General features: G+C 39.7%; 3 protein-coding genes across 3 annotated transcripts in view; 1 reads left to right on the top strand and 2 right to left on the bottom strand.

The window, feature by feature from the left end:
* The window catches only part of TMA16 (translation machinery associated 16 homolog), a 15,114-nt gene extending 13,550 nt beyond the window's left edge, over window positions 1-1,564 (bottom strand). The window contains exons 1-2 of the mRNA XM_054176057.1: window positions 1,525-1,564; window positions 689-821 (exon numbers count right to left, since the gene is read on the bottom strand). Coding sequence (XP_054032032.1) covers window positions 689-821; window positions 1,525-1,564 — 173 coding nt within the window. The remainder of the gene's footprint in view (window positions 1-688; window positions 822-1,524) is intronic.
* A 27,267-nt stretch (window positions 1,565-28,831) lies between these two features.
* NPY5R (neuropeptide Y receptor Y5) lies at window positions 28,832-33,240 on the bottom strand. The gene is made up of 2 exons (XM_009904565.2): window positions 33,148-33,240; window positions 28,832-30,389 (listed from the first exon to the last, which is right to left on the bottom strand). Exons 1-2 carry the CDS (start codon window positions 33,151-33,153, stop codon window positions 29,046-29,048), a joined length of 1,350 nt encoding a protein of 449 aa, XP_009902867.2. The 5' UTR covers window positions 33,154-33,240; the 3' UTR covers window positions 28,832-29,045.
* A 13,181-nt stretch (window positions 33,241-46,421) lies between these two features.
* NPY1R (neuropeptide Y receptor Y1) lies at window positions 46,422-48,252 on the top strand. Its single transcript, XM_009904566.2, has 2 exons — window positions 46,422-47,255; window positions 47,377-48,252. Exons 1-2 carry the CDS (start codon window positions 46,512-46,514, stop codon window positions 47,833-47,835), a joined length of 1,203 nt encoding a protein of 400 aa, XP_009902868.2. The 5' UTR covers window positions 46,422-46,511; the 3' UTR covers window positions 47,836-48,252.
* Window positions 48,253-72,089: the final 23,837 nt, after the last annotated feature.

The following is a 72,089-nucleotide window of genomic DNA, read 5'->3' as shown; positions in this document are numbered from 1 at the left end:
AATCCCCTTTCTAGTTAGAGCAACTTTGCTGTGGATAAGGTTGCACATGCCTCATCAAACACAAAACTGTACAGTCGTTGAGGAACATTTTAAGTGCATAAGGAACTCCCAACTCAACACCTTCAGACACGTATTTGGGCTCCACTGACGTGGTCCATTCAAATAATAGTGTACTTTGACAGAAAGTGCCTTAAGTTCACTTAGATACATTAAGATTGTTTGTTTAGAAAGGTATCAACTAGCAAGCTGATACAGAATGGAAGTGAAGTCCAGTCTTCTCCAGCTATTTGGCAGAAAACCAAACCTGCCCCAAAACAGCAAGAGATCACCAATGAGGAGTTAACTATGCAGTTTTATTCAGAAGTTGATTTCATGAATGTAAACCTGTCAGCTCATTTCATCAATATTCTCTTCACAGAATCACAGAATGTCAGAGGTTGGAAGCAATCTCAAAAGATCATCTAGTCCAACCCTCTTACCAGAGAAGGATCACCTTGAGTAGGTCACACAGGAACACATCCAGGCAGGTTTTAAATGCCCAGAGGAGACTCCACAACCACTCTGGGCAGCCCGTTCCAGTGTTCTGTCACCCTCACAATGAAAAAGTTCTCATGTTCCCCACAAACAAGAAATATCTACTGCAATGCTATCTTTTGGTTTCTACACCAATTTTGCACAGTCAACTTACTTTTCTTTCTTTTCCTGCTTGTGTGCTTCCCTTGCAAGCTGTGCAGCTTTTCTGCTGTACGGATGGATAGTTTTTTTCTCTTGCTTCCCTGCCTGGGTTTTGCGTAACTTAGGCTGAGAAGAAATCAAAGATGCTGTACATTAATAAAGTTAAGTAGAACATTAAAGGGAAGATAGGAGCATGTATTACCATGGTTAAAACTAAAGAAAGCATGTATCAACACTGAAGAAAGCCCTTAGCTTATAGCAACTGCTTATCAGTACCATCAGTTAGATCTTGCCCTCCTCAGTAACTGGTACATGGCATACAGAAAAGACACTTAAAAAATCTTATATAGTGATAACTCTCAAAATAACTATTTTGTAGAACCTACAACTAGGAGACTAAGACTACCTCTCTGTATCTTTGTAGTAAATATCCCCATTCAACCTTCTGTCTAGTTGTTCCAGCTGGGTTTCTGACAAAGGCCATAGTAATTTGTGTGACATAACAGAAAGGATTTTCTTGTCTTTCCCCACAGATCATGAAAGGCCCTCACAAAAGGGAGGTTTTCCTTCTTAACCCAGCAGATCTGGAAAACTACTCACAAATTTAAAAAACACTTTAACACTTGTTTACTTCTTGGTGTGCACCCAAAAGCAAAGAGGCTAAATATGCTAATATCATGCAGCTAACAGAAATCAGTGAATGGAGAATATACTACATGGCAATACCTATACGAGCATCAGCGTTTAGAACCGCGAGAGAAGTAAAAGATAGTCAAATACAAATTATCCTGAACACCTAAAGAAATCTCAAGGGGTTCCTTGCATTAGTTTCACACGTTTCCTTCTAACCCCCCCGAGGTGCTCGCTGGCGGTACAGGCACAGAAGCATCCTCGTGGCCCGTGCCCACTGGTACCTTGCCGGGGTGGCCTAAAACTACGCAGATCACTCCGGGGCGAAATGCGTCCATGCAACAGGCAGGATCACTCGGGGCTTACCCCGGGGACAGCGACGGGAGGGCTCAGCTTTTAAACGCAAGCTCAGTTTGATACCAGTAAAGGCCCACGCGGCCGCCTCCCGCGTTCAGGGCAGCCGCCAAGGGCTCCCCAGGCCTTTCCAGGGTGGGATCGGTGGGGCCGCTCCCAGCGAAAAGGAAAGGGCCGCGAGTGCCGCGGGAGACGGCTTTTGCGGCCCCCAAAAGCAGAGACGACAACAGCCGAAACCCTAACCCCATGCCAACCCTCATCTCTACCCCATCGCACGCACCATGCCGGCCGACCGACCGTCTTTCCCCCGCCGTGGTGCACCAGTCGGAGCGGTCCGACCGGGTGGCGCTAGTGGCACGGCGGCGTTCCGCGGCGGGGCGGTGCCAAGCACCGCCTGCCTCGCTGACGTGTACCCGGCGTTGCTTCCTCTGAATGTGGCAAGCCGAGCTTCGCAATAACGCATAAGTGCGGATTAGGCCGGGATGGAGAGTCGCTCCAATGACCTCTTAAAGCAGGCTTGCGTTAAGAAGTCACCACCCAGACGAGGGACCTATTAAAAATTATCACAGAATATCACAGAATCGAACAGGTTGAAAAAGACTTCAGAGATCGTCAAGTCCAACCTATCACCTAACACCACCTGACAACTAAACCAAGTCTCCAAGTGCCACATCCAGTCTTTTTTTTGAACACCACCAGGAACAGTGACTCCACCGCCTCCCTGGGCAGCCCATTCCACTGGCCAATTAAATTCTGTGAAGAACTTTCACCTCACCTCGAGCCTAAACTTCCCCTGGCACAGCTTGAGACTGTGCCAGCTGACAACATCAGCTCCAAGCATCACAGACTCAACAGACACACCATCTTTAGGCCTTATTGCATCTTGGATTTCAAGCACTGATAACTCTTTTCTGTCAAGTGTTTAAATTAATTTTTGTAATATTGAATGGGAAACACTGGAGATCAGTCCTACTTCAATTTGGACTCATCAGGCTTTTAGAAAGGACACTGTGCCCCAAGATTTGTCTGTTCTTCCCAACTTCATCATGCAGGCTGACAGACTTTACCCTTCCCCATATACCTTACCTCTCAGGTATGCTGTGGAAGTACCAGATGAAGATTTTGTTGAAGGTAGGAACAGGCAGCCAGCATCTTCCCCAGCTACCCCTGGTGAGGAGAACCTAACACATGATCCATCCCAGCTTCTGTACGTACCCTCCTTATACCTGCAAGAAGAATTATTTTCTAGGCTGAAGATTTGTACTGATGAAATGTTTTCATTTACTGTAGTGATCTACCAAACTTCCGCCCAGTATGAAAGATCTCTTTATAAAACATAATTTGAAATTCAGTGGCACCTGCATGTGTCATCGTTTCCACATAGTAATGCTTCATACTGAGGTATTAATTTCATGCTACTTTTTTTTTTATGACATTCCTTAAGAAGATGAGTGAATGCAGAAGTGCAGAATGAAATTCCTTTTTACAGTATAGTAATGTATCAAGATTCCAGTGTTTCTTATTATGGCATAACTTTCCATAGACATAATTCATAATTTCTCTCACATCTCAGTGGCACTTGTCAAAGACTCTGAGTGGGCTAAGGTCACTGCTATTATGTTAAAATATTTTCACTTTTAGACTTATCAGTGATTTCAGCTAAATGGTGACTGATAGTATGACAGCTCAGGAAATGCTGTTTACAGCTCTTAGTATTGCCAGATAATGTGTCACTGTTGGAGACATACTCTTCTTCAAGCTACAAAAAGTCAAACACATTTGTAATACAAAAATGTATAAGAGTTCCACTATTAGAAACCTAAAAAATATAAATGCTGAGGTATCAGACAAGACATTTTCTCATTACTTATTTTCTTATTTTGTAGCAATTGCTAAAATCTGCAATTTGGTCTCTTGGCATGGTGTGCTATTAGTCCAATCCAATACTAGAAGTGGAGTTTTTTAAGCATCCTTCTCCACAGACCTTTTGCAGAATGCCATTTCTGTCATGCTTAAACACGTTCTAATGTTCATCACAAATGTATCTCCTTACCTATTTATGCCCACATGTATTGTGCATTCTTGTGTCAGCATCATCCTTTTAGCTTAAACAGTTCTTTCATCCACGTCTGTAAAAGAAAATAGAAAGGATGTAATTTTGTTTTAAAAACTGAGACTGCAATTTCTTCCAGCTTCTTGGCAGAAAAAAATATTGGAATAGTAACTCAATGATAGGGAAGGTGTCTCACAGGAGCAGGCATGTTTTTTTCGGTGGAACATGTCAACTTTAGAATCATAGAATCAATAAGGTTGGAAAAGACCTCAAAGATCATCAAGTCCAACCTGTCACCCAAGACCTCAAGACTACTAAACCATGGCACTAAGTGCCATGTCCAATCCTCTCTTGAACACTTCCAGGGATGGTGACTCCACCACCTCCCTGGGCAGCCCATTCCAACAGCTGACAACTCTCTGTGGTAAAAACTTTCTCCTCACCTTGAGCCTAAACTTCCCCTGGCGCAGCTTGAGACTGTCCCCTGCACACCTTTCAGGGTGTGGTTCCTGCTAACATTGTTCTGCTACCAGTTCTTATTATATATCATCAGTTCTCTGTCACGTGTGTAACATTGGGAAGGCAGTATTTTGATATCTTTTAATAATGCTACATGAAAATCTTATTTGTTCAAGATGGGGACCAAATATTTAAAGAAATATATCCATTGTAAAGATTGTCTCTAAGCAGTATCTCCCCGTGTTTTTTACTAAAACAAAAGAGCAAAGTCTTCATTCAGCTTATATTGGAACACTACCTATTTGTGCACTTGCAGTAAAACTGTTTCATAGATTTACAGAACTGCTACAGAAAGCAGTGACAGTAGCAATTTATTTTAATCTAATAGTTTAGGATGTATCAGTCATAGACAGGAAACTGAACATTGAATTTTAAATAGCCCATCCAAGTAAATAGATTTAGATTTATGCTGTCAAACAGCACAGGAATCATAGTAGCCAACTAGGGAATAGCTCTGGTTTAATGCTGTTCAAATCTAATATTTAACTGATGGATGCTGAAGGAAGTCAGACAATATAGTAAAATGACAATGAAAATATTTTAGCTGTGGGGTCCCAGTTATGAATCCAAACTAAAGATGAAAAAGTAATTTTTAGATTCTTTTATTAATTTGGATGAGCAAAAATGTTGCTATGTGTTTGGCTGCTAAGACACTAAATAAAAATGCTGAAGAAACTTAAGCCTTTGCTTTTAGATAAACATTTTCCAAACTTTCATCATGAGCATATTCTGACTGCAATCTTTCCTTCCTTCTGACTCCCAAGCACAAACACAAGTGTGAACACTGCTTTCCTATTAGTCTGGCGGCTCTGCTCACAGCCATTGCAGCCTTGCACTGATTAATGTCCTTAGCTTGGAGACTTCAGAGCATGCGTGCCTGGAAATGTTAATAGCTATGCTATTCCTGGCAGAATACCACAGAAAAAAATTTACTCTGCTCTCTGTCTAGTTTCATTTCAGAGATCTGCTGAGTGGGAAGCAGAGGGAGGTGTGTAACTGTCTTACTTCTGAGCTGGAGGATATGTGATTGGGATGCAAGTTGGAGCTGAATGGTACCCACAGGGCAGGATTATAGAGACTCATTCTACCTAATTTTAACTTTTTAATTGGGACATTAAGAAAGAAACATAGGGACTGTAGATACTTATACTTAATAGACAGCTCCAAGGGGCTATTCAACTGGTCTTTTGCCATTGACTATAATGAGACCCCTGGGTAATGATGCATCTAATTTGATGACTTAGTAACAACCCAGTAACTGTTCACTGATATGTGCACTGATTTCTAGTCTGATTTTGTTCTTTAAATAGTTTGTAATTTTTTAAAAATAATCTTTTTAATACTTCACTTTCCCCATCTGTAAAGGATTTTGCTCTGATACATTAATTTTTCTGCTGATAAACTGAGGAAAGGTAGGAGAGAAGTACCTATATATATCATTTACTCTCCCCTTTCTGGTTTATAACTATTTCTAAGCTATACTGGAAAAGAAATTAATAGTTCCTTATTAGGAACACCTAATATATTCCTTTGATTATGGTTATATTAGATATTTCTGCATTTCCTGAGTTTTCTAAATGCTGTTGGGTTTGGGGTTTTTTTTGGGGTTTTCTTGGTTTTGTTTGTTTATTTGTTTTTTAATCTCTCCTTTCTAGTTATGATCAAAATCTTTGTAATAGATTTCTGTCAATAATCAGAGCAGGAGATGACCACATTCCTTTTGACAGAGCCTCCTCCACTAATACAATTACTTGATAGAGTCAACCATTTTATCAGTTCCTTTAATCTTTTAAAATTAGTGTTCTTGCCACTTCAGTTGTTTAGATTTTTAGGAGGCTCTCTGGTACACCATATGCTTACATATATGTTAAAATTCTAATTAGGATTTAATATATTAAAAGTACTAAAAATTAAAGATCATAAATCATCCTCCATGCAAATAACCTTGTAAAATCACCCTCTTCTGTCTGCCTGTTTCCTCTTTTCCTTTCCCATCCGTTGTGCTTCCACCACAATAGAAAAAAGTAGTACCAGACATAGTGAAATAGTAACTCTTAAAACAGACCAGTTCATCTATGCATCTTGAAAATCCTTGGTTACACAGCAGCTATGTATTATGTCCTGCAAGTTGCCAGTTGCACTGAGTGTAGAAGTATATAAGTTAAAAACTTTCTAGAGGAAAGAACCTGAAATGGGACTAGAGAGTAATAATATAACAGGCTGTTGCTGCACAGCATGGCAGCAAAGGAAATCAAATCTCATAGATTCTTTAAATACTGTGTTTGCAAGCTCCCTTCTGGACCTAATCCAGTCAGGATGCAAGTGAGTGTGTAAACGCACACAGATTCGACTCTGGAACTTGCAGTTGCCTTTGCATGCTTGGAGTGCCCGATGGCTTATTGCTCAGCTAAAATGATTGACAGATCAATATGTGAACAGATAGATCTGGGCAATATGCCTGTAGATTTGAGAATTGATTGCTTCTGCCTCTGATTAAACCTCTGTCCAACCTGTCTGGGCACCCATCTGAATATTTCCTCCTTATAACTATTAAAATATACCTGTTCATGAATATGCAATCCAAATTCACAATTTAATGACTTTATTTTATTCTTGTAAATTTAAGCTATTGTAACTTTTCTTTGACAGTGAATTGAATCTACTACCCAATACATTTATCAGGCATGTCCTAGATATATCAGGATATTTTCACTACACATACATCAGGAACAGAAACATAAGAAAAAAAAAATATCTCTGACAATATAGATGATGGTTATCAAGTTAATTGTAAAAAAAAGCCCCATATTTCTGTGCAGCACAGAAAACCAAGAAATCATTGTAATCTCAATATGTTGTGTGTCATTAAACTGTGAATGACAGTAGATAATTTCTTAGTCCTATCTGTTGTCTGGCTTGAGTAGTCTATTTCCTTGTTGTTTTCAATCTCCTTCAGTTCAAGCCCTGTAGCTGTAGCAGTTGAAGCTATTATATGAAGATATTGTGTAATATTTCATATGTGGTGACACTGGAAATGGAATTTAGTGGAAGCAAATGTCATCCATTAGGTCTCAGAAGCTTTTCTCCAGCTCCTCCACCATGCTTATTGAGGTGTCAGGTGCCTATAAGGCTAAAAATAATTTCTAATTTTGTTGTTCATACTGATTTTTTTTCATTTCTTCCCTTTTTTTGAATAATTTTTTTTAACTTGGATTAGACTTTCTCATTACTGCATTCAAAGGATGTCACAGTACTGTGCACAGCTAAAATACACATGTATACAACCCTCATGTCATCCCCATAACTTCTGTAGCATTCCACTGCTTTACAGTAAGCAAGCACTTTTCTACAATGTTGATTTTTCATTAGAGCATCAGCATACTTTTGAGCTTCAAACTGAGTCTGTAAGAGTGACCTGGGGACAGTCTAGATAAACATCTTCAGGCTTGTTGCTGTATATCTGTATCACAAACTGCACATTTGACTTTTGATTGACTGATTTTGATGATTGAATAGCTTTTCTCATTAGATATAACTTCACTTTGTAAATCTTCCACCAGTCTTATAATTCTTCTGGTTGTATCTGTAGTCCATGTAATGTTTTCTGTTTTTTTCCATAATTTCATTAATGTCTGTTTCAAGGAATTAACCTTTTAGAAGAAGTGGAAGATAATTATGAGCTTGGATGGTTTTCAGTTTTTGGACTATGTCATTTCTACAGGCTGGATTATTTAGTCCTCTGCAAAGTGTAAAAAAATAGTCTTTAAAATCACGTAGACTGAAAAGCACCACATCCCATATTCAACAGTGTATTTATTCCTAAAAAAAAATCTCACCCTGCTTAACAGTAATACTTGTTTTGACAGAGGTTCTTCAATCAAGAAAACAGATTATTAGTTTTGTAGGTCCTTATTAATAATATAAATCTCAAAAACCCACCCCAAACCCCAGTAATTAAAATATGACATGGTTCTTCAAATATAATTTTGTTGTGCTTATTTTTGTGCTCAGGATCAGGAACATGTTTGTGCATTATGCTGTATGGAATTAAATACAGATGAGATGATCATGAAAAATTTGTTAATTTTACCCTGTATAAATAGAAGTATAGTTATATAGGTCTGTGTATTAAATGCACTTCCCTTATTGTAAGACTGAGAGCACAGACCTAACAGTTACTGTGATCTAAATCATTACTGAATGCAATTAATGTAAAAGCAACTATTATGTAGCATAGTGACTGCTATGTAATGCATTTCTGTTGATGAAACCCAAATTATCTAAAGGCAAAGATCTTCAGTGAGCTCTGTGTAGGTTAGCAACACTGGATGAAGGTAATGGAAATCTGGAAAACTCTGCCTCTGTGTTCAGAGCTATCTATCTCTGCTGCTATACCACACCCATCAAAAAAAGGCAATCTTGTCCGCAGCAATAACCTGAGACAGCAAATGTGATGACATTCTCTGTGCTGTGACCACTATACTTGCTGTATGTGAAATAGTACTCACTGGAGTTAAGCTTGTTGTGTAGCTGCTGGTATTTAAAACAGTGTAATAACAAATTAGAGTATTAACATTTCCACAGTATTACAAGAGAGTTCTATGAAATTATATGCCTCATAGCCTATTGCTCTGGTCTGTGGTGTTGTTATTTAGCATTAATTCCTTTCCCTGTGAAATTCTGAATTTCAAAACAAAATTTTTCCAGAATATGTAGAAAAAATATTTCTTTCCCAAATAAAGGAAGTCATTTGTAGAAGTAATTTTGAAATAATTTTAACTCTTTCTGTAGAAGATCTTTACAATAAATAACATTACATTCTAGAAAACCAGGCTCTGATGCTTGTCACTCAGACTAGTCCTCAAGCCCCTTGCTCACTGCTGCAAAGACTTTCAGCTATTTTGGGGGAACTCTGGAAAAAGACATGTCCCCTGCATCAGACTCTCTGTTACAGTGTTCATGAGCAATCTGAAATACAACATTCATTCCTTGCCATGTTAAGAAAAAGATTACATAATGTGTTGGGGTTTTTTCCTAGCTAAATGGCCCTCAAGTTTTGAACAGGTTGCCCGGGGATGTGGTTGATGTCTGGTTCCTGGCCCTGGGCAGACTGATCTAGTTGGAGGTGTCCCTGCTCACTGCAAGCGTGTTGGACAAGATAACCTTTTGAGGGTCCCTTTCAACCCAATGCAATCTGTGAATCTGTTGCGAGTTTGGGCAAAACCCTTCACAGCAGTATTGATTTCTACGTTACACTGATTGTAATCTGCCTGACTAAGCCAGGAACCCAGAATTTTTTTGTTTGACATTGGTGAGAGAAAGGCAAAACTTTGCAACAGAAAGTTGCTGCTCCTAAAAGCTTTCTAGCTAGACGCTCAGCCTTTATAAGCTTGCACTGCTGTGAAAATGGAATATGATTTATCATTATTTTTCTTTCTTTAGGGACAACAGTCATTGAAGCCAGTATTTCAAGTTTCAATTCATAATGAATCGGGTCTCTATTACTTATCTTGTGATATGACAAGCGTAGGAAACGTAGTTCTAGTGCTTTGGCTAGAGCAAGGTGAAAAGCACCATTATTTTAAAAATTAACTATCACTTCATAAAATTGTAGAAAATTAACCAACTTGCACCTGCATTTTCTAGATATTTTAAATGGCTTGGGATCTAAACAAACTAAAAGACAGCTACTAAAGACAGTTTTTCCTGAGGGAATATAATTACACTTTCATGTTGCTGGTTCCTCTACCTTGTCTTTTGGGTTTGGATAGCAGGAGAGGGAAAAATAATTAAAGCCAAGGAGAAGAAACAATTAAAATCACCATGACATTAGCTGAAACAGCAAACCAGGCAATTACATGTCTAGAAACACAAAATCGTTTTTGCATGCTGTTGTTTCCATCTGTAAATGTGAATTTGTAGAATTAAATAGTGTTTCTTGGGGTGATGTAAAATGTTACTAACAATTGCTGCATTATAGCAACAATTTTATCAATGTGTGATACAAGTGGAAGTTACAAGCCGTTGTGTAGCCCTGGATCTCCAGCCACCATTCAGCAAAAAAAACCTCATACCTTTCCCTACATGCATCCTGTTCCCCTCCATATTTACTTCCTATCATTTCAGAAGTGTTCATGCATAGTAGCTCCTCAATGCCTGCATCACAGAGAATTTTGATGTAACAAAATGCTGTCCACTAGCAACATATGTGGGAAAAAAAAGGGCTACGGAAAACTGAAAGTGTCAAATTCATTCCATCAAGAAATCTTAACACCCCATACAGCAATAACCTGTAATCTTTTTAAAATATGATCATGTGTCTTCATGAAGTGGAAATGTGCTCTACAAGAATGGATCCTACTAATCCAGACATGCCAGCAGTTGCCAATCCACAGAAAAGCCCTGTGGTAAATTTGCCACGAGATTTGAAAAGACACAGACTAGTAATTCCCTGAAAATGTCTGAGCCTTTCAATCATATTCATGCTTAGAAACCTGTAACAGAAATTTGTTACTTGTTTACAGTAAACACTCCTTTGAAACCACATTGTCTCTGTATTTCCTGTTGTGTCAAGAGCACTGAAAACCACATATCTCCAAACCATAGTTACTTTCATATCAAAACAAATTGGAGCATATTTTTATTGTACTGGGAAGAAATATAACCCTGATTCTCATAAATCTAGCTGAACTACTATGCAGCAAAATTATCTAGGCTCAAGCTGTAGCACAAGTCTGGCTTGTAACTTTGTCAGCTTTAAAATTTGGCAAGGATTTGTGACAAAAACACAGAGTGCCCACCTTTCAATGGCTGAGCTGTATATTCAGTTAGATCTCCCAGTGTCCAGAAATCCTGAACTACCTCACAAGGCTGGGCATAATTTTCTTTGCCTTACTGAGAAATGAACAGACACAGAAGTCTTTGATGAAGTATTTGCTCAATCAGTTTATAGTACATTCAAAATAAAATTCAGACCTCCTGAGAAAGAGAAGCAGTTACTGTGAAATCTGTCTTGCATGTCTGAATGTATCCCAAATGTTAAGTTTGTCATGGAATGATGTTAATTGTGCAATTCTTTATGGGTTTTGTTTGTTTGTTTTTCATGAAAGCAACCAGTAGTTTGACAGTACTGTCATTGTTCTATATCTGCTTAGGTACATGAAGTGTACAGCCTACTCAACTCCAACTAATTATTAAGTGTTGTTATTAAATAATGAATTGTGTGGGCAAGTGTAGATGTACACAGATGAATTTGAATGTCACCATTTTTTCCCCCGATAGGTAAGGCCAGTCACCTTGGCTGACTCTTCCCTCCTTTGGTTTACAGGCAGCTACTCCTCCTAATGAGCTTCTGGAAACAATTTCATTTACATAAGCAGAGATGAAAAACAGATCAATTAGTCAGACTGTAAGTTTGGTATTGCAAAAATGAGAATAAATAGTAGTTCATCTCCCTCTTATTTTCTTATAAGTTTATTTTTCTTTAATTTCCCAGTGGAAATTGGAAGGATTTCAAGATGATGTGCCATACTGCAGTCTCAATTAGTTTATAGTGAAACAGTGCCAGAGCAGGGAGACGTGGCTTCACTGCATGGCATCACATGGAATCTAGGAGCTAAATTAATTAACCTGCCATTCCTGTCTCTAATGATCTTTAAAAAAAAAAAAAAAAAAGCCACACAATAGAATTTGAGTGTGCTCAAAAGAAACGTTCCTTTGCTTACTTCTGCTTCAGTGTCACGTCCTGCTGCATGCATTTAGAATTTAATCCCCTTGCCTTTTCAGTTACAAGAGATGACTTAATATGATAACTGCCTTAATAAGATAAAAGAAGAAGAGAAATATAGATGGTGATGTCCCTTCAGATGATGGCCACCCCACCTTCATGTGGCATCAGGCAGAGCCCAGGGGATTTTATCTGTAAGGAACAGATCCTGTTGATGGAGAGAAGCTCTCCACTTTGGTCATTCGAGCTAATCTGTAATTTCTGTGGAAGGAAACAACTCTATTCCTAAAGAATGTTCACATGAGAAGTCTTTGCTGCAATTTTACATAAAGGCAAGGCCACAGAGATGGTGTAAACAGTATGGCGTGGGATCTGCTGGTAGTCTTCTCCATTGCAATAAGCTGGCTGGGTTCAGCTCGTGGCCAAGAGAATCATGCTGCACTGGCCTGCTCCTACTCAGTCTGCCAGGTGGATCACTTCAATCTAGAGACATCCTGGACAGATGTACATTAACGCAGAACCTTTCTTGGTACTTCCGTGTAGGTACATTTATTGTTTCATCAATCAGCTTATGTACAGGTTCACCAGGGGTCACTAGTGGAAAGAATCAGAGCAATTCTTTATTAGTGTTGGGCTGAAGATTCTTTATAAATGAAAAGAAAGTGCAGAGAAGAGGTATCTGAATTTATTTAATTCCTACCAGGGAATTCTGGACAATATTGGAGAACTATAAATTAACTACAGATTTCATATGACTAGCTTATTTGCCAGGCATTCAACCTGAGCCTATTTTCCTCTTGAGCCAGCTGCTCCTAAATGAGCATGTGAAACACAGAAATAATCATGGTGATTGTGTTCTATAATCAATATAGAAGATATAGGATTTTGTGCATGGATTGCTAATGTTTGTTGTACACATTCATGCAGAATGACTTGTGGACTTTGTGACTTTGCTGCTGCTCCTGGCTTTTGATGAGTCACAACGTTTTGCATGTATTACAAGGGGGGAAAAAAAAGTATGTATAAATACAGTGAGGGAAATACTCTGTGGAGAAAGGTTATGAGGACTTTCTTAGGACACAGACATCTCTCTGTAGGCAGACTGTGAGAAGCAGATGGACAAAAGCTTTTTTTTTTTTTATCACAGAGGAATACCCTTTAAAAACCCTAGGCTATCTAGAAGGAGGAGAGTTTTGCACTGTTTGGAAGAGGAAGTTGGTCAGATTTTGCTGTGTCTCTTAAAGTCCTGTTGAGACAACTTATCAGCATGATTTCATGAGTTCCTGCTGGTAGTCAAATCAGCATAATGGCATTGCAGGTGTCCTACTCCAAATAGAGAGAAAACATAAAATTATTGTCTTAGAGACTGATTTCCATAATGTTTCACATGATGTCATGCAGATTTCATAATTGCCTAGTAATTCACTGGGTTTGTGTCTTTTGCCTTGATTTTTACGTTTTTATAGCCAAAACCAGAAACATTGGGAAGGTTTTGTTTTTACAATCCCTGACAGATCACAGATTGTCTTTTTCAGATGTTTTAGACAGATTCTATTCCTAAATGTGACTATTTCTATCAAGAGGGATTGGTTTGCTTTATAAAAGCCTCATGCCTTGAAAAGCAGTTTTATAGATGGTGGGCTTTTGCTGCTTTCACTATAAATCTTTCAGTTCATCTGACACTTCAAATAATAACCCATTTATCAACAGCTAACACCTTCCACTATCGCAACTGAAGAATTTAAGAAGTGCTACCTAAGAACAAGGCAAAAGCAAGTACTTTAAAAGAAAAGCTTTGATGAATGCTATGAGCAGAATATTACTTTTAGAGTTGCAATTTTTATAAATTAATAGCTAATACATTTAAAGCAACTTCAGAATTTGGTAAAAATTCTTTTTGGAGTGGGTAGAGGGGAAGCCTGCAACTCCAAAATAAAGTGATTTTTTTTGTTTGTTTTTTTAAAGGGGTACTGGTATAACTATGAACAGAGGTAGTGTTGCTATATGGAGGAGTTCAAGAGGGGATTGAACATGGCACTTAGTCATGAGGTCTGTGGTGACGGGTTGGACTTGATGATCTTTGAGGTCTCTTCCAACTTTGGTGATTCTGTGATTCTGTGTGATTCTATATGCAACCTGATTGCTCATGGAACTGAAAGGAGAGAGCAGGCTGTGTGGCTGAGCCAAGGCTGGTGTTGCAGAGTGCAAGAACACAGGAAAGCTGTATGGCTTCCTTGCTTCACCAAGGAATAACTATCACAGTAACTTGTTAAAGTAAAAGGCATTTCCATGCCCAGTATGACTTGCCTCAGCTTGGTCCTTGATGGTCTGTTGAGCTTTCAGTTATACAGATACACTCCTAACCAGGTGGATAAATGTCAGTGAGGGGAGTCAGAAGATGAGTTGAAGCTCTCTCTGAAATTACTTGATGTGTCTCTCTGGGGTATTATAATTGGAAGAACAGATCTGAAATTTCTGTCCACTAGGAAATGAAAGTCCTGATACGAAGAAAAATGTCATCCACTGTGTGAAGCACAGTCTCTGGAAAACTGTTTCTTTTTGTTTGTGCTATTGTTCTTCTGTACCAAAGCAATCTTTGTAAGAAAATTGAGCTGCCTTTTCTCATACACACTTGATTTCTGTTGTGTGGACTTTAAAAAATGGGTTTAGCTGGATTTTTTATTATTTAGGGGGGCGGGGAGGGGGAGGAGGGCAGGGTTTGAGCAGTTGGTGGAGGGTTGGGGTTTTTTTCAGTCTCCGCTTTTATGTAGCTTTAAGATATTTAAGACTATTTAATGGTGATGGCAGATTTAAAACTTAAAAAATATCCAAGGGATCAATTAATGCATTCTCAGATAGATCACACTGGGGACATGTGTGGCTCAGAGCCTTGCAAGTGGCAACCAGAGAATATTTTGTTCATACACCTGTATTTTTTAAAAACTAGTTTTCAGATAAGTCTGTGGCCTCCCGATTAAATGCCTTCATCACTCACCAGGTGTAAAAAAGGTGCTTCTGTAGAAGTACTGGCTATGTTGTCATCAATCAATACAACTTATTAAGACTTTGACCTTTCCAATACCTTTGACATCAAAATTACAGATTAATTATAGGATTAATTAATCCTTTTTTATTAAAGGTGGTTTTTTTTTAGGAAGTTCACCAACTTCTCTTTCAATCGATTTATTCTTTGATAATTTTCTTGTCTGATCTATTGAAATATAGATGATCGGAATGATATATACAAATCTAGCGGAAAGCACACCATTAAAAGACCACATGACACATTGTTTGCCACACCTTAGCTGATTAAAAACAATCATTTTGTATAATCCTTTCCAAAACAAGGTACCTCAGCAGTCATTAGAGGCTGAACTGAGTCAGATTATTGTAGAAGGTTTTTTTTCAGTATTTCTTTTTGTGGTGTTTCATTCAGACCTGCTGTTCCCACTGACAAAATGAATTGGATAGGAACTAGCTTTCTTGGCTGTACTTAGAAATGGGAGAGCAGGTACCTGAGCAGTCATATCTTGCATCCTGTTCTCCCATTATTCTGGATCACTTTGTGTTCCAATAGTCTTGTCCCAATCTGGAATGGGGACATGACAAGAAGGTGTGCATAGACCTGGGAAATTCTCCCACATATTTCAGCTTAGATGTAGTACAGCAACAGAGAGAATCAGGAAGAAAACTTGTACAACTACATTTCCTCAAGGTAAAAGTGGATGTTTCTATGTTCACTCTGCTTTACGGGCATCTGAAGTGTGTGATTCAAGCCTGGAAGCATAGGTCCAAAAAACAAGTGACATCCAACAGGGTTCTCAGGATGAGATCCAGCAGCTTTTTTACAAGTCTTGATTGGAGGTGAGCAAGAAACATGTTCTTCTTTTGATTTTTTTTTTTGTTTGCTTTGCCCCTGGTTACACCTCTGAAAACTTGCCCTAATTTAGGTGTATTAATTTAGTATTCTTAGGGCTCCTGTGAAAATTAATCAATTACTGAATATTACCAGTGGATCAATCCTTTAAGTGTTGCAGGATACACATCCCAGTTTCCAAACTGAGTTCAAATGCTCTCAGGTGGTTTGGCTTATATAATTCCACTGCAATTAGTCATTTCCAGAAAAAGCAATGAGCCCTGTGCCTACTGATGTCAACTGAACTTACCTTTAATACTACTGACCTTAAAGACAAAAATATGGTATTTTATTCAAGCAAAAGACTACAGTAAAAATAAAACAGTGAGGAATAAAACAAAAAAAATTACAATCTTGAAGTCTATTTCATATGGAAAGTGTTCTCCTAGCTGTAACTTTGAATCTTTACAGCACATTTCAGTCATAACAGCCAAAGGATCAACTTGACTAGTATTACTCTGCCTCCAAATGTTATTTCTCCCAACTGGTCCCTATATCTTCCTTCTGTACTGGATTCTGACTGCTATAACTGAAGCTAGACATAGCATTGTTTATGTGCTTTGCTGCTATAAAAGCAGAGGAGGTAAGATCTTATATTAGATCATCTGAGATGGGATCTAAGCTACACATTTATAAAAAACCCATTTCCTTTCTAACAATGAGGCCTTATTGTATTTCCTCTCATGCATTTCAAGAGATACCAGTGATAGTGCAAGCTGAACTGGGAATGCTTGTGTCTGAACTCATGAAAGGTTCTTCAACCTGTTAATTCTCTGCTCATGTTTTCCTTCTTGCTGAATTAAAGAATTGTATCCTAGCTGCAAATTAGAACTTCCCTTTTCAGGCAGAAAAAATTACTGCATGAAACACTTGTTTTTCTAACTGATTTCAAATTGTGTATCATAAAAATTACTTGCTGTGTAATAGTTTCAGTTCTATATAGCTTTTCTGACTTGCTAAAGTGACTACATGCCACATCTTAATCAACTGTGTGTCAACATTAAGAGCAAAGTACATATACTAAACTACTTGTTTCCTGAACATTCTTCCTCTGGCAGTTGCTACACAGCCAGCCTCTGCCTTCTCCACACAGACCCTTCAGATAAGCCAACACAATTTAAGCTACTGGGCAGAAAAACAGACTCATAAACCTCTCTGGGTTAAACCCCACCATCTTAAAAGCGGTGGTGCTTTTAACCTGGTAAAACTTGCCTTTCAGCTGAGATGAATTTGATACAAATAAATAGTGAGTTCATTTCAGCATTGCTTCCCAGAGAAATACTCAAGAAACTACTTTGTGAGGAGTCTCCTGCTCCTCAAAATAGAATCGTAGAATGGCTGGGGATGGAAGGGACCACCAAGGGTCATGTAGTCCAAGTCCCTTGGAGTGAGCAGGAACATCCTCTGCTAGATCAGGTTGCTCAGAGCCTTGTTGGGCCTGATCTTGAGTATCTCCACAGATGGGACCTCAACTGCCGTCCTGGGCAACTTGTTGCAATGTTCCACCACCCTCACGGTAAAGAACTTGTGGCTAACCTCCAATCTAAATCTGCTCTTCTCTAATTTCAAACCATTACCCCTCATCCTATCACTACATACCTTTGTAAACAGCCCCCCTCCAGCCTTCTTGTAGGCCCCCTGAAAGCCTGCTATTAGGTCTTCTCAGAGCCTTCTCTTCTCAGGCTGAACAACCTCAGTTCCCTCAGCCAGTCCTCGTATGAGAGGTGTTCCATCTCCCTAATAATCTTTGTGACCATCCTCTGGACCTGCTCCACCAGGTCCATGTCTTTCCCGTGTTGGAAGCTCCAGAGCTGCACTCAGTAGTCCAGGTGAGTTCTTACCAGAGCAGAGTACAGTGAAAGAATCACCTCTCTTGATTTGCTGGCCACACTTCTTTTGATGCAGCCCAGGATGCAATTTGTCTTCTGGTCTGCAAGTGTGCATTGCTGGCTCATGTCCAGCTGCTCATCCACCAGAATTCCCAAGTCCTTTTCCACAGGGCTGCTCTCTATCCCCTCATCTTCCAGCCTGTATTTATAATGAGGATTTTTCTGGTGTAGGTCCAGGACCCCACATTTGGTTTTGTTATACCTCATGAGGTTCACCTGAACCTGCCTCTCCAGCTTGTCCAGGTCATTCTGCATGACATCGTGTCCCTCTACCATATCAACAGCACCACTCAGCTTGGTGCCATCTGCAAACTTGCTGATGGTACTCTTGATCTCACTGTCCATATCATTGCTAAAAATATTAAACAGTCCTAGTGTGGGCCCCTGAGGAACACCACTTGCCACCAATCTCCATATGGACTTTGAGCCATTAACCACTACCCTCTGGATGTGACTGCCCAGCCAATTCCCTATCCACTGAACAGTCTACCCATCAAAACCATAACTCTCCGACTTGGTGAGTAGGATGTTGTGGGAACCATGTCCATTGATGTAGTCACTCCATCATAGAAAGCCACTAGGTTCATCAGGGAGGATTTGCCTTTAGTGAAGCCATGATGGCTGTCTTTGATCACCTCCCTTGCCTCCATTCACCTTATTAGAGAATCTGCTCCATGATCTTCCCAGGCATAGAGTTGAGGCTGACAGGTCTGTAGTTCCCAGAGTCCTCCTTTCTACTTTTATTTAAAATGGGTGTAATGTGTCCCTTCTTCTATATGGAGGTGTGATCCACATACCCTGATGCTTAAACTCAAGGATGTTATTTGCCTCTATATATCTTAAAGCTCCCCAACAGCTTTAGGGGCTATGTAGGGGTATGTATTCTTATTTTATTGATATTGTTTAAATTTCCTTTGACTATAAACTAAGGTGCTATTAAGATATTAAGCTTGGCTCAAGTGCACTTTGGAGTTAATTGACTTAATCTGATTTAAGCTTAAAATTAATGTTTTCAAGGGCTCAAAAGTGACAGAATAGAGAGACATGGTGACCTTGAAGTTAATACGGTAAATCAGACTACATTGTATATGAAAATAGGCAGGACAGCAAATGCAAGTGGAAGAGACTGAATTTTTCAGTTCAGTATTTCAGCCTAAATTAAGTGCTCCCTACAAGGAAAGGGGAGAGCAGAGCAGAAGAATAAGCCAAATTTTTCTTACAAGTATAGGTATTAAAGTACAAAATTTGATAACTACCGATGGGGAAATATGGATGAGAGGAACATAAATTGTATTTAACATACTCTCCCTCTCCCCCTTTTTTCAGGGCAGTTTGCGTCATACGTACACTGGGAATGAAGGCAAATGTGTAGATAAACATATATTTTTGTTAGCATTAAAGAGTATCCTTTGCACTCAGCACGTTTGTGCAGAGAAAAAAAGTGCTCCTGCCAAGAACCTCTTCCCTGCCCTTCTTAGACCATTTCAGAGTACCCTTTAGATGCAATGTGAGCGTCACACCTTAATAAAACAAAACAAACAAAGAAAAAACAACCCACAGCAAATGCCTTTGGAGTACATCTATAAGGAAATAGCGTTACAAGCTCTAAACGCAGTCCTCTTTTACACAGTCTCTCATTGTGGAGCAGCAGGTGGAGGGAGAGAAATTGTCTTCACCAGGAGAGGGCTCCCGCAGTCTTCTGATATTACTCAACCTGGGAACTCGAAGAGCCAAAGGTGTAGCTACAGAGAAATTCACACAAGAACTGCTCAAATCAGATGATAACCTCCAGTATGCCATGGACACCATAAATGTAAAACTTATATAAGTATGATTTACTTAAACACACTTTTTTTTAAAAGACAAATTTAAAAATAAGGATGCTGTTGCAACTCAGCACTTCCTGTTAAGGAGGTTGTTAAATGTGAAACAGCATTTAAGTGATATCATAACAATCAGTTTTGTAAACAGCACCACCATCAATGACACTACTGTGCTTGGCTTTGCCAAGGACATTCCAGGGACTTGTGAATTCTCTCTATTTTGGGGTACTTAATCTGTTTTCATCACTATTAGAGGAATAGAAATTAATGTTTCAGATTTTTTAAAAATTATTTTTTGCATATCATCTCTGACTTTTTGCTGTCCTTCAAATAACCTTATGTATCATGAAGGATACATTTATATACCACCTCTATTACATCTTATTACTTAAAAAATAAATGTGTTAAGATCTTACTATTGTATAGATAGTGTAACAGATACTGTCTCCATTTCTGTTTTAAACAAAATGAGATTATTTGTGTTGCTAGCAATGATTAAAAATACTCTTCCTTTTATTTCTTGTTTATCACTGTAAATTATAGTTCTTATAGTTTGCTGTAAACAGGATGGTTAAGGGACTGGAGCATGTGCCTTATGAGGAAAGGCTGAGAGACCTGGGGCTATTTAAACTGGAGAAGGAAAGACTGAGAGGGGATTTAATACATGTTTATATATATATATGAAGGCTGGGTGTCAAGAAGGAAGGGACATCCTCTTCTAACTTGTGCCCTGTAATAGGACAAGGGGCAATGGATGTAAACTACAACACAGGAAGTTCCACCCCAACATGAGGAAGAACTTCTTTATGTAAGGGTCATGGAGCACTGGAACAGACTTCCCAGAGAGGTTGTGGAGTCTCCTTCTCTGGAGACTTTCAAAACCTGTCTGGACGTGGTCCTGTGTGACCTGCACTAGATTCTACAGTCCCACTCTGGCAGGGGGGTTGGACTTGATGATCTCCAGAGGTCCCTTCCAACCCCTAACATTCTGTGATCCTGTGAACATTATCCCATGAAATAGGATTCAGTTTATTACAGTGCATGCAGTCAATACTATAAGCAAACAAACCATTATTAATTTATGGCATGTTCTTTAAAGAGAAGCTTTTTCTAGCCTGTGGGATTTTTTGTTGATGTTGGTCATAAATTCTTAGGATAATCATGTATTTTATAGAGGTTCATAATTAAAGGGACAGTTTGGAAGTTCTATTTCAGCAAAAACAGCTGCCAAACTTTGGAAAAGAAAGCTTTACTTTTCATATACTTGAACATGTGCCAATGAATTATGCCACAGTGTTCCCATAGCTTTTTAGGGATAGCTCAACCTAGTCAAGCTCTAATTTTGACAGATGTGCTCTTTTGTTCCTAGTGCTACTCTCTTTAACACCTTCAATAAAATCTTCTATGAGGATCAGATTTACTGTGCAGGTTAATAGACCAATAGAAATGGAGGGAATATCTTAATACCAAAGGGTAGTTTAGTGCTGGCACTGTATTACAATATGAAGTTGCTTGAGCCAGAACACATCCCAGAGTCTACTTCCAGTGAGTTAAAATTTACCTCAAAGAAAATGAAACTGCATACCTAAAGGGTTGGTGTTTTTATTTGTTTGTTTGGGTTTGTTAGTCTGTTTTTCCATACTATTAGTAAGGCCCTGGGATCCTGGATGTATTGCATCAATTAGCCAGTCTTGCACTGACAAATTTCTTCATTCCACTTCATCTCTGACAAGTGATGCCTCATTCCCTCTCCAAAAAGTTTCAGACAGGTGTCTTCACAACTTTCTGGAAGGTCTCCAATTTTAGACTGTTTCAGATCAAGAGGGAAAACAAGTACCATAGAGTCTGCAGTCACATTCACTGCTTTTTTCAGACATCTCCTCTCTTCTGTGGAAGGGCTAGAACTTGAGAGCCCCTGCTGACTGCAGGTATGATGGTGTGCAAGGAGGAGATCGATATTATGTGCCCCTGAGAGCTCCTGGGAACTAATATGTCTGACATATATGGCCTTGGAACAGCTTTTCTGAAAAATGGACTCCCACAAAACCAGTTAGAGATCAACTGTGCCCTGAAGGAGCTTCAGCCCCTGAGTGATCTTAAGGAGCTATCTGAAGTGGAGCATATTGCAATTTGGTTCTTCAGTAAGAATGAGTTTCTGAATTTCACCCACCATGATTTGCAGTGAGGATCAGATGAGACTATGCTATCTGGAATGTGTTCTCATACTCTAGGATATTAATTGAGGGAATGTATCATTGAGGCTTCAGACAATTACCTTTATGAGATGTGTGTTGAAACTAATGGAGTCTTTAAAAATGCATAATCATTTTGCCTGTATTTGGTCCCAGTAGTTATATAAAAACAAGTTTAATTTTCCTGCAGTAAACATCTTTCACTTTTCCCAGTTGTGCTAACACCACAAAACAGACAAACAAACAAACACAAAACAAAACACCCCCAACCACCAACATCTGAATGTAAAGATTTAATTCTTATCTCTTGTACAGCTCCTTAATGCTTAGGACAGGAAGCCAAAATCCTTATGAATACTAAATGTACCCTAATAAAGCCAAGGGAATTGCTGGGAGGTAAAACAGAGTAAGGCTACCACAGAAGTAAATCTGAATGTAAGGTACAAGCGGTTTTATTTATCTCCTCGCTTAACTATTTTTCTCTTCATTAAAAACAAACAAAACCCAACAACAACAAAACCCAGATTTATAGTTACAATTATAATTAATGGTCTTGTAGTCTGTCATTAAATGGGTTTTGTGTCTTTGTGCTTTCTACTAAGTCTGAAGAGATGAACAAATATTTCTCCTCTAGAGAAATTTTGCACCAGAAATGTCTTTAAAATCCTTTGATGCATTATGCTGTTCACAAGGAGAGAAGAAAATGTTTCCTGCTCAAAAATGCCCAATTAATGTGGCATTCAAGTGATACAGACATGAGCCTTCTCCTGCTAAGACAAAGCAAATATTTGTTTAACTGGATGTAACAGCAGGTCCAATGTATTTTATTCTTGAATGTTGAATCATTATTCCAATAATTTCTCAGAGGATAGTTTTTAAGCCTTATTATTAAAAGGAGCATCCTAATGTGACTGCCAGGGCAAAATGAACCACTTATATTTGTTCAAGAAAACTGAATTTGGAATGTGGCACTGTTTATTTTTATGATATTTCCTAATATCTTCTGTAATCAAGTAATTTCCTAACTTCCAAAAGCAAACATGATCAATAAAAGTCTGACTTGTATAGTTATATTTCATTTATAAGAATGATGCTAAATAACCTTTAATGCACAGCTCAGCTTTTTGTAAAATACTATGACTACATCTTCCTTTTTGCACTTACATTTTTTCTCAGGAAATCAGGTTTTCCCAGGCAGCCAGGAGGGCCAATGGCATCCTGGCCTGCATCAGGAGCAGTGTGGCCAGCAGGAGCAGGGAGGTCATTCTGCCCCTGTACACTGCACTGGTTAGGCCGCACCTTGAGTACTGTGTCCAGTTCTGGGCCCCTCAGTTTAGGAAGGATGTTGACTTGCTGGAGGGTGTCCAGAAAAGGGCAACAAGATTGGTGAGGGGCTTGGAGCACAAGCCCTATGAGGAGAGATTGAGGGAGCTGGGGTTGCTTAGTCTGGAGAGGAGAAGACTCAGGGGTGACCTTATTGCTCTCTACAACTACCTGAAGGGGGGTTGTAGTGAGGCGGAGGTTGGTCTCTTCTCCCAGGCAACCAGTACCAGAACAAGAGGGCACAGTCTCAGGCTGCGTCAGGGGAGGTTTAGGCTGGAGGTTAGGAGGAAGTTTTACACAGAGAGAGTGATTGCCCACTGGAATGGGCTGCCTGAGGAGGTGGTGGCATCACCGTCGCTGGGGGTGTTCAGGGCGAGGCTTGACAGGATGCTTGGTTCCATGGTAGAGTTGATTGAGTAGTGTTGGATGATAGGTTGGACACGATGATCTCGAAGGTCTCTTCCAACCTGGTTTATTCTATTCTATTCTATTTGTGCCTAAAGCAATATAACTATTTTTACCAAGGACATGCTGTGTTATGCCCCCCCCCCCCCTTTTTTTTTTTTATTAAAATATATATAATGAGATCATGTTTAATAAGGAGGCCAGGAGATCATGGTAACCTTTGGAACAGAGCAGATGTTGCTAGTTTCTCTGAGCTTGCAGAGTTTTAAAAATAGGTGCTGTGGTAAGATTTGCTGGCATGTGGAGTGCATCATACCCTGGTATGATGACACAGATTGGTTTAATGGTACAGAATGATACATTATGAGTGATCACAGGCAAAACGATCCTCATCAAATGGTTGGAAAAAAATTGAAGCACAAATGTGTGCTTACTCATTTATTAGCTGTTACTTCCTCAGATTCAGAAATTTGCAATACACTTCCCGGTCATGTGTGGATTAGAAATGCTCAATGGCACTGTCACAAACTCATTGCCCCTGGCAGATACCTGAGAAAGGTCTGTCCCTGATGCATTCCTTTGTCACTGGCACAACGTGGATAGCCAATATAAGTGTGCTTTTATTGTTTCTGTCTTTTGTTTCTTTTTCTGTCCAGATTCAGTTCAACTGAATATGAACCACAGCAGCTCTACCTACCTTCAGTGTGAGGGCATCTTTCAACCAACATATATGCACAATAAAAATATATTCCATTGGATCAAAACCAAGCAGCCTCAGGAGTCTATATTACATACTTCATGCAAAAGGCCTTCAAGAAAGAGGTTTTTCTTGATTCAACAGTACATAAAAAGACATTAAGTGGAAGAATAAGAATCCTGACCTCAGAGACTGTGAACCATATATCACAGTCAAAAATGGTTAAAAACCTGACCTCATAGTCCTTATAAAAGTATTCCATGTGGATTATGATTTTATGCCATTATTGCAGTCATGCAGGGGTAAAAAGAAGAGACTTCTATAGGATCAGAGTCCTCTCACTGCCCTAGGGCAATTCCATACCTTACTAATAGATTTTCTGTCTAGGACTTTTTATTGTAAATAGTATAAGCTTAATTTGGCTTTCAGCAAAACCTACAGTGCCTCTAGTGTTATTTTTTCCTGCAATGTATTTGAAGAAGCCCTTTCTGTTGTCCTTGACCACCTGTGCAAGGTTGAATTCCAAGGAGGTCTTAGCTTTCCTAGTTGCCTCCCTACATCCTCCTACAACAGTCTTATATACTCATCCTAAGTGACCAGCCCCTCCTTCCATAATCTGCAGACTCTCTTTTCCCACTTGAGTTTGCTCAGAAGTTCCCTGTTTAACCATGCAGGTCTTCTGGCTCCCTTTCTCAATTTCCTACTTGTTGGAATGCTGATCTTGAGCTTGGAAGAAGTGGTCTTTGAATATTAACCAACTGTCAAGGGCCCCTTTGCCCTCTAGTACCCTGTATCACAAGATTTTCCCTAGCAATTGCTTGAAAAGGGAAAAGTTGGCCCTGCTGAAGTCCAGGTTTGTGATCCTGCTTTGTATTCTGTTCCTAGTACACAAGGTCCTGAACTCCACCATCCCAAGATCACTACAGCCAAGGCTACCCTCAACCTTCACTGCCTCAACCAGCCCCTCCTCATTAGTGAGTATCAGGTCCAGTAAGTGCTTGTCAGGTGTCCATACTGCTGAGAAGGAAAAAGCTTGTTACAAGAGCTTCCATACTCCAGGAACCAAGCTACATGGCTGAAAAGGCTGCAGCCACTAGCAAATACAAGGGCAATATGCTTTTCCTCTCTGACTGTGTCCCTGCTTACTATCCCATTCCCACAGCACTGACCAGGACTAGCTTTCCCCCAGCTGCCGCTAGGCATCTGCAGGCGATGTGGTGCCCATGACTGCCCAAACTCAGTCAGGGACTCTACAGTGATTACAGCTACTCTACACCTATGGGAGCCATACACATCTGTCCCAGCCACGATTGCAGTGGCACTATGGAGAACCACAGAGACTCCTCCTCACAACCTAAGTAAATATTGTCCAATGTTAGCCCATGCTGAACTCCTGGCATGTTCAGCCCCACTGGTCTGGATTGCCCAGGAGTGACTCGACCACACCTGAACTTTTTAATGATCATCTGTTTGTTCTCCACTGAAAGAGAAGGGGCAAAGGCCACCTATGAACAAAATTTGATCTTTTATAGTTAAAAAAAAAATCAACTTTGTCAATTATATTATTTTGTAGAACCGAAAAAAAAAAAATCCCATTTATTTTCCTCATGCAAGTTGTTATAAGAGTTTTAATAGGTGTTATACATAAAGACCAGATGAGAGGGGTTTTTTCCTTTTTTTTTTTTTTTTTTTTAATCAATAGAGAGGGACAACTGCACCATTACAATCCTTCATTTCTCTAACTTGGGTGGATAGACGACTCTGAAGATGGTGTTTTCTGATTGCATTTAGCAGATGTTGCCAGAATAAAACTTCAACTTTCCTGTTTATTTAGATTTTTAGTTTATAGAATAGAGCCATAGTAGTTTAACTGGCCAAAGGACTTGATTAAATGTGCTGTTTCAAAATCCATTTTAATGTGCTTTGTTTTTTAGGAAGCACGTATTATCTATATGTGTACCTGTACATATGCCTGTATACATATGAGTGTGATAAAGTGTCACTGGATATTGTGGTGAAATGCATCTTCTTGAGCCATATTGCCATACACAGTGAAGACAATTACCATGCTGCTAGTCATTGCTATACATGAAGCCCATAGGAACACCTACTGCAGCTCAAACTAGATGAACACTACTCAATAAACGTGGGGTAGAAGTATCCTTGTGTTTTGAGATTTAATTAATTAATTAATTAATTTTTTAATATTTTCCAGATTGGGGAAACTTTAAATGGATGTTTCAGATGTTTGCCCTCCTGGTCACAGAAATCACTCTTTTGGGGGAACTGCTTTCTGTCTGACTTCACTTGCTACTGTCTGCCTCTTATGTATTCCTTGCTGATACTGGGACCAAGTTGTGATGGCTGTTGAAAGAAGGTGGAAAAGTTATTTTATTTTTGTTTAACACTTCAGAGGGAAGACACTGATATTGTGGAGATGTCAAAACATAATGATGATGACTGATCTATAAGCAAACAGAAAATAAATATTCTTCCACTCTTAAGACAAAGCAACAGATATAAATGTCACAGGACCAAAGGAGTTCAGTAGCTGCCTTAATTCTTTACTGACAAACTCTAATTGTGGTCCTGTGATCAGTGTTGAGAACAGAGTTATTGACTTCATCCAGGGATAGGGCTCCTATAAAACCACCAGTGTACAGACCAAGCTTTGTGCACTTCTGAAATTAGAGGAAGGTCGTATTCAAGTCCTAGGATGATTAGAATTTTATCTAAAAAATTAGTAATTAAACAGTTTTTTTATATTTTAGTAACAACCCTAAATGTAGGAGTTAAAAAGGGCTAAAGTGCTGAACGTATATAAAGAAAGGAATAGAAAATAAAGAGTAGGAAGGAATAACAATAAATTTTAAACAGCTAGAAGGAACATTTCAAACTGAAACAACTGACTACTTTCTTACTGTCTTATACTATTGGTGACCTCACATGGTATAAATAAGGTTAAATGACATATTGCAATGACATGAAATTCTGTAGACATAAATAGGGCATAAACTGCTGTAACTCCTATAGAGCTACATCATTTTCTAGCTATGGATCTAGTTAAACTGTTTCAGAAGTTTGTATACAAAAATTAACTATATTGTTTAATTAAACTATTAAAAAAAAATAATCTTAAAGCTATTCTAAAACCTATTGTTCCAATATCCTGTATTCAGTACCATTTGTACTCTATAAAATGACACACTAGGTTGTTTAGGAGGCAATAATCCGCAAAATGCAATAGTGTCCAGGAAAAACTATTAGAGTGTATGACTAGCAAAAACAAAGAACAATGGGTTACTGGGAACTAGACTTCAGGGAAATACCTTAATGATAGAAGCAAAGATATTATCCACTGGTATGTAATAAACTCCTTAGCAGATGATAGCTTGGGGAAAAAAAGGTCTCAGAATCCTAGCAGTGTGATAAAATTAATTTGATGATTTTCAAAATAAAAGAATTGTTTCCACTTCTAAAGACTAACTGGAAGAGAAGTATCTCGAGGCAAAAAGTGCATAATGACCTTTCCCATCTACTCATTTATGAAAATAACTTTATTTCTCAGCCTAGAAAGGCCCTATAAAAAAGCCTATTGGATTAGAAACCTTAGAGAAAAAGAAATAATCACTAGCTAGGCCTGCGGAGAGGTTTTACAGCTTAAAATTCAGGGCAGAGGCTTTGTACATTTACTGAATCCTGAGGGCAGAGATATTAAGTTAGAGTAATCCAGGAATGGGGGGAAAGAATGTATATGTGTATATCCATCTATCTATATAATGTGTACACACTTTGCATTTGTGGTATGAAATGTAATATGACTCCCTTAGGGAAGATGCATACAATTCAAATTTGGAAGGAAAGTACCAGTCTTGTTAAAAAGGAGAAATGGAGAGAGAAAATGGAGACACAAAACCTCTGTGTGTGTGCACAGTGCATGTGCAGTGCGTGTGCATGGTGTATGTGCACACACACATCTGTATATTTAAAAGCTGTTGCAGCTCTCCAAAGCAAGTGGGTCACCTATATCGAAGTACAGTAAGCTTTTGATTTTCAGTAAAGGAAAAGAAACAAATCCTGCTGTCTTTCCATTTTCTTTCCACTATCACTTGGGAAGTGAAGGCTTACTCTGATCAGAGAGGCATGTTATATTTTCAGGGGAGTCATCACTTGTAAGAACAAAGGCATAACTATAGACAAGTTCAGGCTTGGTGGAAAATTACATACAATAACAAGGCACAACAGAAAACAGCTAAAGGCATCAGAGATAGGTTGTATTGGATAAACACACTGTGATAGAGACAATCTAGACAAGAACAACTACCCAAAATTCACTCCAGGGAATAAGGCAACCTGAGAATCAGCAAGGTATGAGTCAAAGACCTAAGGAAAGAAGAATTCTAATCACATCCAGGAAAAGATGTTTAATTATCTTAGAAAACAAAGTTGTCACTGAAATAGTCTCAACAATAGTTATTTAGTAAATGGTATGTATTTTATTAAACGTTTTTGACAGTTAAGACTGCTAAGTAGTTTTACATCTATTACTCATTATATATTCTGTATAATTCAAAAACACAGGTCGTCAATACTTCAGGTAATGAAAATGGCGTTTAGGTTTGGACATGATTTCCTATGTGTAACAGGCAGAGGAATATTATAGTACATGTATGTATTTCTGCCCAGTGCAAGAAACACATGCAGCCATAGAACATTTGCACAAAACACTACTAATCACAACCAAATCTGACTAAACCAAACAACTTTAGCTTCTGCAGCTATACATGTCTGTATGCTTGAAAGCCACAATTGTTTGTTTTATTGTAACCTGGGGCACATAAAATCATGGTATTTGGCAGCATGGAATAAAGGACATTAAATCAGCTTTTATGCTGTTGTTAAGGAACCCATAGAGGACGGGATTCAAGCAGCAGGACATCATACCCAGTAAATGGCATATGCAATATACTAATTTAAAATGTCTGTTAGAAATGAGAGTAGCATTAAAATCTGTCACAATGTGGAAAAGGTGAAGAGGCATCCAACTGAAACCAAAAACTAAGATTAGCATTGTCAGTCTGCAAAAAACTCTCCTGGATCTTGTCTTAATTCTGATGATGGATTGGGATACTGTAATCATGTCCCGGATCTGAGTGTTTTCTTCTGGTTTCATCTCAAAGCAAACAGGTATCCCAGGGATAAATTTATTGGAGGAAGAGAGGTGGCTTTTTTCTGTGCCGGAAGTTTCTGGGAGGTCTCTGGAATGAGTATCCTGATGATGCCTTGAAATAGCTGGCATCACACTCGAAGTCTTTTTACTGTATCTTCTGTGATGCTTTCTACCAAAGGTGCAGCTCCACCCGGAACGGCTGGAGGGCTGCACCTGCTTGCTGGTACTCTTAGATGGATGAAGCGTTAGGTTTATCATCTCTTTTTCTTCAAACCTGTTTTCCTTGTTCGATAGTCTGGAACCGATGCTCCTGCAGACACTGGTGTGACTAGCAGTTAAACAGACCAGTGGCAATATATACTGCATGAACAATAAGGCTAATGTAAAGGCAATTCTGTAGGAATCAGAAGGCCATGACTCGATACACAAGAGCCTGTTCTCCAGTGCCTCTAAATTCAGAATTTTGCTGAGGTCCACAATTTTGTGGAAAATTGGCAGAGGGGAGCAAATGGCAAAGCCAAGGGCCCAAATAGTCACTATTAAGAAATAGCCTTGTTTTGTTGTTAAATTGCTAGAAAGGGGATATTTTATCATACGGTACCTGACTGCAGCAATAGATATTAACATTAAAGTTGAAACTAGAACTGATGCACACTGGAGGAAGGGCATTATGTGGCACATGATAGTGCCAAACATCCATTGGTCAAGCAGGACAGATGTCAGAGTGAAAGGGGAACAAAAGAGCACAACTAAGATGTCAGAAAAGGCCAAGCTACCGATAAGAATGTTTATTATCGTCTTCTGCTTGCGCTTTAGTAGAGCTGCTAATATAAGCAGATTTCCCAAAAAACCAGCCAGACTTATGAGTGTGTACAGCCCAATAAGAAAGTACTGTATGTCATCAACACTACTCCTGTAATCTTCCCAGGCAGAAAAATTCTTTGTAGTAGCAGATGTATTCTTGGTAGGTGTCCTGTTGTTATGGTCTTTGAATCCTAAATCCATTTTAGAGTGCTCCTTAAAACAAGAAAGGCATTAATTAGCATCTGAAGGAAGGATGATACCTGTGTTAATCAGAAAGTGAAGGAACAGAAATTTACCTTGTATCACCATAATGCAAATAAATTAATAGTGGTATTATTCTGTTGTAAGGCAGATCCTGTGCAAATTCAGGTAAATGCAGATTAGTTCTCTAGGTTTTATCATGTGGTGCTCAGCACACGTAAGGCCTCCTACCTGGCTGCTCACATGGGATGATGACAATTTAAGATTCTGCAATATGATGCTACCTTTTAACTATGCTTTGCTCTAGACCATATTGTCAGCCTTTCCATGAGGGAGCAGTTAGCTGCTAAAGCAATCCATTTAGTCAGTGAGATTACTCATGTGGATAACAACTCATTAATATGAGTAAGTAAATTACAACCACCATCTGGCCATGTGCCTAATCCTTACACGGCAGCAAATTATAATAAGAGCACCTGAAAATATATGATATTTTGACATATGTTAGCAATTACAGTAGTATTTCTTACCTCGCTAGTGGAAAACAAACACAAAATAGGTGAGAGCTTTCAAAAGGGATCAGTTTATAAGGAGATCCACTGATCCAAGATGGAATTCCTAATGTGGTGCATACACAAGCCATCTTCTATTTAATGACGAATTTATTTTAACTGTTGCTAGTACTCATCTGATACCCCTGTGAACTGCAGACCACAGTGACTTCCAAAATCAGCTGAAATTTCTTTCCATTCTCTAAATGTTACTCAACCAGACTTTTGTCTGAGAAAACTACTGCAGAGCTCTTCCCTGAATGAACTACATTCCACTATCTCAGCCTAATGAATTACGTCCCTGTTATGTCCTACCTTTATAATTTTTTTCCCTTTATCCAACATGGAGAGACAACAGGTTCTGCCATGACTGATGCTTTTGCAGATTTCAATGTGTGCACACACCTGCAATTTGCAAACTCTGTTTTGATTCGTGAAAGCCATTTCAACTGTACATTGCATTTCAGTATGAAATATTATCTGCCTAATATTTTCAGAGTAAACATTCTATTATCTTTGCACTACCACATGTATCTTAGCTGGGAAGTGTGTAGGAAAACTTGCATATAACTGAGGATTAATATGAAAAAGACATTAGTGTAATTCCGGACAATTTTCCTTTTGCTTGGTCACCTTTCTTTTGCAGTTTATATTTCACACAGATTCAGAAAACATTACTAGTTGAGCTGATTGTCTGATAGCAGTTTTGAAACAAGTCAGGAGTTATTTAACTAAGGGAAATGAAGACTCGGTATTGAAGAACTGGATCTGTCCAGATCTTCTTTACTAATCAATCAGTCATTGACTCGAGAATAAGATTAATAAGAGGGGAGGAAATCCAGTACCATCCCAAGATTCAAAAAGCCTCAAAAACTCTCTTACAATACTCCTGAAGTGGTGATGACTCGGTAGGAATGAGCTTTTTGATAATTATGTGTGCTACAGAAGTAACTCTGTGCTGAGGGATCATTCTGTGTCATCTTCTATTTTAACTGTCACTAGGTTAAGGACTAACCTGTGAGATGAGGATTGCTTTCACAGCACCCACAGGTAGTTTCAGTAAGTTAAACTCCCATACAGTCGTATCTGCCCAAAGGTCAGTAACAATGTACACCAATGCTTAACTTATTATAGCTGATGGGTATGTGTGAAAGATTTGACCCCTTTACAAAACCTGCAGCTTCCTCTGTAGACCTTTTGGTGATACTAGTTGATCTTAGGCTGATCCTTATATTCCATACAGGTAAAGCTTAAATTAAACCCGAGGGAAGAAAAAAAAAAACCCAAAATAAAAGAAAGACGTATGTTTTTATTACATGTTTTCCCACTTATTAAACTTTCAATTAAATGGTTGCCAAGTTCTGTGGATTGCTACACCTTCGCATAAAGTTCTTGCAGTACAGCCTCACAAGAGATGTTCATTATGGTTTTGATAGAACTCTTTGAAAACAAAAAGTGAATATGCTGGTTTTGCTGAAGTAGGCATATTTTGTTGAGACACATTTTAGTGGTTTGGCCCTGGCTGGGGGCCAGATGCCCACCAAGGCCACTCCATCACTCCCCTTTTCAGATGGACAGGGTAGAGGGAAGACATAACCGAAGGCCTGTGAGTCAAAATAGCAATGTAATAGGATGAAAAGCAAAGGCCACATGTGGAAGCAAAAGCAAACACAGATGTTATTCTCTACTTCCCATCAGGAGATGATGTCTGGTCACCCTCTGTGAAGCAAGGCTTCAATATACATAGCGGTTGCTCCAGAGGACAGATGCCATCAATGAATGCCCCCACACTTCCTTCTTTCAGCTAGCTTTTCTATTTGAGCTGATGTCATGTGGTATGGAATAGTTTGGGTCAGCTGGCCCAGCTTCATCCCCTCCCTCGATCTTGCCCACCCCTCAGCCTACTGTTGGCAGGGAAAATGGAAAAGCCTCAACAGAGAACTGCTGTGCTGACAGAAGTTACTTTTGCAAAATGCCCAAAGAGAATTTTATTTTCATTTTGGATGTGTGAAACGAAAGCAGAAGTTTCCCAAAAAATTTCAAAAACTGTCAAGTGAATCTCTTGCTCTGAGCTTCCTCTCCTGATAAAACCAGTTGCTCTCTCAGCTTGAGTACCACTGTCAGAAAAGATCCAAAAAGTGATTTTCTCATATGATTGAGCTTCAGTCCCCAAATTCATATTAGCATACCACTGATTTCACAAGGCTGCGTTCACTTACTGGCATTTATCTTCCTGCTTTGTTTATGTAGCTGCTTCTATTTTGGGGGATCCGCTCGCTCTCCTCCTTGTCACTTGGTCAATCACGGTGAGGCCTATGGATGTAGTTTTCAGAGAAATAAAGATTCCTGAAAATCCTGCTGTGGGAAAGACAGTTAAATAACATAGCTTCTTTTGAAAATGTTCTCATTATGTTTGAAGTGCATTTCTCAGTTGAATGCACCACAGTACCAGAATGATCCTGTGCATGTTTTCAAGAACAAATGTAATCATTTCAAAGGTACCCGATGGAGACTTTCTAGCTGTCATCTCCAAAAGTTGGATCACTTTCATTTCCCACATCAATTAGTCAAGCAAATGAGGTCCTCTTTCTGTGTTCCTAGTCTAGGTATGATCCCCAAGACTGTGCTCAGCTACACTTGTATGAGATCACACCCTGTGAACTTGAAATGGGTTTGCTTAAGTCTCATTCCAACCTTATTGATTCTGTGATTTAGTTTCAATGGGATGCTTGAGACAGAAGACTAGGCTGCACAAGGCAGGAGGGACTGAAGCTTCACGGCAGGATCCAAGGTGGTTTTGAATATTTACTGTCAGAACCAAACGAATGCAGTTAACATTAAGCACCAGTAGTATTTGTGGTTACCTTTTACAGTAAAATGTATTTTATGAAAGCTGATGTATTGTGACCTTGAAAGACTTCAAGTAAAACCTCCTCAAATCATATTTGTTTGTGATATACCTAACTATCTGATTACTATGATTCTAGTTTTCCCCAAAACCATGCTTCAGAGAAATTTTCAGTTGCAGTTGATCTAAGGCCCAAGTGCCAGGGAGAATTTAAGCCACTGTTCTGGTTTAGAGGCACCACATAACCCAAAATATGCAAAATTAATAAATCAAAATTTAATAGAGTGAATAGGCTAGATATTTCTCTTTCTCTCCATATTTAAGGGGACATTCTGTAATTCTGTGAAACACAGAAGTCAGGCAGGCAACCCTACTCCTCTGAAGGCAATTCTTCTGTCATAAAATATCCTTTATATTAGATGAGATGCTTATACTAAGGTTTATTAACGCATAAGAGTTTTCACCCTTCAATATCAGTACTAAGTTGACTCTGACTGCTGGTCCCTGCATAGCCTAGTCAGGTCAGTCTGTGTAACAGGACAACTAATCATTACAGCTGTGAAAAAATTACAGCCTTAGGAGGCCTTTTCACTGCCTTAAAAATAAATAAAGATGGACACATACAGAAAGGAAGCAAAATGTGAAAATTCCCTAAGGAATGCAATCTTTCTGCACCCATAATACTGGAGTGGTGTCAGGGCTGTATAGAAAATAAAGTCAAAGAAAGCCTTTCAATTTCTACACAGTTATACATAGCTAATATGACAGGCTGTAACCACCTGACCACCTAAGCTTAAAGAAAGCAGAGTTATGCTGTTGCTACTTGAGAAATGGATGCCCTGACATCATTAAAGACTGAGATAATGTCTGAGCCAAAAACTGAAACCACTGAAGAGTTGCATTCACTAGCTAAAGGTGAAATGCTGCCGCTTCAAATGTTCCTGTTCATTACACACAACAGCAAAAAATTACTTCAAGAACCTCGAAGAATTCAAAGGAATGAGATTACTTTAGAAATCCAGACAAATAGATTTTTGTGCATGTTAATAGTATGTCTCTCTGTGTCTGAGAATTGCAACATTATTTTGGAAAACAAGAACACAGCCTCCCAAAATAAGCAAAAGCCAACTAATAAGATTATTTCTCTAGCTCCAAGGAAATTATATGCAATCTAATGGGGTATACTTTGGCCAGAACAGAAAACTTGAAATGCATGACTACATTGTACACCAGGGAGCACAGCAGCCCCTGACTTGTGAAGTGGGGGGCAGGCAACAAAAACAAAGTACAACAAACAAAACCAATCACAAAAAAAACCCCAAAACCAACCAACCAAACTAAAACAAAACAAAAAACCATAAACACAAAAAACACCAAACCAAAACCAGACAGACTTATTTTGGCCCTTCCACACATCCCTAGGGAATCACTTTGTAATGTGCGCTCCGAACCTCCCTACGTCCCAAACCACGCACCTGCCTTCAGCCAAGAGCCCCGGGCTCCCTGCAGCCGCCGGGGCCGAGCCGGGGCCAGGGCAACCGAAGCCCCGAGGCTGCGGTGACGCACAGACAGTTCCGTGGTGGCAGCGCGCTACCCCACGCAAAGTTGCGCAGCCACCCCGCGCGGGGAGGGTGCCTGGTCTCTGCGCGGCGGCTCCGCGCCCCGCGCAGCGTTACCTCGGAGCGTCCCAGCGATGGTAGGCGGAAGGGGCCACGGTGCGTGTCGCGGGTGCAGGACGAGGCGCGCAGCACTCATAGCTCCGGCCAGCACCGCGGTGCGGGAAGCACGGCTCCCCGGGAGCCGGGCGAAGCGCGCAGCCCCCCGGCTGCCTGGCGGCGCATCTTACGCAGGTGCGGCGGGGCTCTCCTGCGGCCGAGGGCTGGGCCCCGCGGCGCGAAGCCACCAGCGGTGCCGGGCGCCACGCTCGCTGCTGGGCAGGGCGCTAGCGGGGTCAGGTCTGGGGCCGTCGCGCGGGCGCATCCCGGGAGGCCGTTCCGGGCGGTACCTGGAGCTTGCGATTCCGGCCGTGCTCGGTTCGGTAGTTAGAGTTTCCATGGAAATACAGCGAAACTGTAAACACACCCGCGCTTGCCTTCATTTAAGAGATGTGCTCGGTGTCTCACCCGGAATTCAGGACACAAATGCTCTACGCGTCGCGGGACGTGGGGAAGAATGAGCATAGCCAGGCAACGACCTGAGTCCTCCCTGGTCCCACTCACTTTGGCTGTCGCGGAGCTCTGACTGTATTGATCCATACTGCTCGGACACCCTCTAATTTTTACCATTATTTTAGAACAGGTGGGAGGTGATGGATTCCACCCAAATAGTTTTCCTTTCTGGATTGAGTAATTCATTTCTTACAGAGGCAAATATCTGAAGGGTCGTTTTAATTTTACTTGGGCCATCAGTGGGAAGGCAGGGCATTTCTTTAAATGAGTGATGTTTTAAAGTGTAAAAATTGATGGGTATGTCATAGCACAAAGCATGAAAAGACAAATTCTGCTGTTCTCACCAGCTGCTATCTTCTAGCACAAGAAGAGTCATTGATCATAGTCCAATTACAGGGCTGCTGGAGAACTGAGTGACATGCAGGTCTCTGGGAGCACAAGTGGCAGATTCTGACACAAAAATGTAATGACTTTCTCATTTTGCCAAGGCACTTCTTTGACAGTTAATATTAACACAGCACTGCAGAAAAGCTGGCAGTGTAATTAGCCTGTGAAGGACCATACCACTCAAAAGATCAAACAGCTGGACCAACCATATTGTATTCAGAAAGTCCAGTTAGGTTCCTTATTTAAATTAGATTAAATTAACTCATTTTAGGGTAAGTGATCATGGAGCAATTAACCTTAATCTTCGACAGATGAGCTCAGGATTTTGAGGAAGATTGCGTCCCATCTTTCTCCCGTTTCAGCATTATTCACCACCCACTGCTGGTGAATCACTGCATGTGCAAGTGGAGCACAGGGAGCTGCCAGGTAGAAGTGATGTGCCAATCCATCGCATCGTTTTAAGACAGCTCTCCTATTAGTCACAAAGGAGAACCATATTAATCCGGTTTAGGGCTGAGAAGCTGTTCTTAACATTTCTGACCATCTTCCCACTTAACACTGATGGCTTTGAGGCTTTTCACAGAAATATTTGCTATGAAGACAGAAACTCACCCTGGTTCTAGTCTGTGGTGGTAGTGGTATTAAGACCATCTCTCAGGGCATCAATTTACTGAGGTGTCCTTTGTTCCAGGGAAGATTTTCACATTGCTAGCCCCACTTCTTGATGTGGAAGTTCCTTCCTAGAAAAAGGGAAGTTTTAGAGACACCGTGTCTTCCTCTGAAAATACCTGGCTACAGCAGACTGACAGTGCCTCTAAAAAAATAATCTAAATCCACTGGCAGAGCCCACAGGTGGTAATTATGGTTTCTTGCATTCTACAGCTATGATTTATGTGGCATGTCTTTGTACCTTCATTAAACGCACAAGCAGCCTACCTCTATGCTGACCATTTCTAAAGCACGCAGTTATCTACTACAGTTTTCCAAACAGCCTTCCTAAATGACATGCTCCTTAGCAGGAGCAATCAGTACTACAAGTAGTCCTTCCACAAAGCAGTTTTCTCACAGAATAAAACATCATACTTGTTTTATTAGTTGTCTTCTTTCAGGAGGGTTCATCAACCAGTAATTTACTACCAGGTATGGTTTTATTTGTCCACCTGCTTCCCCCATTCTTCTTCCCCTCCCCCTATAAATAACACCAGATTTCTCTCTGCTGCATTTGGACAATTCATCCCTGATATTTGTGCACATCATAGGCAATTACTGTTATTCAGACCATTATATTTTTTTCCTTTGTATTGTTTGTGTGCTTCTCTCTTGCCCGTAATACTACTGAATAATAAAGTAGATGATCTAGATAGGAGAGGTAATGGCATCAGGGATATTTAATGTCAGGACTGACAACAGATAGTAGTACAAGTTCCCTAGAAACCAGCCTTCATAGGGTTGTTGAAACCATAGAGGATCCCTCAAGGAAGTACAAAGTGGTGATGCAAAGAGGATCTGGAAAAGAAAAATAGCACGTTAGAGAGAGGAAGCTGAGATTTCCGAGTCAGAAGGGCATGATAGGAGAGAATACAGGAGAGAATTCTGTTATATGAATGCAGCTGTTTTTTGTTTGGGTGGTTTGGTTTTTTTTTTGGCATGCTTCTTACTGCATTCCTGAATCTATCTTTGTTTTGAAAGTATCATCCCAATATATAAGAAGATTTAGCCTCTAAAGGCTCACTCTGAAGACACAAAGACTCAAAGCTCCAATGGAATTTGGTGAAAACTGATGAATGCCACAAAAAGTCAGAGTTGAAGCTACCTAATGTCCAAATTCCACAGCATGTAGACGATCATCCTGAGTCAGTCTAATGTTATCGTAAAGGCTGCAACCAATGGAGCACCTATCCTTGGGCAAGATTAAAGGTTAAGACATGGATACTAGAGTTTGAGGCATTTTGTGAGATAAAGCATTTCTGTTGGTCAAATTTTTTTCCAAACATGAAACCAATTGTTCATCCCCACAAAAATACTGTTAAAATACTATTGCAAAATATTATCAAAATTACCACTAATGTCTGGCTTCTGTATTGCCCAGCCCTTTCACACATTCTTACCTTGCATAAATCAACTTGGCATGAAGGCAGTGAGCCTTGGACTACTAAAGGGATTGCAGTGGTTGGCATCTTTGTGATAAAAGGCAGGACATCTGTTTGCTAGGTAATAAAATACTTCCAAAAGTGAGCATGTAATCAATCATTTTTGCTGCCTAATGTATCATCACATTTGTTGGCTGATGTTACACTGGCTGATGTTATACTATATGGACTATTAATGCCCCTTTTGGATGATCATAGATAAATACAGGGCCTATTTCTCCTTTGTACAAGAGCTTGTATATGAGTAGACATGAGTTTGAACCCTAAATGGACAGAGTCAGGTAGCTGTAGCAGAAAGTAATGACTTAGTATTTTAATTGTGTGGACATAGTTTAGTTTATACCTTGATAATTCTGTAAGTAACACTGTATGATCAGAATAGCTTTACACTAGTTAGTTTGGCTGTATTGTTGAAAATGAAGACACAGCAATAAGACTCCTAGAAGAAATTAACCATGTAATTATTAACATTTCTTTAGGTATGTGACATTAGCAGTTGAATGGAGCGTTGTTATATTTGGTGTCAGATGCAGTCTCTTAGCCAAACAGAGAACCTGCTGCTATTCTCCTTGTACTTGACAACAAAACATCTAGTCTATTGACAGAGTTCTGCCCCAAGGAGTGTGAACAGCATAATGTGAAATGCAAGTATTTGATGGTACTGACATTCATTACTAGAAAATGAAAACAATAACAATAAAGATAAAAAAACCTTCAGAGGGTATTTCCGTTAATTTCCCTAGTGCTGGCTAAAGCTTGGTTTATATACAATAGAAACAACAAGCTACTCTTGTGGTATTCTTATACTTGGTGGATTTAAGTTTTGCAGAGGGATTGGATTACCTGAACACATGGCAATACATTGTAAGCCAACTGGTAGCCTCATTTTATGATGTGTTTTCAATTTTTTGAGAGTTATAGTGAAAGTGAATCTTAATGGGCCAATCTCTTGGCATATTTTTTTTCTATGTATTTCTTACAAGCATCTTGTTCCCTTCTCAGTGCTTTTGCTTCAGAGAAATTCTGTATTCTTTTACTCAAGCTGTTCTGTTTCTTTAGTTCAGATACTTGTGCTTGTTTATTTTACTTGTGCTCTTCCTGCAATATCATGCTTCTGCACACATAAACACGTACAAACAAACCCAGCCTTCCAGTCCAGGGTGTCTTTGATGCACTGAAATAATTTACTTCCTGGAAGGGGATAATCTTTAACACAATGGCTACCTTCCTACTCCACTTTTATCATGTCCTGACAGTGGTAATCAATAGAAGAGTTGCTGAAGAATCATTTGATGTTTTTGAGAGCTTGATGCTCCAGCTGGAGACACTAAGCTTGATGTTGAGATTGAAGATGCACAAAATATCTAGGAACTGCTAAAGCCTGAGTTTCCTACAGAACCTACTTTGATGCTATGGCATTTACTGCACAACATGCATTTTATATAGCTGTAATGAGAAGAGTTTGAAAAGTGACTGTCTTTCCGGTTATTTGTTAGTGTGGTTTAGTACTCAGATGTATGCAAAGTGCTTCAGAGAAAACCAATATGACTTCCTAGGATCAACCTTCCTCCTTCCTCCTGACACTTCTACACTCACACCCACCCTGGCAGCACAGGGGGATGGAGAATGTGGGGTGTGGTCAGTTCATCACATGTCTCTGCTCCTTCCTCTTCATGCTGTTCCCCTGCTCCACTATGGGGTCCCTCCCATGGCATATGGTCCTTCCTGAACTGCTTCAGCCTGCATCCTTCCCACAGGCTGGAGTTCTTCAAGAGCTGCTCCAGCATGGGTCCTTTCCTTCAGGAATGGATTGTTTTTATGTGGGATTCCCACAGCTCACAGTTCCTGCTAGAAAACCAGCTCCTGTGTGGGTTTCTCTCCACAGACCACAGCATGGATATCTGCTCTACCATGGTCCTCCATGGGCTGCAGGGGAACATCTGCTCCAGCTCCAGGAATACTTCCTCCCCCTCTTTTTTTCACTGACCTTGATGTTTGAAGAGCTGTTTGTTTTTATTACTCCTCTCTCACAACTGGTACACAGCATTTGTTACCTTTCTTAAGTATGTTACCACAGGAGCACCATCAGCTGATGGGCTCATCTTTGGACACTGGCTCCATTTTGCAGTTATCTGAAAATAGCCTGTCCAACACTGGGGCATCTCCTGGTGTCTTCTAACAGGAGCCACACCTGCAGCCCTGTCCCACTATCAAAACTTTGTCATATAAATCAAAGCCTCTTATTTTTAATAGGCCCTCAAAATGTATCTCTGCTCTGAATACCTGCTGGCAGAGTACTGCAATTCTGCATCACATAGTGTTTATTTTAATTTTTCAACTGGCCATCTTGCCCATTTAGGTAAGAGTATTACCAGGAAGTAGTAAGATCATCCTAGCATCAAAAAAGAGTTTTTCCCTTCCTACCAATACATTTGATGGTCTTAAAACCTCCTTATTGGACAATATTTTTTTTTTTCCCCTCTTTAATGTGATCGTGAGTTCAACATGTCCTAGAGTGTCACTTCTTCAGACAGAAATATGTTCTTTACAGTGTCTTCAGCTTAGATCTCTGTGGTGGGTTGAAGTTTCCCCCCAGCATTAACTTTTAGCCAGACCAACTCAGAAGCAAATGAAGCTGTATTTACAAGCAAAAACTACACTCTACAATGGAATGCAACGACTATGTACAAAATATACAGTATTTACAATATTATTGTGGCCGTTTGATGCTGTGCCTTTAAGGAAGGGGCACACTGGCTAAATGTTTGTAAAATATTTTGGTATTCTAAACGAATTTCATTGGCCAAGGATTGTGGGAGGTCAGATTGGACCCGGGGGAGCTGGGAACTTTCTCTCAGTCTTCCTTCCTTCGCTGTCCCTTTCGGCTGGATCTGCTTCTGGGATTCTGGCCAACTAAGATAAGATACTAACTCCCTGTGCAAGGCCTTTATTCTTTTCCTGCCCTGTTAACTGTCCTCGTCTCTTCTTCTACCTCTTTTGGGGGAGAAGGGAGGTAGGGGGTTGAAGGGGGCACAGGGGGAAGCCCCCTTTGTGGGGGGTCTGGTTTCTGGTTGAGTTCATTTGCTGTATATTCCTGTATATATTGTAAAATACCTGTATTTGTTGTGTTACATAGAATCTGTTTCCTTGTAAAATATAATCTCATTTCTCCGACTGGGTTTAGCCGTGGTCTCTTTCTCAGTGGGGGAGGGAAAGCAGAGCCTTTCCTTTCAAACCACCACAATTATACAGATATTTACAATTAGCAAACAACACAACCCTCCCCCACCCCGGTCAGAAGACCAGAGAAGCCTGTTCCACTGCCCCCCCAAATCCCCCTGTCCCAAGAGAGAGAAAGGAGTATAGAGAAAGCATTGGGTTAGACTTACCCCAAGGTCAGGCAGAAGCATGTTATCTTCTCCCGAGCAAAGCAAAACATCCAGGATCAGAGGAGAAGAGACAAGAATGGGGAAATGTGAAGAATTGTTATGAGACAGCTTCTCTTATCCCAGACTTTTATCCAATGAATTTGTTTAGAATAATATTTTGGTTTCCTTTTTACACCAAATAGTGATTTATTTACATTTTTCTGCTTTTCTGCCTGAAATCTGCAGCTAAATTTTAAAGGCATAGCCTAAAACTACCACACTGAGCGTATTCACCTTTGCTTTGCTCAAATAGAAACTGATGACCCAGGTATGACTGAAGTTCTTGAGAGGCATTATATACAGCTTGCACTTACCTTCTGGCTGCTGATTTTTAATGTCAACAGTGCCCCAGTTACTGGTTTATAGGAACCTCGAAATATGCCTGCACTTTCCTTTTTTTCACAAAGCACTGCAGTTACAATGCAGTTGAGTTGAGCTCCTGGAAATACAGAGTAAACGTCAGCCTGTGTGCTTGGTTCTAACACCTCCTTGTGAAGCTCATGCTGTCAGAAAAAAAATAAATTAAAATAATTTATTATGTACAACTGATTTTTTTAGCTATAAGTATCATAGTTCCTTGAGGGTTATCCATAGTGTAACAGTGTTGCCATATGAGTGTGCCTGAAGGTAAGAATGTAAGAGCATGTAATTCCTTGCACTTGAATCTGGAGCCTTGGAAGAATTAGGGCACTTCTGTTTTCCAATAAATTTAAATTTCTCATACAGCCCACAGGGTTTGTCATGGCATTTTCAAAGTGGGCCTGCAGTATATCTGGGTACCTTTACTCAGACTTTCAAACTTGATGGGTTTTATGCCCACTGAAGTACATCTTCTGCAGCAGTGTTTTTTTGTGAGTGACAAATCAAGGTAGTTCAGGATAATGAAAAAACTGAATGGGAAATAAAATTTTCCATTTTGATTTTTAGGAATTTGTTCAGCAAACAGTAAATGATCTTTCTGTATCTGGCAACAGTTTTCAGAACTACTCGTGCCAGATGTATTGAAGAAAAAGTCTGGTTGCTGGAAACTGGAGATTTCAAAAGAAATAGAATTCCTGATCAAGGCAACAGCTACCACCTTTCCAGCTCTACATCTCACTGTGGAGATTTGTTCTTTATTATTAAGGGTGCATTTTCCTTCCAGCTCTTTGGAATATCCCACTGCTCTGTATGAACCTGCAGAAAACCCTTTATTTTTCCACAGGTCATTCAGGATGCTGAACCTCTTGGCTGGGATGAATCAGGAAAATACCCACAAGGGCCGCAGTGATAGCTGTATTTTTGAGGCTTGATTGTTGGCTTAATTTACTTTTAAAACAGGTTCTTAGTGCTTCTAGCTGAAAAAAAAAATTAAATAATAGCAAGAACAGCAAGCTGACAATTCTTATTAATATAGCTCCATTAAATAGACTAGGCGCTAGCTGTACTGGTTTAAAAGGATAAACCCGAAATTTGTAACTTGTTCCTTATGCTTAAAATCACCTCGTCCCCTTTCCGACAGAGCTTCTATTCCCATCTCGAGTTTGGCCACAAGATGGCAACAACTTGCAGTCAAAATGCTGAAACAGCCAGACAGCGCTCTGAAACTGTCTCGCTTCCTGAGCTTTTCCCTGCGCTCTCCCCCCTCCTCTTTTGTTTCAATATTTAATTGCATTTATTTCGGAATTACTAGGCAACCCACCCCCAGATGTGGAATTTAAAGGTGATGTACTTGCAGTGAGATTTTCAGGACCTGCTCGGCAGAGCACCATCATGTGATAATGGGATAAGGTGGAGTTCAGCTTTAAGGGGAAGTCTCCATCCTTTCTCACCAATCTTGAGGATCTCCAGCTGGAGGAATACCAGAAGATCCTTCCCTTTCCCCTAATCCTTCTTTTCCATCCAGCCTCCTGAGCCAGCCCCTGAGCAGATCAAGACAGGCAGAGCAGTTGCAAGGTGAGTTTCCCCAGCGGTTGCTTTCCCATGACGGAGGGTGGTTGTGTGCTGGTTAGATTGGTGTTTGCTTGCTCTCTTCGGTGCAGATGACAAAATCACAGGGAAACATAAGCTCCAGGGTGGACATGCAAGTGGCTGGGTGAACCATCAGCAGAGGCTGAGTATTTTGTGCTTCCTTTTGAAGAGCTGCAATAGTTTTACAGTGCATTTCGTGACACCTCACTGCACATTACTTCACCCTTTCTGTCTTTGCTGCTAAACTTTTGACCAAAACCCTCCTGGAGAATTGTAAGGGTATGTGTGGTGACAAAGACTGTGCAATCACCCAAGGGGGTCTGCAGTGCTATGGGTTCTCCCCACTGCACGCCAGCCCCTAGGATGGGGAGAGTTTTCCTCCTAGCTTGGAAGCTGGTGGAGTAGGGGACAGGGAACAGAACAGCTGTCCAGGAAATGCAATTTCAACCCCTCCTGATGTCTGGTCCATTTTGGAGAGTTGGGCATGGAGGAAGGGCTCCTTATCATTTGCCAGCAATGCTGTGTTTCTGAACTGGTTCAGAGCTACACTCTTGGGTGTCATCTTTGTTATGGGGAGAGGTGAGGGAAGAAGGAGCAATGGCATTTTTTGGTTTTGAATTTGATAGCTAATAAATATCCAAGAGCAGACTTGGCTAAGGGAAAAGAAAAATCAAGAGAAACGGAGGCCACTTCCTTGCTGGATGCAGTTTGGTTCTAGCTGGTGAGATAACCTTTCCAGTTGTCTCCTTGCAGGACATAGCTTCTCACCCACTCTGCTGCTGCTATCATCCTGGACTGCCTACCTTGTAGTGAATGACAGTGAAGAACATGATTAAACCCAGAGACTGGGTTCAGGGCTAGGGTAAAGTTATACTGTTCAGATTGAAGAGTCCTGGCTCTCTATATCACCCTTTGGGTAAAGCATCCACTTCTGGCTCTGGCTAAAGTGATTCTTCAAGAGGCCATGGGGGTGAGAAGTTCTCAGGTGCATGCCTAGCTAGATTGAAAATCAAAGCAGCCAAATCTCAAGCAGAGATGCCTTTTGTCTGAAATCATTGATGATTACTTTGACAGAAAATTGTCAGTCAGAGGCAAGATATGTTTCCTGTTGTGGTTTCATGTAGCCATGTGGTGATTATATAAAGAGCCAGCAGAGCCAGCTGAAGTGAGCTCTTGACATGGTGATGGCATGGCCATCCTTTGGCTGACCCTCAGAAGAAGCTGGAGCTGCAAGCCTAGCCCTTGCACACTGGCCATCCCCCGGTGAAGAGGCAGACCCAGATCACAAACATGTGGCTGGTTAAAAAGAATGCCACCAGTAACAAAGACAATTCTGCTCTGGAGACTTAGATGGCACTGAGATTTGTATCCAGTATCATTTAAGACCAAAAGCTCACCCATCCAAGGGTAACATTTAATAAAGCACATTTTAGTGGCCAATGCTTTTACAGCTTTTGTGATAAGTGTCACATGGAGCCAGGCTTGAAACCCACTAGTGTGAATTTTAAGTGACATTTCTTTCATTGTGATAATGTAAGGTTAATTGAGCAATAAATTTAGCTTATGGGAGAGTGGGCAGAGGGAAGGTCCAGATTCAGTGTGGCTGCCGGTAATAGAGAGCTGGACTAAAGATGTTCTAGGTTATTTGATGTCCTTCCTTCCTTCCTTCCTTCCTTCCTTCCTTCCTTCCTGCCTTCCTGCCTTCCTTCTTTCTTTCCTGCCTGCCTGCCCTTTATTTTTTTTTTCCTTCCTGAGCATAAAAGCCTGAGTTTCTCTGATTTTTTTTTTCTTTTAATTCAAGGCCTTGTGAAAAGGTGATTATTTTGGCATGCCTATCTAAGCATACCCACTGCATGGGTAAAGAAATTTTCTGCAGCATCTAATTTTTGCTATTTTTCATCTTCCAGCTTGTTGTGTCCTTTATTTGGTGTACAGCCCTGCTAGCTGAGACTAAGGGGTTCAGAGTTCCTGATTTGCCTTTGATACAGTGCCAGTGGGCACTCGACTGCTCCACATTAAGTGCATGCATTAACTAGAAAAGGATGCAGCAATTTTTGAAGTAATTTTTCTGCCCTTCAGGTTAGTCAGATGGAGTTCTGCGCCACCCCCCCCCCCCCCCCCCCCCCCCTTAGGCAATGGCTTGATGTAGCTCCACTTAGAACAGCTTGAGAAAGAGACCTTTGCAGATGCAACTTGTTAAAGTAGATACCAACCAGCGAGTACACTGATGAGACACTGAAATTTCGTGTTTCTTGTGCTGTAGGGAAAGGGCCTGGAAGGGGTCGCGTCCCGCTCCTTGCAGACCTGTATTTTAATCCTGCCTTCTGCCTTCCCAGACCGCAGCCCCCGCTGCCGGTTCACATCAGACGCCGGCACCGGCATTCTCCGGCGGTGCTTTTCCCGGCCGCAGGGTTGGTAACACCTTCCCACGGGGAGGTGAGCCCGGCCAGCTTCGCTCCCCGAAGGGACCCGGCTTGTACCGCGGGGGCGGGCGTGGGGGTGCTGGGCAGGGCGATCTGCCTGGGGGTGACTGGCCTTGCTCCTTCCTTTCTCCCCAGGCAGTGCAAAGGAGATGTGCCACCGCACAACGAGCTCTGCCAAGCACCAGATGACGGGCTGAGGGGTGCGTTTGAAACTCCGGGAGTGGCTTGGATGACAGCAGTGGCTGTGAACGTCCTACCCCCAACTGGAAACAATATGAATACCTCGGTCCTCACCCCCCAGGGAAATATTTCTGGTCCCCTGAATTTTTCTGAGACAAGCTCACAGATTTTGCAGTTTGAGGATGAGGATTGCCATGTGCCTTTGGCCATGGTCTTCACTTTGGCCTTGGCTTATGGGACTGTGATAATCCTGGGAGTCTCTGGGAATTTGGCCTTGATTGTCATTATTTTAAAACAAAAGGAAATGCGCAATGTGACCAACATCCTCATTGTCAACCTATCCTTTTCTGATCTTCTAGTGACCATCATGTGTCTTCCCTTTACCTTCGTGTACACTTTAATGGACCACTGGATTTTTGGGGAGGCCATGTGCAAATTGAATCCTTTTGTGCAATGTGCCTCAATCACCGTCTCAGTCTTTTCTTTGGTCCTCATTGCTGTTGAACGCCATCAGCTAATCATCAATCCTCGGGGCTGGAGGCCAAGCAATAGACATGCCTACATGGGCATTGCTGCCATATGGGTTTTAGCCGCGGCTTCCTCTTTGCCTTTCCTTATTTACCATGTGTTAACAGATGAACCCTTCAGGAACATAACATTTGATGAATATAAGGACAAATATGTGTGTTTGGACCTTTTCCCCTTGGACACTGCCAGGCTTTCTTACACCACAACGCTTTTGGTGATTCAGTACATTGGACCGCTTTGTTTTATATTTATTTGCTACTTGAAGGTAAGAGAAAAATCCTTTTGTGTTACGTACTTAATTCTGTTTGGTGTTTGTTTATCCTTGCAAATGTGATGGTTGTAGCTTAAATTGTCCTACATGTTTCTCTTTGTTGAATTTCCTGCAGATATACATCCGATTAAAAAAAAGGAACAACATGATGGACAAGATGAGAGACAATAAATACAGATCCTCTGAAACCAAAAGGATCAACATCATGCTGATCTCAATAGTGGTTGCATTTGCAGTTTGCTGGCTGCCTCTCACCATCTTCAATATTGTGTTTGATTGGAATCATGAAATTCTGCCTGTCACTACCTGTAGCCACAACCTGTTGTTCCTGATTTGCCACCTCACTGCCATGATCTCTACCTGTGTGAACCCCATCTTCTATGGGTTTCTTAATAAGAACTTTCAGAGGGACCTACAGTTTTTATTTCATTTTTGCAATTTCCGCTCCCAAGAGGAGGATTATGAGACCATAGCCATGTCCACCATGCACACAGATATTTCAAAAACCTCGTTAAAGCAGGCAAGCCCAGTTGCATTTAAAAAAATTAATAGTGAGGATGATGACAAAATATAAAGTAATAAAAATTCTACACCTGGAAGTGTGATCACAGGTGAAATGTGTCCAAGGACAAGCACAATTACATAACAAGTACAAAATGGGTGATGTTTTCTTCTTTTCCCAAGGAACTTTGAATGTTGTCGCTTTGAAGTTATACGCTGTGCATTTTTGCCTCTTTTACTGCTTTAACGTTCTCAGCAGTTATATCTGAATCTTATTAACAGACATAGTGGGACCTGCTACTACCTATGGGTTTCATAGAGAGCTGTCTGGTTCTGTTTCTTTTTACAGTTATGCACTTTAGCACAAAGATAAATTTATTGATTTTTTTTTTCCAAAGAAGTAGTTGTCAGGAGTGTTCATATAAGACCTTTAGAAAGAATATAAACCACAGGGAGGCTGTCACTACAGAGGACACCCATCCTAGAATAAAAGTAGGACATTCTGATTTGAAGACTTCTTCCTCCTTTTTTTTTTTTTTTTTAATCCAACTTTATATTAATGTTGAAATTCTGTAAAATCAGTGTAGGCATGCTTAAAATGATTACGTGAAACCTGTAGAATACATTAAATGGGGACATGCAGTTGCCTCATTCATAGAGACCATTCAGGATGTAATCACTTAGGTTCAAAGACAGGATTAAGAGATAAATTCTGTTCTCATTTACAAGAATAAAACTTTACAGTAATCCTACAGAGCATAATGGGATAACTCTGATGTTTCACCACAGCAAATGAAAGCACAAATGAGCTTTCAGTCCCAACTGATTATAGCTGATTTTAACAATACAGGCTTTTTAATTTAGAAGACCTAAAACCCATTTTCATCTGCCATTACTAACAGAGTTGGGGATGGAATGTACTGTGTGTCCCAAGCCTATGAATGATGTAAATTCTCCTTGAATCCTATGTCAAGAATCTAAAGGGACATGGGACTATTCACTGTCTTGACAAGGTACAACTGCTTTCTTACAGGGGACAGAGAAAATCAGGACTGAATATCAGTGAAAAAAAAAAAAAAGCTTTAGCTATCTGAGTCTTTTTATAATGATTACTGCTGTTCTATATAAATTATGTATAGCCTCATAATACTCTGTGTTGAGATGCAGTGGTAAAAGCCTGGTTTATCTCCAAGACAATGGATGGTTTAATCAAGATCTGCAAAATTTAAAAGGAGGATATTGATATAGTTTGGGTGTAATTGGTACTTTTAACTGCAAACTTGCAGTTTGCACAGCTGGTTGAAATACAGAAATATTTGACAAATATTCACAATAGAGCTATGTGAGATATTGCTTAAAATATATATCCTCTAATTACACAAAATACACATGACTAGACCCCCAGCTGAGAGAAATTCACATATCCTGACTGCTGTAAAACGAACAACAGCTGAGGTTCTGTGTCATACAGTGTACTTTGCTGTGCAAACCAGTGCCTTTTTGAATAACTGGCTTTTTAAAATACAACATAGAACCCACTTTCTTTCAGCAAGGTCACTTTAAACCATTCTGTCAGAGAAAAGGATATTTAATATGGATATAAATGTAAATGTAGCATAAGTGTAAATCTGACATGATCTATTTCTGAGCAAAAAGTTCTCAGGATGTGATGAGGAATTGAATATGTTCTAAATTTGACATGGATAAATGCCTAAGAAATTAAAAATATTTGGTTTGCCAGTATTTAAAAGTCAAAAACTGTGCCTTGTGCTGTCTTATGAACAGTGTAGAATATTAAAGTAGCAATGTGTTCTTGTGCATTATAATTCTATGTGTTTCTCTACTGGCAGATAATTTAATAAAAAAGGAAGTTTCTGTGGTTGAGGACAGAGAGGAATGTAGAAAATAAATTAAAAGACAAAATTTTCATTCAGAGTTTTGCCCTTTTGAATTTTATTAGATTTACCTTTTCTTTGTGACTCTTTATGGAGCATGTTGCTAATGATTTAACAGGTCTCCTGAAATTACCTGCCCCCCCCCCCCCCCGGTCAATTTATGATGGTTTTCATATTCTAAGGAGTGTGTATTTTCACAGAGATACAATGTAGAAGCCCAGCCATGTTATTCTATTAAGAATCTCACAGTGAGTTTTTCCCATTAGAAACAAAATACACAATGAATTTTACATTTTTTCCCCATTTTTTAAAATTTTCTTCTTCCCAGTGGAAGAAGAAAATGGAATTATTTGATGAATTTTCCAGTTAATTTCCTAGAAATTTTTGATCAGGCTAAATTTGGTGTTTATACAGAGTAGGCGTTGAAGCAGCTTCAGAGGAGCTTGATGGTGCAGAGACCTAAGACTGGTGTATGCTAAGATTCAGAGGTCTCCAGTGAGATAGGAACATAATTCCTCCTATTTCAACTTTTCTCCTACTTCAGGTATGGTGTCAAATCATTTAGCTCATATGATATTGTCTCATAATGTCTCCTGAGAATGCATGTCAGGTGCTTTTTGCCTACCAAGCAAGGTGATGTATAAGTAGGAGCATTCCTTTGGCTCATCCGTGTTAAGCTCAGGAGCCACTTTTCTGCTGCACTGCTGTGCTAGGATCAGGCTTCACTTAGGTATTTCCTCACTTCCCTGCAAGAAGACTTTTTAACCTCTGCTGGGGATGCAGGCTGGCACATTGCCATACAAATAGCACAGGGGATGCTGCCTGAAATGACAGTGGAAATGAAGACAGTGTAAAGAGTGTTCAGCAGGAAAATGCAATTAGAGACGTTCAGAAGCAAAATCATTGCTCTTCTGAAGATTTGTTATGAAGACAAAGTTCTGACCTGACATTTGCAGCATATAGGTGAGATCTACTGAGAGCAGTATTTTTGTCTTTGGTTTCATGACTTGACACTGGAATGCTCAAAAGCTGCTGGAGACTTTCCCCACATGACATCTGGTGACATGGTTTAATCCCAGAAGGCAAATAAGCACCACGTGGCCACTTGCTCACCTCCCTCAACAGTGGGATGGAGAGGAGAATTAAAAAAAAAAAAGGAAAAAAGCAAATCTCATCAGTTCAGATAAGAACAGTTTAATAACTAAAATAAAAAATGAATACAGCAAAAAGAGAGAGAAATAAAGCTCAAGAAAAGACAAGCAATGCACAATATAGTTGCTCACCACCTGCTAACCAGTGCTCAGACCACCCTAAGCAGCAATCTGCCCTTCCTGGCCAATGCCCCCACAGTTTGTATACTGAGCATGATGTCATATGGTATTTAATACCCCTTTGGCTCCTCTGAGTCAGCTGTGCTGGCTGTGTCCTCTCCTAGTTCCTTGTGCACCCCCAGTCTCCACTGGCAGGGCAATATGAGAAGCTGAAAAGTTCTTGACTTAGTATAAACACTACTTAGCAACAACTAAACATTGATGTGTTACCAACATTATTCTCATATTAAGTCCAAAACTCAACACTATACTAGCTACTAGGAAGAAAATTAACTTTCTTCCAGCCCAAGCCAGGACATGTAGCTACAACAGCAATCCTCCTTTTTGACTTTCAGAGCTCCAGCATGGTTTCTCATCTTCTAAATCCTAAATTTCTTTGCAGGGTGAGCTGTTGAGCTTCATGTTTCTCTATCATTTTTCAGTCATTCTGATTTTATGTTTGTTTCTCCTATGTGCTCTTTTGTCAAACTTTGTCACACTTCCCATGCTTCAGCACATGTTGATTCCTATCTCAAAACTCTAAAGATCCCTCATATTCTTTCACAATGGTAGGAAAGTTTTACTGGCAGAAAAACAGAGCAATGACGGATCTATAATATATCTTGCTATTTATATGCAGAACATTTCATGTGAAATACACAGCCTTAAATGAAAATTGTAACTTTAATAGCCTTAAGTGACAATTTTAACTATTTAATAAACACTAATATCTGCTTCATTTGTCAGTTATTTTATAATCTTAATCTTCACCTTTATACATCACAGACATTTAAAGGTTCTGCACAATGTAAATGTACCAACATATTTGCATGTCATCTTAAAATACACTTCTGTATTCCCATGTTGCTTTTTTTCACGTATCTATTGGTTGTGCTGCTGTCATTACGTACAATAATCCACAACTTTTACATCCCCATTTTAAAAAGGAGATAACAGTGAAGAAACTAATAATTAATATACCTGCTTTTAGGTATGCCAGGGAAAAAAATGGCTATTAAAAATTTTTTTAATGTAATCAACTTTCCTCCCCCCAGCCATGTACTTAAATCAGATTAAACCATGAAAAGGAATTAACATGACAGAACCCCTCAGGCCACTTGATCAGATACTGACTACATGTCATTACTGATGCAGGTTCTGATTCTGCTGTCTTGCAGTAAAGTACTAGCTGTTATTAACAGATCCTGAAAGCAAAAGTTGATACTGATTTATATTCAGACTCTAAATCAGTGTATGTTTAAATCCAGGCATGTTCATCAAATTCTGTTTCTGACCTCAGGAAAGTGTTCTGAGACCAGCAAAACTGGAGAATTTGTTTAAAATTAGTAATTTGTCTAGGTACTCTTTGAAGGAAAGTGCAGTGCTGGCTCAGCTGTGTCTCAGCTAAAGGGTATTTTCAACTCCAAGCTCTACTGTATCCTCTTCATTCCTGTGGTATTTTATATGTGATACCTGCCTCCCTGAGTAATTATTAAATACCCAGGTCACTACTAAAGTTTATGTGAAAGAAGTTTTTTTTTCTGTCTATATTTTGCAGCATTTAAGATGTAAGAGGAAAAAAAATCGACAAGCTTTAGTCTCTTACACTTTAATTAACTTTTGGCCAGAAATAGCTTCTACTTAATATTTTGCTTGTGCCAAACAGTGTTAATGGTCTAACTGAAGCTGATATTTCAAAAATTAGGGAGAACATTCCCAAAGACTAACTTCATCTGGAGAATGGCAGTTTTTCTAGCCTACTCCATTGGCAACCCAAGGCACTCACGCCTACTCTGCTCTAGGTGCTACACATCACCAAAATGGCTTTCTCTACATTATCTATACAGACTGCTAAGGGACAGCCAGCTTCCAGGGCCACCATTAGGCCTAGTGACTAGTGCTTCCCTTCCTCCATATTCAGTGGTGCTTCCACTCTCACTTCATACTTCATATGCCTGGCAGCTGAGTTCTGAGGAAGTAGTAGGAATTTCTACTCTGATTTTGTGAAGTGCCCAAGTATATGCTAAAACTCAACCCTATTCAGAATAGTGCTTTAAATAGTTTTTCCCATTAAAATTATCTTCTGGCAAGTTTCTGGTAGGTAAGTTGTTCAAAATTTACACTGCAGAGATTTTTACAGAGCCTATGTGGGAATTATATCCATACAGAACATCCAGCTCATTGGAGCAAAACTGACAGCACACACTGACTTGTGTTTTCCAAAGATCTGGGTTGGTGATCTGGTTATGTGACATAGATCAAGCTTAGCAGCAAGAAATTTGCACTGGATGCAAATGTGTTTGAGACTGCAGCAAAGGAAAGGCTCTGCATGGCTTGCCACAGTTTGTACAACATTTCAGATATACAAGGGAAACAGATAAAGTTTGGGAAAGAGCACAACCTCAAGATATCTAGGTGAAGCCTTGATGCTTTCTGTCAGATACACACCAAGAGACTCAAAGAAAGACTCAAGCATTTGTTTATTGTTGGGGTCAACATATTGACATGTAAATAGTCTTTTGGGCAAAGTGGTGGTCAAAAAGGACAACTGGTAAACAGATACTCTGCTCTTGTGATCATAAAAGGAATATGGATCTTTATAAATGACTCTGAAAATGTATTTTAAGATTCTTCACCTTAGATTAATTTAGATAGCTTTTTGAGATGAAGGAAACAAAATGTTTTTGGCACAATCAAAAGATAACAGCTTTTCATTGCACCCACCCACAGCACATGACTCCATTTGCTTTCACTTCTGAACATGAAGGCAATTTATTTATGGCAGGAAAAGTAACCTTATCAACAATGCTCTCATTGCCTTTCTTGTTTTGTGCTCACACTGACACTGTGCTGCTGTTTTCCACTCTGTAATCTTTTTTTTTTTTCCCTTCACAAACTATGATACTTTTATTATGCTATTTATATTAATTCTTAATAAAAGCTCTCTGTGAAAACGTGTTCTTGTAAGATCTTATTCAATGTGTGCTTAAACACATGGGTGAAAGGCCAATACAGGGTTTGTAGAAATATGACTGGCAATGTGATGATGTTTTAGGGGTTAGAGAACTAGAAAATGTATTTGTTGCATACTGTTTTTCAGGTAATTTCATTTAAAGCTTTTGTTGTAATTTTAACTCATGTTATATAAATGTAAGCTTAGCCTAGTGTTTCCACTTGGTGACCAGCTTCTGGAGACATCCAGCTCATAAGAGACACTGGGTAACACAACTGTCTCCTTACCTATGGCCCTTATGATTGATTATAATTTTCTCTTTTTTGTAATAAACTTCAAGCTATATATACAAAAATGTTCACTTCTTTCGCTTTAAGACTAGTAAGCATTGCATGTTAAGATATTTAATAGATTGGACTGGATCACCTTTTATTATTAATAATAATAATTATTATTTATTATTTTATTATTATTATTACTGTGCCATTTGAGGCTCAGCTGGACTGGATAGTTTACATTTAAAATTCACTCCAGGCAGTAAGGAATCTCAGCCTGCAGTAAAGGTTATGGATTTACCTGGTAATGGTTGTCCTACAGCAGCAACATCAGCAATCACAAATAAAACCACTGCAGAGAATTGCTATCTTCAGAATTAGGTAAGGGCACTTTTAAGTCAACATAAGGAAATTTGAATTGAAATTTTAATATTGGTTTGTTTTTTTTCTGGTGGAAATTTTGTATTAGACTTCATGAAATTATAAAGCCCAAGCCTGGTCTCACCTGTATTAGCACAAAGGTGCAGCAACATCTTTGACATTGTTCAGAAGATTTTGGTGTAGATGAGGCAGGTAAATGAGATTGGTCTCTGAAGGCTGTCAGACTAATTTATTAGGCCCATAGATTTTATATTACCTAGGATCAGGATAGCATACTGAACATTTAACCCTGCTGTTCCTTAAGGAAATTATCTATGTTAGCTGAATGTTCTCATTTTCCTTTAGTTTTTAATTCCTTGATAATTTTTTAGACCTGACAGATATGCCAAAGCTTTTTGAGGGATAAGCTGAGCATGTGTTCTTTAATGTCATTCTTTTAAACAGGACATACATGTTACAGGTTTTATCATAGAAGTATTATATGCTACCCAGTTAAAAATACATGTATAATATCACTTAAGCATTTTGAAATGCTGACTTTAAGTGAATGTTATATATTTGTTAAAAAGCTTTAAACCTTTATCAGTTATTATGTTCAGGGCATGTTTCTGAAAGGAACAAACCAATCTGGGCTGGTTGTGAAGCTATTTTGCTACACAGCTGGTGTTGGCAGCAGGGGTTTTGTTTCTGTGACCAGGAGTATCTGTCTGAAGAACAACACCTGCTTGAGAGAGATAGGATCCACCTCACTAAGTGAGGCAAAAGTATCTTTGCCGGCAGGATGACTGACCTGAAAAGAAGTCTTTAAACTGGGATTGATGTGAGATGAAGAGTATTATGAGCAGCCTATGGACAGGCCTGACAATAGAATAGAATAGAATGGAATGGAATGGAATGGAATGGAATGGAATAGAATAGAATAGAATAGAATAAACCAGGTTGGAAGAGACCTTCAAGATCATCGTATTCAACCTATCATCCAACACCACCTAATCAACTAAACCATGCAACCAAGCACCCTATCAAGTCTCCTTCTGAACACCTCCAATGATGGTGACTCCACCACCTCCTCAGGCAGCCCATTCCAATGGGCTCTCTGTGTAAAACTTCCTCCTAACCTCCAGCCTAAACCTCCCCTGGTGCAGCCTGAGACTGTGTCCTCTTGTTCTGGTGCTGGTTGCCTGGGAGAAGAGACCAACCTCTGCCTGTCTACAACCTCCCTTCAGATAGTTGTAGACAGCAATAAGGTCACCCCTGACTCTCCTCCAGGCTAAGCAACCCCAGCTCCCTCAGTCTCTCCTCATAAGGCTTGTGTTCCAAGCCCCTCACCAACTCTGTTGCCCTTCTCTGGACACGCTCCAGCAAGTCAACATCCTTCCTAAACTGAGGAGCCCAGAATGGTGGTGTGAATGAAGGCAAAGAAAAAGCTCCAACAAAATGGAGCTTAAAATGGGTTACCTCAAGCACTGAAGGTAACCAATGAAGTGCCTATAAGAAAAAATGGTAAAATTTGGTAAAAATTTCCAGACTCTTTCTGGGAAATCAGCATCCCAGAGTGTTCTCTGAAAGAGAATGCCTGCTAGCAGCAATATTTAGCTAGACCTCCAGCAACTGTGCCCAATAGTTAGAATTCAAGAGTAGAGAGGTCTGCTTTAATTGAACAGAAACTGAGATAAGCATATTTGTGCAATGCTTATTTAAAAGTATCTTTTATACAGTAATTTCTCCAGAACAACAGAAAACTTATTGTAAGACAAGTTCCAAGTGAGCCTGGGTTTTGGAAAATTTGTTACTGTTTCTTTCCATATCTGTGTTTAGAAATCTTTACACTATATTTACCCTGTAAATTCCCTTATACTCTCTATTCCCACTGCAAGCAGTCAGTGCCAAAATTACAGAATCATGGTCATGCAGATCTCTTGTAGCTATGGTCCAGAATTAAGTGAACTCTCTGACACCATGACTTTGCCTTGCACTAGTCACGCTGAAGAGTAAACTAAACTGTGGCATAGATCCTAGTTTAATAACAAGAAACCTAACAATACAGAAGAGATTTGCATGAGGGAATTGGGCCAGTTTGACACCTGGTTACTCGAAGACTTGTCCTGGTGTGAAAGGCAGAAGTTAATGGAAGGAATGAGCAAATGAACAGGGACAGAAATGCACAATGCTTAGGGTAGTGTAGTCACATAAAGATGCTAGTCATATTGTGCCCTAATCTTGTAATAAGGAAAATAGTTAATTTATCTGGCTTAGCTCTGACCTGCTATGAATTCTACTGTTTTGGGTGGCCTCCACTCTTGTGAAGAGCTGGTTTTACCAAATGAAAAGACTTGATTTGACATCATCTAGATGTCTAGAGCCTAGAGTACTTACTGCTTGAAATGAGTCACTTGTCTTTTGATTTAAGCTTTGTATGCTGACAGCCTCTATTGACTTCTCATATACATCCACATTTCATGCACCCTTATACTGTAGAAGCTTTTAACTCTGTTCCAAGAAAAATAATAATCATGGAGGTACACATTTTCTAGTAAACTCTGACCATGTGTAGCAAACTACAATGTGGGTCCCTGGCTTCCAAAGACTGGCACTTCTGTTTGGGATGTTTTGTTTGTTTTGTTTTTCACCTGGAAGCTATGTAGAAGAAAAGGATTGCTGCAATGAGTAAAGAAAGAGTTATTCTTTTGAGTCTACAGAACTGTCTTCAGGGAAAAGCAGTGGTCAAGATTCTGTTTGAGGAATAGGCTAAGCAATGTCACTAGTGCTTATATTTGAGCTTTCTCTAAATATATTCAGGTATGTCAGTAGGTTAAAATTGTCTTACTCAGATCAGTGTGGGACACTTTTTACCAGCAATTACTGAGTTGAACCACTGTGAACTCCAATTTTCATCTTACTTTCAAAGTTCCAACTTAGAGAGAATTGCCTTGATTTAGCTGAGCTTGACCTATGAAGTCATGTATGACTCATCCTGTCTCCCTCATAAAGTACTCGGAAACTATGATATGTGATACTAATAAAATGAGAAAGAGCTGATTTCTAAGTATGAATATATTTGCTATGCTCAGTAAAGCTGTTTTGTGTCATATATTTAAGTCTGAACAGCAGCATGTTCTCGAGAGAGAGAAATAATAACCAAAATAAAAAAAAGTGAAATTGTTTTAACTGAGTCTCAGGCCAATCCATAAGATACAGATGTGCACATTATATTAATACTCAGCACTGAGATCTGTCAACTGACTGGATTAAGAAATAGCAAGGGTATATGTCTGGATTACACATAAAAATTTTTGTTTGCAAATGTGTAATAAAAATATACAAATCTATTTTTATATGGATTGGAAAGATTGCTGTGAATAGAGGCTGAAATAAAATAGAGGGTTTTAGAATACTGTTACTTATTGACTCCTCAGAAATTTCACAACATAATAGAACTTGACCGTGAGGCAGAATATTCTTTCACATACTTGAAAAGACATTTCTAAAAGGGACTTGCTATAGCCTGGTATTTTTACTAACGTCCTTTTTCTCAGTAAGTTCTTGTTCATAAGGTGGATATAGAATCTAAGAGATCAAAGTAGAGTTCCTCTCTGGGTTCACTATGAGTTTTGCCAGAGGAAAGGATTTGCTTTATGTGACCACGATGTGCACCCTGAGCAACTACAGACCATAACTGACAACAATTACTGGCTTCACCTGGCCTGTGGAGACAGTGCTTGCCAACGTCTTTAAATGGTCACCTTGAAGTTGTTGGCCCCTATGGGACTCACTAGAGGCTGTTTTTCACTGGGAGGAGTGGCCAGTGATGGTCCCCAACTTAGCTTAAATATAGGCGCAGAAAGTGTGAATGTCCAGATGTAAAAATAAAATAAATAGAAAAAGGAAAAAGAAAAAAGAAAATTAAAGGCACTTCTGGGAAAAAAGAATAAACTGAAACAAAAGAAGAGCTGTGGGCTGCAGGGCAGAGGTGAGCAGTTGGGGCTGGTGCATCTTGTTTTGACAAGCACATAATGGGGAATCAGGTGTCTAAAGAAGAGAGACCGGTAGTCAGAGTCTTTACTCAGATCTTGATAAAAAGAGCTATAACTCTCTTCAACATGTTTTAATTGTGGACGAAAGGGACATTTTCAGTGAAAAGTATGACTAGGGAGGAGATAGCTGTCCTAGAAGCCCTTCAGAAACTCTTTAAGCAACATGCGAAGTCTATCTGTACCTCTGCTTTTTAGCAGATGATCTTTTCAGCTACTGAGCACCACTCCTTGGTCACTAAAAGAACAGGGATCTGGGATAAGATCAGAACTGAGTTTTGGGACTATACTAAGAAAGAGAGTAAGATCAGAGAAATTAAAGCAATACCTGATGCTGACCCTACCTTGGAGAAGCAAGTGAAAACCAGTGATTGCCAGAGACTTTTGTATGCCTTAAGAAATCCTGCTGTAAGTGATGTGCTAACAGCTGGCATGCATCAACATCCAGAAGCTTTGGCAACAGAGGTTGTTGCAGCTTCTCCCCAAGCCTTTGCTGTTTTGAACAGCGTGGACAGCGGCATGGAGTGAGGAGGAAGCAATGGCTTTTGCTCTGGCCATCTTGAGCTTCAGAGTGGTGATGCCATCCACAGCAGGAGGACAAGCGGGAGGCTCAAAAACATCAATTAAGCTCAGAGTCGCTGCTATCACCTCCCCCTGGGTCTTGCTTGTTATCTTCAGGTGAGAATTTTACAACTTTTAGTGAGCTTATGAGACTTTCCACACCTCCGTGCCACTGAGGGACCCTGCAGTTCAGCCCCGAGAGCTACCTGGAAAGGGAGCTGATGTGGACTCGGCAGTGCTCCCCCCAGCCCTCTTCCTCTGACATCCCCTCCCACCCCCCGGTTATCTCTCCCTTGTCTGCAAAAGCTGTGTTCTGATTTAAAGTAATACTGCTAAGTTTTGTTAAGAAAAATATTCAATATTTTGTAAGTGCAAACCTGATATGGATAATAATTTTAGCATTATTTCTGATTATAAGGGATTTGGGAGATTTGTTATTTTGATGTTTTTAGTAGTTAACAGTAAGCATAATGAATATCGGGTACTCAAGGTAAGTATTTAGTAATTATAATAAGGTATATCAAGTAATAATAATAAATATGTTAAGCCTATGGTAACTATCATATACTATTATAATGAGTAATAGATTGTAATAGACATGGTAATTAATAATAATAATAATAGGATATAAGTGATAATGGGTAAATTTAAGTAGAATGTTATGCTCTCAAATTTTCATTTTATATGTGGTTTTAAATGTGGTTTAACAAAATTTATGGAGGATATAAAAATTTTGGAGGCTTTAGTTGGGAGAAATTTGAAAGAAAAACCAAACAACATTAGGCGAAAGGTAGGAACAATAGGACTTGGTACCTTTCCTTAGCAAAAACAGAGCATCAAGAGATCAGTATGTTAGGAAGAGTAAAAATGGATTATTGTGTGATGTTTAATTTTACACTGGGCAGAACCATGAATATTCAGGATGTCATCTCTGACCCAGCAAAGTGGCCTTTTCACTCTTGCTGTCTGCCTGCAGGCATTTTCCTTATCTGTGGAGATAGAGCCTGGCCAGCCCTACCCTTATGGATCAAGGGAAGAACTTGTTGGCACTAAACACTTGCATGATTTTTGACCATCTTAGAAAAAGGCAAAGGTGTAACATTCATGCCTTTGAAGCAGATTGTAAAAGACAATGCTGAAGATTGGATTTGCTGTATTTGTAGGTCTTTGTATCTTAATCCCTGTGTACAATGTGTTCAGGGTAGAACTCGTATGGTTAATCAATTCATCTTTATTATTAAGAAAAGGGAAATGTAAGAATTGGAACTAGCAAGATCTAAGTTCTCCTTTAAGAGAAACATTTCTGTCTGAAAGATGTAACTGTCCTGTTTGTGTCTTGACTTTGTAAGATAATTGGAAGGAATGTATGTTTGTTCTTATAGTGTAGGTGGAATTTTTGTTATCTTTAATAACCATATATTATGCCAGTTGTGTTAGAATGAGTTAATTGGTGAAGCTCTTGAAGTCCAACAGAGTGAGTTGCTAAAACAAAGCAATCTCACATCAGAAGTATTAAATGATTTAGCTGCTGAATATCAGTCTGTTAGACATGCTATGTTACAGAATAGGGCCTTTGAAGATTTCTTGCTACCTGTCCATAGACCTAGATGTGAAGACTTTGATGGGACATGTTGTTACCAGGGTGGATACAATTTCTTATCAAAATTGGATTGTTGATTTTATTGATTGCTTTTGCTATGTTGTTAATTTTACCTTGCTTGCTTTTATGTATGCAAAGAATGTTAGAAAGATTGATCAAAAGTGTGGTTTTATTAGAAGAAAAAGGGGAAAATGTAAGAGAAGGGTTGTTTTTGGATAGCTTTGGAACAGCTATGTTTTGCCCTTGAGTTAGGAATGCATACCTTATCAATGGGCCATGCCTATTCATATTGTGCCAACATTAGCATATTCCCAGGTATTCTTCCATGGAGTTCATTCCATATTTTTTCTTACATTCTGTTCCTCTTCTAACAATAATTTTTTTGACTGGACCTTCAAATGATCTTACTATCTCACTCACTTGCAACACACAAAGAATTTGAAGGCCACATTTATCAAATTTAAGATAGATTTTATGATAGCTGTGGAAGGTGCGTCTGATTTATAAAATGTATGAAATTCAGCATGGTATTGACATAACCTTTTAATAGAAGAAATTGATCAGTATTTTCAAGATAGAATTTTGCTTTTTGCAGTGTCAGAGCTTTCAGTTCTTTGTTTTAATTTTGTTCTTTATTTAACAGTACTTACAGTGTCTGCAGGGTTCATTTAAGTTTTATACTATGGCCAACATTTGGGAAAGCTAATTCAGAGTCTAAATTTTCAGAGACACAATAAAGACTTAGACAACTAACTTTCATTAGAATCAGTATCTTACTCACTTGCAGTTCTTTTTCTATACAAACATACTAGTGATGAAGATAAATAAGCCAAGAGTATTCTGTCCAATGTCATTAGAAAACATCTTGGAATCCATGTTTATCCTTCTTAATCACTATCCTTGAGCTGTTCTGACTATGGTACTTGTGATAAATTAATGGGAGCTGTGCTGCCTTTGTGGCTGGCTGCTTTTGGAAGCAAGGGAAGGGCTACAAGGCTACAAAAGTGGCTCCTACATGAAACTTCAAGAAGCTCCCCCAGCTCCAAGTTGGACCCACCTCTGGCCAAGGCTGAGCCAATCACCACCTTTGCAGTATTTAAGAGGGGAAAAAGCTGCTGGTAAACTTTTTTTTTTTTTTTTTTTTTTTCCTTTCTCCTTTGGCATGGGATGTGAAAGAAAAAACTATGCAGACACCAAAGTCAGAGAAGATGGAAGCAGAGAGGAGGTGCACCACAGCAGATTCCCCTGCAGCCCATGGAGGTTAAATGGAACACATATCCACCTGTAACCCATGGAGATTAACAATGGAACATAGATCCACCTGCAGCCCATGGAGATTAACAATGGAACATAGATCCACCTGCAGCCCATAGAGGACCCCACACTAGAGCAGGTGACTGCCTGAAAGTGAGTCTGAGGGAAACCTGCACTGAAGCAGTCTGTTGCTGGGAGGACTGCAGCCCACAGAAGGAGTCCATGTTGAAGCAGTTCATAAAGAGCTGCAGCCCTGGGGGTAGGGCTCATTTTGGAGAGGTTCATGGATGATTGTCTCCCACAGGAGGGATGCCACATTGTAGCAGAAGATGAGTGTAAGTAATCTTCCCTAGAGGAGAAAGGAGCAGCAAAACCAACACATGATGAATTTTCTGTAACCCATGTTTCCTGTCCCCCTGTGCTGCTGGGGAGGAGGTAGAGAAAATTTGGAGGAGACCCGAGTCTGGGAAGAAGGGAGAAGTAGAGGCAAGATGTTTATAAGATTTGATTTTTACTTGTTATTATCCTATTCTGAATTCATTGGTAAATAGATTATGGTGCTGGGTTTTTTTAGGAAATTAATGTTGTTTCCCCAAGTTGAGTCTGTCAGGGTTTCTTTCGTTTAGTTGGGTGGGTTGGTTGGTTGGTTGGTTGCTTGTTTTGTTCATGACCATAACTGGTGAGTGAGCCTTCTGTGTCCTGTTCTTGACCCTCAGACCTTTTGTTGTTTTTTGGTTTTTTTTTTCTCCTCATGCTACAGAGTGGGAGGAGTGTATTGTAAATAGTAGTGTAAATTAAAACCATTTGTCTTCTTTCATGATTTTTCTTAATGAAATCAGAAAAAAAGTGATATAGCATCATTTCCCAAATGTTCCTAGAAATGTGCTTAAAAAAATAAGAGGAAAAGTAAAGAAATTCACGAATCCCTTGCAAATGATGGTTCTCTGTTCAGTAATGCCTTTATGCATCTTTCCACAACAATTCTCACCACCCATACAACTTACACTGTAATCTGTGATTATTCACACCCCCCCCCCCCAAAAGTACAGTATCTACTGCACTTTGTGGTAGTATGTATTAGAATGTTTCTATGAGGAAGAATAAACTGAGGGGTGTGGGCGGTAGCTTTGTTGTTGCATATAGACTAAGCTTGAGAAATAAGCTCTGATCACTATGGCAATGAACTTAAACCTGCCATGTGCCATTGTAAGGGTTTAAAATTCAGCTTTTCTTTCTTCTTTTATATAAATTTTAACTAACATATAAACAGTGAAAGAACAAGTGGTGTTGATTTACAGCCCAATACTGCAAAGCACACTAAGCTTCATTCACAGACCTCATGATGCTGAAAAATGAAAAGCTGAAACAGAAGGGGGGGGGGAAGGGGGGGGGCAGAAGGGAGGGAGGAGGAGGAAGGGGAGGAGGTGGGGAGGAGGTGGGGAGGAAGAAATGAGAGACAATACCTGTATAATACTTTATCAGTCTTTCTTGACAGTCTTTCTTGGTTTTGTTAGTTTTAGCTGTGTAAACTCCAGATTAATTTTGCTCAGGAGAAACTTTATGGCTAAGTTTACTTTGAGGTTTGGCATGCAGAAACGAAATACACTTTTCCACTCATTGCTTAGTTTCAGGCATGTGACTGAATGTTATAATTCATTCACTGAAATCCACCATTTCCATTGGGACTGTTCATGGGACTATTGGTAAGTTTTTAACTCTAAAAAGTATTCAGCTGTACCCAAAAAACTGACAAGATGTAGGGAAAAAAAAAAGTATAGCTCAGTTTCAAGGATAGAGCATGCAGACAACAAATTGCTAGTGGAACAATGGTTTCAATCATTAGTAAAATAAAGGTGGCTACATGATATTATGTATCTTCACACATACACAGAAGTGGTTGTGTGTATGTACATGCATACATACATGCACAGAGTGTTATAGAAGAGTTTTTCTTTTAGTCTAATAACTGTGGCTGCATCTTCCTGTAATAGCATGTACAGGGATAATACTTTACACACCCGCTGATTGATTACATTGCCATCACAAAACCCCCTATGGAACTGTAATTTTGGAACCATATTATAACACCTATTGCTATTGTTTATTTAGTTTTAACAGTGGAGGAAAAAAAAAAAATCCAGTACCAGATTCCTAAAGAAGTAGCTTCCTAAGTTGATGTGCCTTCTTTTAGATGGATACAATACTAGAAGTGACCACCTGGGAAATTGATTCAAGTTCTGTATTGCGGCATGTTTTTTTGTTCTGCATGTGATCCTTTCCTGTTGATGTAGCAACAAATTTTTGTGGCTGTTATATATTGAACAGTTTAATGAAAAAGTGCTAGAAGACATCAAAATAAGCAAAAAGAGAACAAATTGCTTTTGTATTATCAATGACTTAGTTTATATCTGTTAGCTGAAAAGGGAAATTAGATTAAACACTGTAAGTATTTTTCTTCATGCTATCAAGTGACTCAGTTTTATAGCATTGGAAGATCTCCCTCAATTTTTGAAAGAGAGAGCTAGGCTATGATGGATGTGCATGTGTATGGTCCTTTGACTCCTTTATTTCCCTGGTTACTGTGTGCAGTGTGCCAGTAAGGACAGTTAATAACTATGTTTCCAACGTACTGTTTTTCTTACTCTTATCTCCCTTATTTGTCAACTCACAGGTGATATTTTCCTTTTTTTTTTTTTTTCCCCCCCATCAAACTACAGTTTTCATTAAGCCATTAGGCAACAAAGTTTGCTGAGTATGGTGAAAATAATTGCTTGTAAGTCCATCATTTAGGGGAATATTTGTGTTTTTTCAGTTTATCAGTGAAGAATTGAAATGACCAATATTTAGAAACTCATTCTTTATAACTGAAAAGATTGATGTGATTATGAGCACCAGGAATTTTCTTGAAGTTAACCACACAAAATCAATATTTTGCATTGGTTTTGACAGAATGACATGCTATTTTTAAAATTCTAAATGAAATAGCCATTGCTTTTCTTTCAAAATTGCCATTCTGATTTGTTATTGTGTACCATAATCATCCAGATAATTTCCTCACAAATCTTTTACTACTTGAACATACACATGCTCACACAAAATCCTCTGAATTGAAAGCAACGGAGAGGTTCACTTGCAGACTGAGTGATATGGAATCCTTTTGTGATGCTCTTTTGGGGGCAATAATTCATGATTGATATGTGGGAAATACCAAACAGCTGCTCAGGGTTTAAGATGAAGTTAAGATTTTGGTGTGGTGATGCATACCTTTTTGTTTTCCCTACTTAATTTTAATTTAACAGAAATTCCAAATGATTAAACTACTCAAATGGTAAATTAAAAATCTTACATTCATGAATTTAAAAACTTACTCACTTTTGGGTAGAAAAAGGTAGTAAAGTATGCTCCCAAGAATTTAATATATGTTAAATAATACATAGAATACATAGAATACATAGAATAAACCAGGTTGGAAGAGACCTTCAAGATCATCGCGTCCAACCCATCAACCAATCCAACTCCGCCCAAGCAACTAACCCACAGCACCAAGTACCCCGTCAAGTCTTCTCCTAAAAACCTCCAGTGATGGTGACTCCACCACCTCCCCAGGCAGCCCATTCCAATGTGCAATCACTCTTTCTGTATAGAACTTTTTTCTAACATCCAGCCTGTATCTCCCTTGGCGCAGCCTGAGACTGTGTCCTCTTGTTCTGGTACTGCTTGCCTGGGAGAAGAGACCAACATCCGTCTGTCTACAACCTCCCTTCAGGTAGTTGTAGAGAGTAATAAGGTCACCCCTGAGTCTCCTCTTCTCCAGGCTAAGCAACCCCAGCTCCCTCAGCCTCTCCTCGTAGGGCTTATGTTCCAAACCCCTCACCAACTTTGTTGCTCTTCTCTGGACTCGTTCCAGCAAGTCAACATCCTTCCTAAACTGAGGGGCCCAGAACTGGACACAGTACTCGAGGTGCGGCCTAACCAGTGCAGTATACAGGGGCAGAATGACCTCCCTGCTCCTGCTGGCCACACTGTTCCTGATGCAGGCCAGGATGCCATTGGCCCTCTTAGCTGCCTGGGCACACTGCAGGCTCATGTTCAGTCTACCGTCGACCAGCACCCCCAGGTCCCTCTCAGCCTGACTGCTCTCCAGCCACTCTGACCCCAGCCTGTAGCTCTGCATGGGGTTGCTGTGGCCAATGTGCAGAACCCGGCACTTGGATGTGTTAAATCTCATGCCGTTGGACTCTGCCCATCTGCCCAGCCTGTCGAGGTCCCTCTGCAGAGCCTCTCTACCCTCCAGCAGATCAACTCCTGCGCCCAGCTTGGTGTCGTCAGCAAATTTACTGATGATGGACTCGATGCCCTCGTCCAGATCATCAATACCCCAACCCTTTCACAGAGATTCCTTGCTACTTTAAGTTATGACATTTCTGAAAGCTTGAATAACTCATAGAAAAGAGCAAAATTGAATTTATGGAGATAATGTCTCACCTGACTCCATGATAAATAGATTACATTCATCCTTGATTACATTTCATGTTTGAAGTATAGGTTTTTCAAGTCAGTCTGACAGGCAGGCATCTGAGGTGCCTAACTGCCTTTTATACTGGAAGATACTGCTTGAAGGAGGTGTGCTTTCTAACCTGACTGATTCATACATAAGGAAACATCTTGACAAGATTATTTTCCAGCATGCAGCACAAGGTGTGTGAGTAGAACAAGATCCATAAAGATCCAAAGACTGTAGAAATGAAATCTCCAAGCACTAAAGATCTATTAATCCGGGGGGGGGGAGGGGGGGGGAAGGCATTCTATATTAGGATTAAGACTAAGTACTAGGCATTTCAGATAAAAAGGGACTCAGAAACTGTGTTTTACCTGATCACCCCAGCTGGGACTGTAACCAATGCAGCTGAAAAGACTGTCAGACAATACCCCAAGGTACTCTGAACAGACATGACATGGGCAATACTCCTTTGTGTGTTCCTGTTCTGTGAATAAAAACAAGAGTTCAGGTCCAGGAGTAAAATATTTTCCAAGCATTTAGTTCACTTGACTACTTCCATTATTTCTCCTATTATTGAAAATCAACCACTGTTCTATGTAAACCAAATTCTGCAATAAATCTTGGTACTACTTGCTTCCTTCATTATTCAGAATAATTGGTTATAACAGTACAGCAAAGATAGAAGATGCAGCGCATGCAGCTGTTTTCTGTCATGTCTGTAGGCTAATTTCAGGGAAGGCTGAAGTGCAACTCCAGTCCAAAACTGAAGTTTCTTAAACTGAAGTTTAGTTAAACATAGGATGTTTATGCTTCTGAGGGATTGTTTTTGTTTGTTTGGGCTTTTTTTGTTGTTTGTTTATTTGTTTGTTTCCACATAGAAAGATGTTGAAATGGCCCAAAGGAGAGCAGATCCAGTGCAATACACATTAGCCTAGTTAAGTCAGTGTATCTCAGGAAAGGAGCAAGCATCCTTGACTCAGGAGCATAAGGGCTTTTTTAATTATCTTGCAAAGAGTCTGTAGTTCAAATCTCAACTTGTGTAATACCAATAATTCCTAGTGGTAATTGCCAAGAACACTCCAGGTTGTCTTTTACTCCAGTATGACTTAAATATCTCATTAAATAGTATTTGTTTGTGGAATTATATGATACTCCTAATAACTTGATTTTCATTTTTAAGTTTTTGGTTTTTAAGACTGTTCCCTCCTATCAAGAAACACTTTTGCACATTCAGTTTCTCATTAGAGTTTCTAGCATTCTAGTGGAAATAAATGTCATCAAATTGTTTTTTCATGCTAAGTTAATATGTTCATTTTGCAAACTGGAGGATGTTGTCTCAGCAGGGGAATAATAATTTTGAAAACAATGGAGTTTTCTTAATGACATCTAAATATTCTGAAGGGCTTCAAGCCAAACAATCCACAACATGAGTTTGTCTCTATTTCATCAGTGGTTTTGTTGGTAACTATGCATTAACAATGAACCCTATTTTACTTATAGGTGTGTAATGAGATATATCCAAGAGCTAGCATAGTTAGTGTGTTGAAATAACTCCTTCCAGATGTCTGTACAATACCCCAACAGCAAGACATGCCAGTTCTAATAGATTTTTAAAGGTTAAAGTGTTTCCACAGATTACAGTGTAACGTTGGCCACATATCTGGCTTTGGAGACTGTTGTTAAAATGAAAAGCTGCACAATTTTGCTGATATTGTCAATAAAAATCTGTATTAGTGTTCCCATACAATAGTTTTGGTATCAGAATGGTTTAACATAATGGATATAAAGGAGAGCAGCTATATCTACTGTTACAAACTTTACTTGATTTATTTTCCACTGCTCTTAGTTTACCTTTAATGAGGCTTTAACCAACTGCCAGCGCACTAAGAAGGACATAGGATTAACTCTACATTGGTTTCACTTAGGGCAGCTTTTTTTTTTTTTGGGATGTCTGGATCCTCAGCAACTTGGTTCAAGCCAAATTTGATCTACACCAGTAGATCAGACTAGCTTGCTGGAAACACTGCACAAGCTTGTACCATTTCTGTGCAACCTTCTCAGACCGTGTGTGAGTTGTGGGATCTTTGCCAGGTAACATGATGCATGTGGATTGGTCAAGTGGCACTCTGCTACCTGTTCTGCTTGCAGTTGTGAAACCCAGGATGGGGGAAGGCCATGTAATCACCTGCACCTCTGACACAAGAAGCTGTGCTGTATGCCACACGATAAAACAAGTCAGAAAAGTGCTATCCGATGTTAAAATTCTAGACAAGATGCAACAGGTAACAAGTAGGGATTTCAGTGATTTCTTTCTAATCCTTCTAAATGAAGGAAGCCTCTAGTACTACAATTAGCATTTTCCTACCGAGGCGTTACTTTTGATCTCTGTCTTGCCTCATTCATTTAGCTTTAGGATGCATCAGTCTCGTTAACTGAAATGAGGTAGGTTACATGAGGCAAACAGGTTTTGGCACTTTTCAGGGGAAAAAAATATGCTTAAATTAAATTGCCCAAATTTAATTTGTCTTTGAACTTTATATCAAAGTGCAATCTCTAAAGAGTTATTTATAAATGCTATAGTGTTTTAAATAATACTTATTTAAATGTTAAAATACTTTTAATGAGATCTAATTTGGAATATTTTAATTTATCAATCATTATAATTTGTTCATGTTATTGTTTAATGTGATTATTTAAGGTGACATTTATGAGAAGTAACTGTAACTTAAATTTTCTGAATCCAGATGGATTCATCACTCTGAAGCGATTATTTTTCAGCATCGGAGTATGATTTAATGTCACAGTAGACTAGGTGAGTGCATGTGGTCAAAGTACCAGATTTTTGGCATAGTAATAGTAATATCCATACAGAGAAGAACTTTGAGATGCTCTTGTTTGGTTTCTTGCTGTTCCCTAGAGCTAGAACAGAGATTAGGATACCCTCAGCTGTATTTCTGCCAAAACCTATGTTCCAGAACTGGAAGTAATCGTCCACAGAGTTCCACGTCATCATGTTTCCCTAGAAATTCCCCTCTTCTGGTTCTTATGCTCATGGTATAAAGCACAATAACAAAATCACAGCAGATACAACAGAATAACAAATGATATCAATATCAATAGAAAATGTAAACCAAACAAACAAAACCCCAAACCCCCCAAAAACTATCGACACAGGTCATTTTTGAAAGAACTGCAACATAATTTACCATTAAGAAAAGTTCCTCTTTCCCTTCCTAACTTTAATAAAGATGTGGTCTTTTCCGAAGCTGGGTGTCAGCTGATCTCACACCTGATCAGTACTGCATCTGCTGTGAATTCTAACATTTCATTTCTTGGACAGTATGTCCAACGGCATGAGATTTAACACATCCAAGTGCCGGGTTCTGCACATTGGCCACAGCAACCCCATGCAGAGCTACAGGCTGGGGTCAGAGTGGCTGGAGAGCAGTCAGGCTGAGAGGGACCTGGGGGTGCTGGTTGACGGTAGACTGAACATGAGCCTGCAGTGTGCCCAGGCAGCTAAGAGGGCCAATGGCATCCTGGCCTGCATCAGGAACAGTGTGGCCAGCAGGAGCAGGGAGGTCATTCTGCCCCTGTACACTGCACTGGTTAGGCCGCACCTTGAGTACTGTGTCCAGTTCTGGGCCCCTCAGTTTAGGAAGGATGTTGACTTGCTGGAACGAGTCCAGAGAAGAGCAACAAAGTTGGTGAGGGGTTTGGAACATAAGCCCTACGAGGAGAGGCTGAGGGAGCTGGGGTTGCTTAGCCTGGAGAAGAGGAGACTCAGGGGTGACCTTATTACTCTCTACAACTACCTGAAGGGAGGTTGTAGACAGACAGATGTTGGTCTCTTCTCCCAGGCAAGCAGTACCAGAACAAGAGGACACAGTCTCAGGCTGCGCCAGGGGAGGTTCAGGCTGGATGTTAGAAAAAAGTTCTATACAGAAAGAGTGATTGCACATTGGAATGGGCTGCCTGGGGAGGTGGTGGAGTCGCCATCACTGGAGGTTTTTAGGAGAAGACTTGACAGGGTGCTTGGTGCTGTGGGTTAGTTGCTTGGGCGGTGTTGGATTGGTGATGGGTTGGACGCGATGATCTTGAAGGTCTCTTCCAACCTGGTTTATTCTATGTATTCTATGTTGCACTAGTCCTTAAGCCATGTGCAGCACTGCAGTAATCTAGCAATTAAAGTACTTTTTACTCTGTCTTTTGGGTTCCTCAAACCTAGAAATTAAGAAGCCTTCCTGGTTTTTTATTAAAAGACAGTCAACAGGTTTCCAAATCCTGCTTGTTTAATAACTTTAAATGAGATATGTCATCTGAATAATAGAAAACACTCTATGAAGTTAAGCCTGAGTATGAAGGGGAACATTTCTCTCCATTAATCCTTCACAATGGGTTTCAAGTTTGATGACTGCTATGCTGGTTTTGCCTAAAGATCTCTATGGGATGCTGCTAATCTGTAGATAATGAGATACACAGGTCACTGTTATGTGTAATGTACTGCTGGCTGATCTGTGCTCACTCTGTGCTGTGCCTTGTATGGACAGCATAAGAGGAAATGAAAACAGAACCATGTAAGAATCTGAAAATCTGACTTTTGAGGAAGAACAGCTTTCTCCTGCCATTACCTTGTCTCAAAAAGGAACAAGAAGTGTAGCTCAGCAAATAGCATACCAATGTATCGGCATGCACCTATTTGAAAAGTGTAAGGCCATTCTAGGATTTGTACTTACATCTTTCACTTACAAGGACATTTGCAGGAACAAAAGCCATGGTTTAAACCTGAAAAACAAAATATGGGCATTTAATGCTTGAATGAGTAGAAACATACCTGTCAGGAATGTTGTAATCACATAGGCAGTTTGTGTTCACTTTTTACTGCAGATTTTCAGTTGAGGCTTATGAGAAAGTCTGCACATAGTTTAAATGTTCTATTCAAATTTGTGTAACAAGATGACTTTTTTTTTTTTTCTCCTAGCAGAGGTTTAGAATGATTATCACTTCTATTCAAAAAATAAGTGCTAAACTCTTGGTTGTTGTTTTGTCCAATGTTTCTGTGCAGAATTTTTGTCATAAAGATTACTGTAGCACTGACAGGAAAGTTTACTGATACAGTGAGAAATGGGATGGGAAAACATACAAGTTTTTTTTCTATAGAAATCTGAATACTAAAGTCTATATATTTAAAAGCTTGACCTCTCTGATTATTGCCTGACAGAAAACAGTATTTTATTCAAAAGTTCAAAGCTGTCAACAAAGCGCATCAGGTTTAGCTCAGTATTCAGTTATTAATTTTGTAACTACTCAAAAAAATAGAAATTTGGAGCAGTGTTACTTTAATTTCAACTGTAATGGAACATATCTTTCTGTGGTAGTTCTTGTTATTACCACTGGACACAACCTCATGAAGGCTTCAAAGTCTTTCATGCGTCTACATTTACTACAAGCAATTAAAAGTGGCTATTTAAAAATAAATATGTAAGGGAAAATACATGTGCTGCCTTCAAGTATTTGCAAGGCTAGAGAAAAAGAACAAGGGCTGATAGAATACACTAAACTGTTG

Source organism: Dryobates pubescens, chromosome 1 (assembly GCF_014839835.1).
Source record: "Dryobates pubescens isolate bDryPub1 chromosome 1, bDryPub1.pri, whole genome shotgun sequence".
Taxonomy (NCBI): domain Eukaryota; kingdom Metazoa; phylum Chordata; class Aves; order Piciformes; family Picidae; genus Dryobates; species Dryobates pubescens.
This window is presented reverse-complemented; position numbering and strand designations above follow the sequence as displayed.

Coding starts and splice junctions, on each gene's coding strand:
- NPY1R (XM_009904566.2), top strand. CDS start 46,512: ATGACAGCAGTGGCTGTGAACGTCCTACCCCCAACTGGAAACAATATG. Junction 47,256..47,376: donor TATTTATTTGCTACTTGAAG/GTAAGAGAAAAA, acceptor AATTTCCTGCAG/ATATACATCCGATTAAAAAA.